The 72,089-nt window shown below is 37.5% G+C and overlaps 5 protein-coding genes and 1 long non-coding RNA gene across 8 annotated transcripts in view; 2 read left to right on the top strand and 4 right to left on the bottom strand.

Annotated features, from left to right (window-relative positions):
* The window catches only part of LOC131425681 (uncharacterized), a 4,543-nt gene extending 801 nt beyond the window's left edge, over positions 1-3,742 (bottom strand). The window contains exons 1-4 of the mRNA XM_058587751.1: positions 2,561-3,742; positions 1,894-2,505; positions 1,764-1,827; positions 1-12 (exon numbers count right to left, since the gene is read on the bottom strand). The exon at positions 1-12 is cut by the window's left edge and continues 45 nt beyond it. Coding sequence (XP_058443734.1) covers positions 2,050-2,505; positions 2,561-3,742 — 1,638 coding nt within the window. The 3' untranslated portion in view covers positions 1-12; positions 1,764-1,827; positions 1,894-2,049. The remainder of the gene's footprint in view (positions 13-1,763; positions 1,828-1,893; positions 2,506-2,560) is intronic.
* Positions 3,743-6,584: 2,842 nt separating this feature from the next.
* On the bottom strand, positions 6,585-8,968 carry LOC131425680 (protein Spindly). Its single transcript, XM_058587750.1, has 4 exons — positions 8,868-8,968; positions 7,670-8,789; positions 6,912-7,609; positions 6,585-6,854 (listed from the first exon to the last, which is right to left on the bottom strand). Exons 2-4 carry the CDS (start codon positions 8,722-8,724, stop codon positions 6,715-6,717), a joined length of 1,893 nt encoding a protein of 630 aa, XP_058443733.1. The 5' UTR covers positions 8,725-8,789; positions 8,868-8,968; the 3' UTR covers positions 6,585-6,714.
* Positions 8,969-18,150: 9,182 nt separating this feature from the next.
* LOC131425679 (vesicle-associated membrane protein/synaptobrevin-binding protein) lies at positions 18,151-45,931 on the top strand. The gene is made up of 5 exons (XM_058587749.1): positions 18,151-18,838; positions 35,665-35,817; positions 35,892-36,128; positions 36,237-36,400; positions 43,795-45,931. Exons 1-5 carry the CDS (start codon positions 18,778-18,780, stop codon positions 44,056-44,058), a joined length of 879 nt encoding a protein of 292 aa, XP_058443732.1. The 5' UTR covers positions 18,151-18,777; the 3' UTR covers positions 44,059-45,931.
* A 10,560-nt stretch (positions 45,932-56,491) lies between these two features.
* On the bottom strand, positions 56,492-57,829 carry LOC131425678 (uncharacterized). Its single transcript, XR_009229014.1, has 3 exons — positions 57,359-57,829; positions 57,179-57,274; positions 56,492-57,112 (listed from the first exon to the last, which is right to left on the bottom strand). It is a non-coding gene; the product is annotated as an uncharacterized LOC131425678 (long non-coding RNA).
* A 3,525-nt stretch (positions 57,830-61,354) lies between these two features.
* On the bottom strand, positions 61,355-63,793 carry LOC131425677 (vacuolar protein sorting-associated protein 4). 3 transcript variants are annotated; one of them, XM_058587747.1, is made up of 6 exons: positions 63,639-63,782; positions 63,468-63,545; positions 63,215-63,391; positions 62,745-63,130; positions 61,965-62,675; positions 61,355-61,899 (listed from the first exon to the last, which is right to left on the bottom strand). In XM_058587747.1, exons 3-6 carry the CDS (start codon positions 63,348-63,350, stop codon positions 61,798-61,800), a joined length of 1,335 nt encoding a protein of 444 aa, XP_058443730.1. In that variant the 5' UTR covers positions 63,351-63,391; positions 63,468-63,545; positions 63,639-63,782; the 3' UTR covers positions 61,355-61,797. The 3 variants fall into 3 exon arrangements, with proteins under 3 accessions (XP_058443730.1, XP_058443729.1, XP_058443731.1); XM_058587746.1 differs by lacking the exon at positions 63,468-63,545 and having other exon boundaries at positions 63,639-63,793; XM_058587748.1 differs by lacking the exons at positions 63,468-63,545; positions 63,639-63,782 and adding an exon at positions 63,546-63,567.
* A 5,063-nt stretch (positions 63,794-68,856) lies between these two features.
* The window catches only part of LOC131425676 (late secretory pathway protein AVL9 homolog), a 3,509-nt gene continuing 276 nt past the window's right edge, over positions 68,857-72,089 (top strand). The window contains exons 1-6 of the mRNA XM_058587745.1: positions 68,857-69,281; positions 69,411-69,883; positions 69,946-70,107; positions 70,165-70,844; positions 70,900-71,083; positions 71,145-72,089. The exon at positions 71,145-72,089 is cut by the window's right edge and continues 276 nt beyond it. Coding sequence (XP_058443728.1) covers positions 69,216-69,281; positions 69,411-69,883; positions 69,946-70,107; positions 70,165-70,844; positions 70,900-71,083; positions 71,145-71,598 — 2,019 coding nt within the window. The 5' untranslated portion in view covers positions 68,857-69,215 and the 3' untranslated portion in view covers positions 71,599-72,089. The remainder of the gene's footprint in view (positions 69,282-69,410; positions 69,884-69,945; positions 70,108-70,164; positions 70,845-70,899; positions 71,084-71,144) is intronic.

Below are 72,089 nucleotides of genomic sequence, written 5' to 3'. Positions count from 1 at the left end.
TTCAACATATTTCTAAAAAACAAGATGTAAAATAAATTGTTTATATATTGTGAACTTATAGTTTCAACATTTAAAAAAGTAGGAAAACAACCATTCTTGAAAACCGCAACAGTATTTACAGCAATGTACTAAAGGAATTGATATTTCTGTTATAAATTTCTATTCAACTGCGGTGGAGAAAACTAATTTTGTGTTTTCCAACAACGACTTTTTCCGATATTTTAATTAGATCGTTAACGAGAGCTTTAGCGAAATTTTTAAAGTCCTCCATTCACGTTCAGTCTTGCCACAGATAACAGATATACAGACTCGAGCAAAATTTTCCAAAAATCTAAGTAAATTTCTAATTTGCTATTCGTTGAAAACAAGGAGCTCACTACTGCCACCTACTCGAATATTCGCTTCGATCTTTTAAAGCGTTCTTCCTCATTCCGGAACGATAACAAAATTCTCGTGCCTTTTATAGAAATATTCAAACTACAACGATTTGAACACTTCTCACACGATCTCTATAAGTGTAGAAATGTAGAAGACAATTTTATTTCCAATCGAAAAAAACAATAATAAACTTGTGGTTTTAGCCAACAGTATACTAGTATACAGTATACCAGTAATTGTATGCACCGGAAATTTGATAGCATAGCAGTTACCAATCAACTACATCGGCATCTCACACCATCTTCATTAGAAACATTCAATAATGTATTGTAACTATTACATAGTTTTCATAATATATTCAAATTATGCGACTAAGACTTTCCTATAAGTAGATCGTATCGTCAGTATTACTATTTTTTCACGCCATTGAGACAAACTTTTGTTTTATGACTTTTGCTAACCCTAGAATAGTTTTAGTATGACATCTGGATAATTCTTGTAAAATTCTCTTGAGAAGACTTGAAACGCCTCTTCAATAAAAATCTTCATGAATAACAATCAAGTTTTTTAGCATGATTTAGCAGAGAAATAACATAAATAAATGCATTTTTTCGTTACTGACTGAATGTATAAAGGATCTTTGAAAATAGCTTAAATTTAATAATGGTGTTTCAAATCGACATCACAGAACGCAGGAATTTCATTATCGTTCTTTTTCCATTGATTTAAACTTCTGTGAGGGTTCTTCTAGTGTTACGAAATAATATTTTTGGTCTTAATTGAATGCATAATAGACGAAATAAACATCCTGCTTCACCTTTTTTTCGAGTTCTAGAAACAGTAATTTTACTTGATTATTAGCAAATATACATGATTGAAAATTCAGTTTCGTTTTGTGTTGCAACAGATTTGGAAATAAATGACTGCATTTTCGTGGATAATGACAATGGATCGGGATACTTTTCCTATTTGTTTGTTTATTTCTATAATTGCGGTTTCTTGACAAATAACGCATAGCAATCAGAACAGTGTTGCCTAAAAATATTAATTTTATCATTATCAAGGGGTCGCTATATTTGTGGTAACTGACGGAAAATCACTCACAAACACATTTTATTCCAATTTTTCTTCGGAGTGCCTGGTCGTGTCGTCGGTGGAATGCTGGCCTTAACGTATCCCAGTAAGAATCACAACAAATATTTTTCAGCCTTGTAATTTTCCTGTGCACTGACCAAAGTCAGTTGAAACAGAAAGACAAATTCTACTGTGGATGTTGTAATTTGATTTGAACATGTGAAAATGTGTTATCAAATTACGAACGATACCAGAAATATTACATTTATGATTATAAACTCGAAGGCATTCTCATTTTGTACGTAGCTTACCTGCGATTGGGTCCTAATTTCCGTAAAAAAATCTCTTTGAACAAGAAGCGTCGTTGTATTGAATCTGAAAAGATCATACGAGTTTTTAGACATTCACAAAAGTTGGTCGATTATTTCGAAACACTCTTACCAATTGTAAGCAAATTAAAACGTGGCGCTACGGTTGGTAAAAAGAGTTCGCAAATATTGCTAATCAACATATTTCCTTCGATCAATGCGCAATGTTTTTGCATATGTAGGTGATTTATTGAGTTCAGTGTTCTGTAGATTCTGTTTTTTTTTTCGTTCAATGCACGGATTGTTTCGCTTCATTATGGAAACAAATAATAATATCTCGACACTTCCGCCGCAAAGGTTTCCCCGAGGGGGTCATCGGAAGTTCGCTCACAAAATAAACTCCGCCCCTCAGATGTTTAATATCATTCATAGTGCTTGCAACTGCGTCCACGATGTCATTCTCGGTTATCTCGGATCCTGTGAACTTGACAACCAGTGCTGCCGGTAGATCATTTCCCTCGACAGGTATTCCAACGACGCATACGCTGTTCACTCCCGGGACCTGCAGAATCACGTCTTCGATTTCTGATGGTGATATTTGGTAGCCGGCGTACTTTATAATGTCCTTCTTACGATCAATTATGAATAACAATCCATCTTCGTCAAAATAAGCAATATCACCGGTATGTAACCAAAGATCTGAATCAATCATTTCCTCTGTAGCTTCGGAGTTACCAAAGTATTCCTGCAACAATCAAAACATTAACAACTAGCCTATCCGGAACTCGCGCCGCATGTACCATAAATACGAACGATTTTTTTATCAATAGCTCTCCTTTTTCTCCAATGTCTACCAAATTACCATCATCATCCAAAATTTTCGCTTTAACCTGGTTCGACAGTACTCCCACGGAACCATCTTTATAGGCAACGTCACTGATTGCAGCAAGTCCACCTACCTCAGACATCCCGTAAGCTACCACAAACTGACCTTTCGAAAGATACATCTCGAATGAACGTTTCAAATTGGCCGATACTGGTCCTCCACCACACATCACCAGTCGTAGACTGGAAAAGTCGGCCATCCCCACAGTTGGTTCGTTCAAAATTGCCAACGCATGAGACGGAGGGAAAAATATCATGTTCACGCGATATTGCTCCATCAACGCAATCATCATTCTGGCAGTGAAGGGTTTCGTAGTAATGAGCCGAGTTGATCCCGAAGCCGTGGCCGTCAACAGTGTCGCAAGTCCAGATATCCAATACAGTGAGCTCAAACAAAGCACTCGATCCGATTCAAAAGAAGGCCAAACCGTCGTCAGGTTGGCTACGCAAAGGGCGTGAGACAAACACACTCCTTTTGATTTCCCTGTTGTGCCAGACGAACAGAGGATTATCGCCAGTTGGTTTGCCGGATCTTTGATCTTTGTTGGCTGATACTGTCTCTCGAGACCAGTTTCCACTAGCAAATCATCTACACGTGTATACCCGTTGACGCGTGGGCCAAAAACAATCAGATTTGGTTCTATATTAGCCATTTCACAAGCTGCCTTCACTTCCTCGATTAAATCTCCTTCGCAGGTAACTACTTTTGGCTTGACGGTGGCAAACATGTGAGCAAAATCATCTCTATGAAACTTGGGATCCAGTGAATTGATCGACAACCCAAGCATAAAACATCCAAAAACAACGGGCGCCAGATTTTGATTGTTTCTTGAAATTATTGTCATCACATCTCCCGTTTCATATCCTATAGAAGCGAGATTTTGGGCAACACGCACACTTCGTAGACGCATCTCATGGTACGTTACGCGAACACCACTGTCAGCACTGATTTGAGCTATCTTCCAAGGAGCACGGCTCAGTATTTGCCAAACAAATTCTCCAATACTTTGGTTTGGATTGTACAATAGCGGTACATTGCGACCACTCCACGTTCTGTTCTCTGAATCGTAAAAAGTGTAAACGTCTCGTGGAAACATGACTAGCACTGTCTCCAATCAGGTTTGAATAGAGAATAAGAACGAATGATTTCAGCTGACCGACAAAAGGATTCATTTATACGGAAAATCAATATTACAAGGTGAGCGAATTCATGCCGTAACTACCAGTTTGAACTGTAAATACCGGCTGCAAGCACTAACTGCTGTAATTGAAGGATGAGTAGCAAAACATGAACTTGTCAAGTTAACGTAATGCTATATTTAATCGGTTGCCTCGAATTGAGTCATTTTGAGGTCATCATAGTTTCATATAGATAACAAAGATATAGACTGTTAATTTCAAACATGCTATACGTTGAAAACATAAGACTCATCACGGGCAAAAATCAACTTGAAATATTCTTATTTTTACGTTTCGTCTTCGAATCATCAGTACTTTAGCAGTTTATTTGAACTGCTAATATCATCTCGTTGTTCACCATGCACCGGCAAGCAGAGGTAAAGTCGATGCTACTTGCAAATCCCTATTTACACATAAGTTGGTTGAACGTTAAACAGCAACGATTACTTATATTTCATCTGATTCATTAATTCCTAATGATTAAAGTCTACGTGAGCTTCACCTACACCTACACGAATATGACTATAATTGGAAGTATTAAGGTTAGCACTACACGTGCGCTCATTCCCATGACCAAGACTTGTGTTTTGTATTTATGAATATTTAAGTGCCCTCAGCATATCCTTTAATCATTCATTTCATCGGAAATACTATAGAAGATCAAATGGTTTTGTTCTTGAAAACGCAAGAAAGTGTTCGCATTACGAAAGATAAAGTTCGACATTGATAATGAATTCGACCGTCCCACGACAAAAGGGCCTAACTGGTATTTTTACCTCTTCCATGGAAGATTTTTCAACACTAAGTTCCATGAACAATAGAGTACTTATTATATAAAAGTGCAAATAACTTGACTTTTCTTTCAAATTTTTACGCCTTCCTTATCTTTTGAACCCCTCCCTCTCTTGAATCAAAATTTTGCAATCAATGTTTTTGTTCGAATTTGAATAATTTTTCTAAGACATTTAGCCTTTTTATCGAGAGACGATCGAATTTCTCACATAACACACAAGTTCTGCAAGCTTTACCGATTTTTCGACTCAATACAGGAATACAGATATGCTCTCTTAAAATACCGATAATTCAATTTTCATACAGATAAATACCGATTTTCAGTTTTTATGTTTTTTATTTGCTCGCAAAATCAGTAAATCAATTTTGGATTTCTCGAGATAGATTTTTCTGCCAAATACAGATTTATGAGAAAAAAAACAATTGGCATCTCTGTAACACACAGTCACGATTGGCATATTGCCGCGGAACTGAATTATTGGTAGCGACACCTGTGGGTTCTTTCGGAAATTTTCATATCGACAGTAGTGATTTGCAACGATTTTTTCGTTTATTTAGCGGCCCTTACACGAGTCATGAAAATGTCATTTCTAAAATATAATATCATTGTAATGAACGTGTAATGGTGCAGTAATGACGAGATTTCTATCAAATTTGAAATACATCATTACTTAGTCATCATTAAAAATGACAAAAATGATGCTCGTGTAAGGGCCGCTTTTAGGCTGTGAACCATTTTTACAAAAATAGACAAATCGAGGTCTCTGTCCTACCAATAAATGCTTAAAAATCCTTCAATTTTGTCTAAAAATTCGTATTCTACAAAAATCTCAAACTTAGTAATACAAATAACTATAAAGGGCGTAACTGTCATTCCATTTGCTTACACAAGTTTCGCCCTCCGTGTTCCATGCCAACAAACAGGGCGATACTTTAATTGCTAGTAAGAAAGGGCGAAACTATTTATTTTCTTTATTTTAGATGGTTTCCGAACCTTTTATTACTGGAAATAGTGAAGGAGACAATAAAACTACTCGCAGATCTGTCTTAGTCGTGAAAACCAGCCAATTTCATGAAAAATGCGCAAGGACGTATCTTTATAATTCACACAGGAAGTATAAAAGTAAATAAATCGAAAAAGGGCGAAACTCTTTTTATGTTGATTTATTCAGTTGATATAGAAGGAAAGTGGTAACATTTGCGTGCCTTTTGAAGATAAACTAACAATTCATCGACTAATCATAAATTGATCTGAGAATATACGATAATTTCTAAACACGATTTGAAACCAAATACGAAACATTCATCGATGATTTTCTCCATTTGCTGTCAATGTTAGATTCGCCGTTCTTTGAAAAACAGCTGATTTTAACTTTTAGTAAAAATCTGACACTCGAGCGGTTAATTTGATGTTATCAAAAATAACCCTGCTCGAGAGCATGGTTATTTTTGAAAGATCGATAGTTATTTTCCGACGCTGAAAAAAATCTTGCTATAAAAATTCTAATATTAATTCTTTAGTTGAAATTGTTTCCTGTCGAAAATAAACTCGAATAGCGGCCCTTACACGAGCATTATTTTTGTCATTTTTAATGATGACTAAGTAATGATGTATTTAAAATTTGATAGAAATCTCGGCATTACTGCACCATTACACGTTCATTAAAATGATATTATTTTTTTTAGTAATGACATTTTTAATGACTCGTGCAAGGGCCGCTAAAAACTTTCCGTCCGTCAAATTTTGAAATGGGCCGTAGTTTTAGTCAAATTTAACTAGTTGACACAAAATAACCACTCAAGTGTCAGGTTTTAACCAAAAGTTAAAATTAACCGCGAAATGGTCACAGCCTAACTACAATTCTTGGAGGAAATCATTTCATCAGAAGTCATATATATCTGGATTGGTCAACCAAAAAAAGACAAACAACGATGCTTGTATACAAAAACTTTTAATTTTCAGTTGCTCTATAAAATAATATTTTAGTTTTTGTACAAAAATCAAATCCTAAATTCACACATAAACATATGCACATTTTCCAAAAGCCCACATTTAATTTCCTCATGGTATGAACACATTTGCCTGCATGATGCCCCACTACTTTGATGCAGAGGCCGAATTAGTTCGCTCAGGGAATTTGAACCGTCTGATGACGATGTTGTTCTTAGTACGCTTCTCCGATATCCAACCGTAAACATTGTTTTGAGACGTTTGCTGCTGTGGGGTAACATCGGTTTCTGAATTAAAATTAAAAAAATACACATTGAGGAAGCTCGTAAAATTCATTAACTAACCACTTTCCAACTGTGGAACATTTTCCTTTCCTTTGCCATCGGCAGCAGTCGTTGCGGCAGTTTTGGCAATCATCTCGGCGAATTGTTTCTTCTTATAGCTATTAGCAATTGGAGCGTCCTTTGAATTAAAAATTATATCCCTATATTTGAGAGTACCGTCTTTCTCGGCAGTAGACGAGCCCGCCAAATACAATTCTTCCTTTTTAACTGATTTAGGAGACGGAACTGGAGTAACCAGAGGAGTAGCCAAAGGCGAAAAGATTTCTTCTTTGACTGTAGGACGAACGGACGCAGTTGTGGGTGGAGGCGGTGCCAACATCAATTTCGGTTGAGTGTTCGAACCTTGAACTACAGGAACTTTAGGGCTGACATGCAAATCTGCTAACAAATCCAATTCCTTCCAACGATCTTCGGTTGAAGGAACTGAAGCTTTACTAGAATAAAATCCTATGTGAGGCTTTGCCTTTGCCACCAGCATCTCATTGATATGGATCCCTGCTTCCATGGTATCGAACGGCAAAAATTCGATGCCGTGTTCCTCTAGCAACGATTCCCGGTTAATGATGATATATCGCGACTTAAGTGCTTCAAAACGCCATTTGGCAAGATCACACTGTGCATCCCAGCATATTTCATCTACTATCCGTTTCGACATCTGTAGCTGAAAGAGTTGTGTCTTCAGAGTAGAACTTTCATTCCTAAAACAAATATTCGAATGAGATTTTGTTTCGTTTCGAAATCCTACATACATTATTTACTTATAAAATGAAACGAACGAGTCCACCCATGGTGTGTCGCTGGCATTTTCCATTAATCTTCGTTCGGCCGAGCCCAGCTGATCTTGCAACCGTTGATTCAGTTCTCTTAGTAAGATTATTTGTTTGGAAGATTCATCTTCAAAGTTTCTGTTCGCCCGGAGGAACAGCTCGCTACAATCTTGTATCTCATTGCAAATCTCACGGTTTTCGCGTGTTAACCGACGAATCTGAAACTGACTTTCCGAATAAAGCTTTTTCATCTCCCGGTAGCGCTTTTTATGTGTCTCAAGCATTTCAATCAGCTTCTGTCGTTGATCATCTACCTCAGCAAATAAAGAGTTTCCTTTTTTGTTTGCATCATCCGGCACACTTCGAATAGCGGCCAATTCTGAGTTTAGTTTCATGTTTTCCTCGTGCGCAGCATCCATCATAGTTTGCATTTCGATTAAATCTTGCTTTTTTCTGTCCAAATTATCTTCCAAGCATTCGAGCTTCTCTTTGCAATTTTCCAGCATGCTCTCTGTATTTGTCAATTGAAGCACCAAAGTGTCAATTTTCTCCTGTTGGTCGGATATTAGTTGCTTTAATTCTTCATTTTCTCGTTCAAGAAATGCTTCCTTTTCCGAAGATAACGTGACATTCCCCGTGGTGCTATCGGGATTTGTTTTCGTCAGTTCAACTTCATCAAGTTTCGTTCTTAAATCTTCCTTCTGTTTCTGTAATTCATCTATCGTCGTTTCAAGCCCCGAAATTTGCTGTTTCAGATCGGCATTGGAATCCTTCAGTGAAGTCAACGTCGAAACATATTTATCTTTGAGTGCCGCCAATTCCGCTTTGTGCACAGAATCAATAGATTCTAGCTCGGCCGTCAAATAAGCAGACGATTCCGATGCAGTCTGGTAGTTCCGACGCAAATCATAATTGATCTGTAATTCACTTTCGTAATCACACTTCAACGCCCGGTAACTATCCGCCAGTAACCGATATTCCTTTGCCAGATCTTCGTCCGAAACTGACGTGACATCTTTGATAATGGTTTCGTTGACGCTCATCATCGCAAGATATCAGCATTATAATCCACCGTTCGTTCTAATGAATTACCTTATACCAGTGTGTAGAACTTTGAGTGGTAGGAAATTGAGAAAAGTTAAACATATATTCACCATATTTTTTACTGTATTTGTTATTTTAAAAGTACCTGACTGTTGTAAAATAGTCGCTTGCTTTAAAAATTTATACCGTTTCTCGATATCAACATCAACCCTTTTTGTTTGCCGATTTTTGAAATTTGAAATCTAGTACCACATAAGTTACACACTAATCACAAGAGGTAAGTTATCATAGTAAATTCATTTGAAACCACACTGATAACAATACACTGAGCAAAATACCATAGTAACCGTATCCTGTTTTCCATTGTCAATACAACTATACGCTTAAATAGTAGCAACAATCATGATATATGACTATTCACCATCTGTATTGTATAAATTACTAGACAACAAAGACTACGACTTAACTCAACTATTTGTATTTATGACTTTTCTGGCATGGTCATCCTGACAATGGTAGTCTTCTCAAATATAAGAACAAATAGTTAAAATCACAATTTCTAGTAAGGTGAAATTGCTCTCGAACCTTGATATAGATGAGAAGCGAAATAGTTATTACTACTAGTAAATATGTTCACAATATAATAATGTTACCATAAATAGATACATGGTTTAAAAGACGATTATGAAGTTTGAAAACACTATTCATGTAGTCCATATCAACAGAATTTATGTAGTAAGCACATTATCGTATAGTGTTTTTCAACCTACTATGTATTACATTTGTGCTGACTATACAAATTGTCAATGAACGGGTGTACTGTTATTGTCACATAAAGTTACAATTTAGCAGAAAATTTCGTACATGGGTAACACATCAGTGATGGATTTGAACAAAATATTCTATATTATGACTGTGCACTTTGGTAGGTCTTGCAGGTAGGTAAAGTTTGTAGCCTTACTAGTTCCGTCGTTGAAATTCAATTTTTCAACAAATTTTTTCGGCAACGGTTATGTTTTCCAGTGAAATCAACATCTCGTATACGGTTTATTATTCATTATCGGTCGCTGTAGAAACAACATCAAGCGATTGATGAAAAGGAAGATTATCATTTGATTCCCGGATTCAATTCGCTCGAATCCGACGGAAAATCGCAGGTGGGTATCGAGGTTTGCATCTGGACTTGGATTTCTTTCCTGCTGCCAATTCCTGCTTCAGGAAAAACTCCACCGGAGCCTTGGATCAACTGATGCTATCAAGCAATGCTACGCAATATTTCACCAGGTATATTATCATTTGATTTTATGCGAAAATAAAACAGAGTTTAATGAAATTATTTTGTTGTTCTTATTTAACAGAGTTTAATGAAATTATTTTGTTGTTCTTATTTTAGAAGTTTTGCTGATCTTCAGCATTGTTGAATCAACCACTGCTTTTAGTTTCAAAATAACTAGAAGTGAAATGTCAAAAATACCATGACTCTGGTTATAGCAAAAACTACAATGTAAAAAAAATATTCGGTCATGGTTAGGCTAACCATCTCAATCGTATTAGTTATTAATACAATACACTGTTCAATATTACTATTCTAGAGCCGATACCATTCATAGTAAACATAAACTTGACTATTGTTGAAATCATCTGATTTCATAGTCGGCTGAAAACCACTATACGCTCATGTTTTTCTGAGTGTAGGGTCACTTGACATATATTTAAACAGCACTTCAAATTAATACGTATGTCTCGCGTTTTTGTGATAACGACCAATTGAAGAATCCAATCAGAGTGATTACCACGAGATAGCGTTATGGTAATTCTTTTGACATATCCTATGTATTTAGACAAATATTGGACGAATTTTTCAATTAACTTGAGTTTGAACGAATGCAGATGGTAAAACCGACGACACGACCTGCCACTCGTCCATCAAAACTGTATCGCAAATCTAACTACCCCTCAGTAACTGGTAATGTCAAACCGAAATTACCTAGATAACTATTAAAACTGGCAACAAATGTGATGAATTATTGATTTTGAATAACAGTTACTATAACTTTGGTTACTGAACATTGAAGACTTGAAAAATGTAAACAAACTGCCTCGAGTGGGAGATCTTTATTCCGGGGTGAGTTGCAACTTCTCTAGCATCATCACGGCTTTCGTTTAGGCTGACGTGAATAAAGTTATTTTCAAATGAAAAATAATGTATTGAAACCTAGCCAACTTGCGAAGTTTATTTGAATTCCTTGGACCTAGCGTATTTCGAAAACGTCTAACTTCGTCGTATTTTGTTCATTTCCGTCTAGCGTTGCAAACATGAGCATCTGTTTGAAGGGTTGTTGAATGAGGGCCGGTCCTCGTCGGTTGTAGGAGTTTCTAAATCATTATCTTTAAACGACTATTATACCCAGGCACTTACAAAGATCATGCAATGCGTGTCAATAGCGAATCACTAGAGAAAATCGTTTCGGTTTTATTCGACATTATGGTTTATTTATTTATTTTGGGACTCCTTGGTTCATAGCAACTTAAACAGTGTTGCGTAAGAATGTAATTTTTATCATTTTCAAGGGGTCGCTATATTTGTGGAAACTGGCGGTAAATCGATCACGAACGCTTTTTATTCCGAATTTTCTTTGGAGTGCCTGGTCGTGTCGTCGGTAAAACCTTACAAATATGGGTAAAAAATGATTATTCACGTGTTGTCATCAAACATATGATTTAAAATTGTCCTATACACTTGAAAATCTCGGATGAAATTTAAAATTTTCAGTTCACATACAGATTGATTTAAATTATAAAACATGAGTAAACAGACTACATAATACATACATCTTTTGATCATAATTGATCAATTAATCTCAAAATCCAACCATAAAAACAAAGAATGTCCCAGATATGAAAACAGTACCCAAAATCACTTCTTCGAATTTGATATTTCATCTTACGATTTCTCCATAAATATCAATCAAACATACCACGGAAAGTTGCTGAATCATTAATGATCGATTTTTTTATCAAATTTTCAAACGTTCTCGTATGTTAGTATTCGATTCATAAGAAAAAAATAAAAACCCGGCATTTTTTAGAATCTTCAAGCAAAATCTGAAAATTATCACCAGGTTTTGCTTAAATATTCTTTTAAAAGTGAATGTTGAAAGGTGGCTTATTGGTCGTTATCACAAAAATCGCGTAATTTCCATATCAATCCAAAAGCGATTTGCTTCAAGAATTCATGTTCAGTTTCATAAATAGACAAGTCTGGTTTTTTTTTCACTTAACCTATAGTTTTTTTTCTTTTGATGTAATGTGTTTTACTATTGAACCGAATTACACTTTATTTCCTAGTGGGAATGAGTACAGCGAAAATACATATTCATATTCCCATTAATTCAAATTCGGATTGCAATCACATGTCTTATTGTTTTCATGTGCATTTCAAATTAATGTAGCATGATTTCCACTTAGAATCAACAGTTTTTACACTCATTAGCGGCCCTTACACGAGCATTATTTTGTGATTTTTAATGATGACTAAGTAATGATGTATTTCAAATTGGATAGAAATCTCGTCATTACTGAACCATTACACCGACGACACGACCTGCCACTCGCTTTTAAAACTGTATCGCAAATCGAGCTACCCCTCAGTAACTGGTAATGTCAAAATGATATCTAATGAAAAATGTTTAAAATTGGGAACGCGGTCAGAGAAATTGTTGTTTTCAAAATAACAGTTACAGTAACCCTAGTTACCATTGTTTATCTTTTCAAGGTAATCGTTCTCGGTTTCATTATTGCATATGCCCAATCTAGAGCATCTCAGAAGTTCTCATCGTCGACTGCGGATCTAAATCGGAATTGAGAGTTTTTATGGCTTGCTAATTTTGTATTTAATTATATATTCTGTTCACTAATAATATGTATTCTTGTAGCTTCTTTTCAAAGTGCGTAAAGACCCGAAACTAACCCTTTTGCGTTTATCTACGGCGTGATGCTCAGAGGGTGAAGAAAATCTCACCGCGAGACCAGAATGATCTTCAACCAATTGCATTGTAGTACTCAGATGAACAGTATGACCGCGAATGTTGGTGTTATGCTGCAATTTTGATGATGTTGCTACTTGTTAGAATCATTTCGATCGTGATTGCAATTATTTATATACTTTCAAATGTACTAATCAGCATTCACAAATTTTATATGACTTTTTCACCAATATTTCAATTATATAAAAGTCCTACACAAAATAAATGTTTAGTTACCTGTGAAATATGCTGCGATTACAATTTCAATCAACTGTGATCTGCGCTTCGCTGATATGAATTGCATTTAATGATATATGTACGTAACTAGGGTAACAGAGGTATTTTGGCCACTTCATATATTTTGGCCCACCTAACAAACTTTATCGATTTTATCGGATTTAATTGATGTGAAGTAACTCATGTTACATAAATTTGAAGGTAAACACATTAAATTACCAATTGCGGAAGGGTTTTTCAAAGATATTACAACATTTGGTGGATATTTATTCAAAGTGGGCCAAAATAAAATCAATCCTAAAGTGGGCCAAAATACCTCTGTTACCCTACTCAACCGTAGGTTGAGTGGCCTACGCTAAAATGCGGAAACGGAGTGTCCCTTTTTAATTCTTCCCTTATATCGAATTCATATAATGAGGCCCTTATTACCAGTATCACTACACGGTGAAAACCCTTATTATAGGTATCACTTCACGGTGAAAATCAAGTGAAGTGAATGTAGGTATTTATCACGAAAGTCGCTTCAGAGGAAAAAGTAATTACTTTTATGAGCTTGTGGTTATTACGAACATCACATAATTTTTTTTGGAAAAATGATTTTTTTCACTACAGTGACTACTTCAGTGTGCGTAACAGTTCAGTAACAGGGAAAATCAAGTGAAGTGATATGAGTGTGAAGTGAAAGTGGAAGTGAGAACGGTTATTAGGGCCTGAAACTCTTTTTAAACGCCAGTAGAAGACGAGACAATCAGTGGGAACGACTTGACAGGGTATTTTGATTATTAGAATGAAATGCAAAATCACGGTTCTGCACGTTAAGGAAAAAACCAAAATCCCGAAACGACATTATCATTCCTGTTGTCATTCAAATATTTTTGATAGATACGTAGATAGCAAACGAAAAATTCAGTGGTAATATATATATATATATATATATATATATATATATATATATATATATATATATATATATATATATATATATATATATATATATATATATATATATATATATATATATATATATATATATATATATATATATATATATATATATATATATATATATATATATATATATATATATATATATATATATATATTACCACTGAATTTTTCGTTTGCTATCTATTTGCTATATATATATACGGATATGTTCCATTTTGCTAGATCACCATTACATCGCCATATTGTTAGCGCCATGAAAACTGGTTTATTCCTGCAATCAATATAATTAGCCTAACTTGAAATAAACTGTTTTACTTATAATACATCTTTTAAAGTATTACCTGTTTGTTTATTATGCTGTGCATGGTGACTATTTCGTAGCAACCACAGCAGTGATGCTTGTAAAATATATTTTCATTATTACCTAGGGGTCTTTCAATACTTCGGTAACTGATAGTGATCGCGCATGAACACTTTTTTATTGCGATTTTTCTTCGAAGTGCCTGGTCGTGTCGTCGATTACACGTTCATTAAAATGATATTATTTTTTAGTAATGATTCGTGTAAGGGCCGCAATTTGATGAGTTAAGTAAAATTTTCATGAATTCCATGTGTTTTACACGTAGTGAAAGTTTAAATGCTTTGCGCATGATGCTAAAGTGAAAATTTTTATCACCAGAGGTACAATATAGAAAACGACGAATATCGTTTATCAAAACATTTCAGTCGTATTTCCATAGTTGAAAACAATATAAATTAACAGAGCAGTAACGTGCATTGTGTAGTACGAGTTACGATGGTTTAAAAATGATATACACACAAAAAATAATGTGGTTAATCTAAGAAGATCGTTCACGCTCTTTGAACATAACTCATGGTTTGAGTTGCGTTTACTTAAAGTCATAAACTGGAACAATATGTCAAAATTTGAGTATCAATTTGAGTCAAATTTGCGCAGGCCATGAGTTCTCTCGCATTTATTCATACATTAGAGTAGGCGTTGAGGTTTCAAACACTTGAGTAAAAAGTACAGGTGTGTAATGTCAGAGACATAACTGGATATCGTGAATACGAATAAAACTGGCATTCTTACTTTATACTTTAGAATATAAATTAGTTGATCAATAGCGTGAATTGTGCAAGTTTTGCTATTTTATGCTACTAGAATTTGAAACGATACACCTAAACTACAGTACAGTGCTCCCGACGATTGAAGTCCATATGAAAGCACGACCTGAGCGTTTGAAGCTATACCACGCAAAAGGTCTGCTTTCATTGCCAACTGCTCCACTGGACGACTGAAGTCCAAATGAGAGTTGCGACCTGAGCGTTTTGGGTTTTTAACCACGCAGAAGGTGCACTCTCTGAAGCTGCTGGTTGATTAAATCATTCACACGACGTCTGCTTCCATCCAACGCACAAGAAGAAATTATCGATTTTCGACCACGGTTCCCTTTTTATAAGCAGTCAGTTGAAGATATGTGCCTGACTACCTCAAAATCGTCGTCCTTGTGCGAAAAACTCAAGCGAAAGTAAAGAGTTTCCGCGTTGTTTTCAAATTTTTAGAAAACTTTATTTTTGAGTTGTTTGTGGTTTTCTCACACTATTCAAAATATTATCCTAAATTCCTGATCATATTTTTAATGAAATAGTGAAAGAATTATGTTGCTGTCATTAATACAAGTCGAGATATTCACGATTAAGTTCTGCCCATTCTTCCATATGGATAATTTTGAAAAGGCACCTCATAGTAAAGTAAGTCGTATTCACGACAAAAAATACTTCTAGCAGTTCAGTGCGTTCCCTTTATCGGAATATTCTTATCGAATTTTGCAAGAATACGTCGTTTTTCATTACCATTTCCAGATCCGGCATTTGAAATCATGAATCATTAATCATAGATGTGTTCAATAGTAATTTTGTGGTTTCAATTATGCTACGTGAGAGATCCTACATAAGGATATAAAAATCGTTCAATTTTGACTCCAATGCGGTCAAATTGAACAGTTTTCAATCACTTTTTGTCCTTTCTATTTAAAAGAAAGAATAATGATTTTAATTAGGGAATCCTTTTATATAAACATTAACGAAAAAGAAATTACTCACCAGTGATAAATCGACAAATCCCATAATTAATTTTCCAAGAATCGGCACCATGGTACCCAATATTTACATCAGAACTAGAAGTTAATCGAAATTAACGCTGGAATGCATTTAGTCACTTCTGCTTAAAAATACACTGTGCCGATTCAGTGTTGCTTAGTTGTTCAAAAGTATTATCGCTGTTATTTCAATAATTTGTATTCTTAAATTCAATTGTTTCGAAATCAAGAAAACTTTCAACTGTAAATTTTTACACTTTTTTTAAAAGTTTTTCTGGTTGAAATTATGGTTTTCTGATGCCTTTTAAAAGCAAAGTTGGACGGTTTCATTGGTACAATAATATTTCTTTGTGTGTACAGGCTTACATATGAACTGCGTGTAAATTTACTCATTCGATGTGGCGAATTCATGCAAATGTCACCTCGATCAACACTACTTTGTGCAACATTTACATCTCGCCACTATTTTGGGTGAAACATTCACTTCAAGCAAAATTTTTGTTTTGCTGTTGGCTAAAATGAATTTTTTTGTTTTATTCCGATTGAATTCACGAGTGATTTTAACGACAGGGAAAGAAAGTTGTATTGTACAATTAAGGAAGTGAAAAGTATTCAAATTGTTGTAGTAGCAGAGAGAATATTCATTATTTGAATTGAGCAATGGCACATGCTACATACAGTCAATATTTAAAAAAGCAAGAAAATCAAAAATAAGAAGTTTCTTAACTCGTCTTGTCTTATGTTGAGAATATACAAAATGCACTTACCTTATTAAAGATAGTTTTGGATCAGAGTACAGACATCCAAGCATACAAATAAAAATCCGTTCAAAATCATCGTTGCGCACGACTTTGCACGCATGATTTACCATTGAATGAAAACTTTAACGCAAAAGCCCATAAGCGATTATAGGGCTGCTCGAAGCGCAGGAGAATTGCTACTTGGTGATTGCTTTTTTAAAACAACCGTTAAATTTCTTACACAAATTGAAATCTCTGCTTAGATGTCTGCTCTCTGTAGTTTTGGTCATCAAAATATTGTAATGTTCACTGGATTTTAGCAAAGACAGCGATGCGACAAGATAGCGACGAAATGTCGCAAAGACATCGAAGCTGTCTTTCGACTCGATTCAACCCCTTCGTGATCACAAACCAGAAGAATATTTTTTTAAATTCACCGTTACAATGACAAATTCTTTGTAACCAGATAAATTATATAATGATACTTTGTCTTAATCGACGTCTTAAAAACCTCGTGCTTTACTCGAAACATCCGAATATTACCTGCTGAATCTGTAATTGCCCTAAATCCACCAGACGATTTATTTTTCTTTTCGCTCTAATGCTTGATATTAAAAAGGTATCAACTTCAACACCACAGACAACGAAAGAGTTAAAAACACTATTCAACTCTTGGCTGAGATGTTAGGTAAAATTTTGCGCGTCTGTATATTGGAAATGATTCGAAGAAAGTGTTAAATTTTGTATGTTCCCGTTTGTAAATTCGACGATTGCCATAAAAAAAACTTCGAAAACCTCTAAAAAGTCTTCAAAACTGCATAGTCTGCTTAGAAAGAATATCGTCAAATTTACATACAAATCTGCAACATGGCGTCTGTCGTTCTGAAAATCAGAATACAATACATCAGGCGCGTAAACAGGGGGGGGGGTTTAGGGGTTCAAACCCCCCCCCCCGAAACAAAAAATTATAACCCATGGAAAACATTGTGATATGAATTGTACATGTGTTGATTTATCACCATGTTCTAAAACCCCCCCCGAAAATTTTCTCTGGCTACGCGCCTGCAACACATTGCCATAGTGTGGTATTGTTTTTTATAAATATTACTCAATATCATGCTTTTCTGTGGTGGCGTGTAGAATTGCTGTCGGCGATTGTCACAATGCATCTGGCAATACCAAAATCAAACGATGGCGAGCGAAAATATCAATCCAAGGCTTTTGTACAGGCAAGTTATGCTGATGTTTCGGGAAAAGAGAAAGAAGATGGTCTGTTAGTTGTAACCATCGATTACTGGAGCAAGCGGGATGCAATTTCGGCAACCATACTCATTAAATTTACCTTGCAACACCGACAACATCATCGCAACGAGCGAAACTCGGTTTTCATAACCGCAACGCAACCATCAGCAGGCGAAACCAGAACAAAAGTCAAAAAACCAAAAAAAGCAGCAACGAAGTATTGTGCATGGACGAACAAGAGTGACGAAAGCGAAACCGGGGCGTGAAAATTGATTTTTCTTTAGCTGTCAAGTGAAGAAGAAACAGAAAAGATCCAACGGGTCCGAGCCAGCCCTTGGCCAATGCGGATTGTGTTGCGGAAATAGGTTTACGTTTTCGTAACGGAACAGTTTCAGGTGTTTCCTGATAGTGTAAACTTTCCGGAACAATTTTCACGTGAATAAAAGGAAAACGGCGTTTTAGTGTGCGTTTGAGGTGTTTGAATGTGAGCAACTTTTATTTTTTATCGATCCATTCGGCAGGATTTTTCGTCGATGCTTGTGGAATTATAGAACGGAAACGCGATCCGTACGTTTAGTGTTGGTTTGGAAAAAAAGGACGAAAGTAAACGGGACAAACATTCCCGAACAGCGGGAGGAGTTTGTTTGTCGAGAAGCAAACGTTGTGTTGTGTAAGATTATTAGTGTTCAATTGCGTGAAAATTAAAGTCGAATTATTGTCGGAATTGATTGCAAGTGTAAGCAATAGCAGCACCAGTTAAGATGGCAAACAAACTATCGCAGTTGCTGGTCATCGAGCCAGCGACTGAGCTCAAATTTGTGGGTAAGTAGAAGACCATAAACTAACCTGACCAACGATGTTTGGGAGAATGGAACCATTGTACCTTATCTTGATTAGATTTTATAGGAAGAAAAATGTAAAAAACTGTGTTTAATCAAAAATTCAATGGCTGTGTTTGGACTAAACACGGTAAACAAATAGCGTAATCGTAATGACACTGCAAATCGTCAGCAGACCAAACAGGAATCCGCTTCAGATTACATACGTAGAGAATAGGATATATTTGATCCAATACATACAGCCATTAAAAACCCCATTTAGAACTTGACCAACTTTTACATCGGATCTCGAAGACGTAAAATTGTGAAATAGAAATGATACATCGCTAATGTTAATACTGTAAACAAAATAAAACGGGAAAAATCAGCTGCTCAAGTCATTGAAATCGGGACCATTATGGTATTAAGTAGAAACATCAGAATGATTCCTGCTGACCAGCACAACGCATTTGTTACCCTTGGCTTGGCGACAGGTATTTTGTGCTAGGACAAAGCGCATGTTCGCTCCAGTACTCTAATTTGGATATTTTTTGCTTAAATCTGACAATAACATGTTATACCTGCATTGACATAGTACATATCAAAAGTTACTGGTATTTTTTTGTCTTTCGATAAACAAAACTGCGATCCGTCATCTAAAACAGTAATTGCCGAAACCGTGTGCACATGACATAAGCACTGTCGAATGCTCGGGTATGATTCATATTCGTGATAATTTCGTTACCTCATCACCCTGGCAGACACTCACTGAACCTCCCTGGAGTGGCGGCTGATTAGAACTGGGTAGTCACAGTACTTCACAGTACACAAGCATCGTTAGCAACAATCACGCACTGTATCTGTTCTCAGTGCTCGGTGTCATGACATTGCTGCGTAAAACTAAGAAGAGAATCATTGGTTAATCAAGAATCCGATAAACAATGAAAACTACTATAGAAGTAGTAGTATTGTAAATGATCGAATCTCAAGCGATGAACTGCTTGTAAAATCGCTGACTTCCATTAGTATACAGAAAAATACCAGCTTGATTTTGACTTTTAACTCATGGCGTTTTCGTTTTTAATTTGCACTACACCGGTGCAGTGCTACACTGAGGCATGAATAAACGAACAAAAATGACGAAAACATAAACAGTAACCATTGACTACAATTAACGATTCCATTGCACAGAGCTACACCAAACTTTTGATGAGTGCTACACCAGTGGTATCGGCGCAGAAAAAGTGTAGCACTGGTGTAGTGCAATTGGTAAAAACGAACGGTTTCAGTGCAGCTTTCGCTACACGTGTAGTGCAATTTAAAAACGAAAACGACATCAGTTGTGAAAAACAGCGATAGCAGTAGGCTGGCTAATTCTGGCTAGTGAATAAATACAATTACTATCGTGAACCAAAAAAATGGGATAAACATGGCACTCTTGGACAGCCTCACACGCGAACTTTGACACTTGACCGTTGGCCTGAGAGTGAACAAAAACCGGTCACTCTATACGAAATTTCGTTGGTTGCTGTAAAACTTTTGGAAGCCCTTTACAAAAGTGTATCGAAATTTCCCAACAATCGGAACGCTTCCAGCACTCTCCGAGTTGCACAACTACTTCAAACATATGTTGAACTGTTACGCTGAAGAAGGTCCCAAAGAGCAGACCGGAATACTATTATCTGTTTTTGTTACTATTTCGTGCTGCTTACTTCAAATGTGAATTCTGAATTATAGAATGACATGGAAGTGCCGAAAACGGGGCACAGTTTTCCTATACAGATACGACCGCAAAGCTAAATTTCATTGATTCAAAGGATTACTTGAGATTAGGTCTATTGCAAGCAAACGTCTACTTGTTCGACTTGTTTCGGAGGTTATAAAAGCTAAAATCTAGCTTTGTATTTGAAAATGATGCTTCGAAGCTACCAGAAATCTTTGGTAATTATCGTCGATACTAGTGAATGCATTGTACAACGGGTAAAAATTTCCCATGCTTAATGACAGATTTCATGACTAGAAATTAGCTGTTGATTATGATATCAAAATGTGCAATGCTTAGAATGCCAAGCGCTTATGAGAAATTCTGGTAATAGGCAGACGCCTGGCTGAATTCCGGCTACTGTCAAAAATTCTCAGGTCGAATTGCGTCATTCTTTCGCTAGACGTATCTTACAAATTCGCTTTCGCTTCATTTCCAGAGATGCCAAGTCTGCTGATTTGATTGCAAATCTGTTTATTTCTAAAGTAAGCTGCAAACTTTTGAAAATTATGTTTTCTCGCAGATATTCGTCAAAATTGTGCTTCTTCATTCTTTACAACGAACTTTAGTCAAGCAGAGTTTTTTTCTTCGATTTCACAGACTTTTACCCAGGGTTACCAGATGTACGAGTTTTCCAGTATTGTACTGATTTTCGAATACATTGGTAAAATTTGCAGTAATTTTATACGAATTTTGCAAAAAAAAACGGACTTTTTTGAAAGTCGGGTTCTTTCACCAATGGAAGTAATATTACAGAAAGTTTTTCCCGCTTTATCACATGATGATAGAGGATCGTGATCAATCGGTTCGACAATCGGACCGATTCCGGCCGACAAATTTCGCTGGGTTAAATCATTGGAAACCAGCTCAGGTTGAACTAATTAACTGTTGAACTTTCAGAACACACCCAAAAAGTTGGTAGTACACAAATAAAAAGGTCGAAAACACAAAAAAGGACATCATAGAAAGCCGAATCTCAGAAAACCGCAACTCAGTCGGTCGAAACGATTCTTTCATCTGCAAACCGGGCAAACGGTTTCCCGATTGAAAGAATCGTTCTGGCATTCCTAGACATGTGAAAAAATCTGTCAACAAAACTAAAATCGATTCTCAAATTTTAAAATGAAATTTGAAAAACTAGTTGATATTGTATATATCTTTTTAAGATCTCTTATTTTTACTAGCTAGCAATAGAGCGATACTTTCAACCATGTTATTGTTAGAAAGCTCCGTACTTTTCAACCAAATATTTTTGATTTGCAAATTGTTAGCAGATGTTTGTGGGCAGTTCTTCTTCATAACCCGAAAGATCTTCCCTTCAATTTCATGCTGTTCTTTCCAAAGTTCTTCAACTATTGTTATCATCGAAAGGTGTTGACCTCCAACCAGTTCCATCCAGCGACGAAGCCATGCTTCAAGCAGGTTGGTTGTTAGGGGTCAATTTTTTATAACTGCCCTGTAATTTGACCACAACACTGGGTGATACATCGGTCGTTTGTTTTTATTGCGTCTTAAAAAATGTAATTTCAAAATATTATAGAAAATCTTCCAGCTTTGTAAGAATATCCACTTTAATGGAGTCATGCGCTAGCATATCAATAGTATTAAAAAAATATTCAGTTTGTTTAAATTTGTAACAAACCTGCAATCGTTTTACAGCCATGTTTATAGTAACATATTTGGCGTATAGGTTTTTAAATCCTCGTAAGTTGAGAGGAGGGAGGAGCGGCTGCAATTGTTCCATCCACAAGCCAATATCTCGAACTGCCCAAATACTGCAAATTAGACGCTGTTGCAAAAATGATTTAGATTTCGAGCCCCGCGACCTGGAAGAATTCTTAGTGTCAGTAGGATCCATAGTACTAGCCATGCAATGATTCTGTACGCTAAGAATCGGCTGCGAAGTCTGTTGAAACAGAAGGGCAAAATTCCACAAAAGGAATGTAATGCCAAGACTTTGCTTTGCAAAAATTATAATGTGGCGTTCATCATAACGGACATACTTTTGGAGGAAAAGCTGCCCATTCATAGTTTCCTTCAGTTCTTCCGGGATAACGATTATGCCGTCATGTTGTTCAATGCGATTGTGACATCCAGCATCACGAACCAGTTCGTGCATACCATGTTTCAGTACTGTGATTGCACGGCTTTTACAAATGTATTCAGTTTTTTCGCCATACTGACGAATCACGCAGTCCCAATAATGGCGTTAGTTAACCTAATTTAACATCATTCATTAATCTAAACCTACATAATAAAAATAATCAAATATACCTTCTTATTCAAATTAAAAAGATATCCTTGTATATTCAACATTATTAACTTTCCTTTCTGTGAAAGAACGGTAGTAAATACAGGGGTTCCTTTCCTCGTCTGTAAAGCCATAAAATTCGTTAGAGCTGCTCATTTTTTCTTTGTGTTCCTACAACAATTGTAACACTAATGGACGAAATAGTTTTTTTCGGTGGGGATGAAACTATCTTCCAACTATACTGCCTATACTTGCATATCAGGAATCAGAACAAATTGGCTCAAATGGCACGTTCCCCTTGATATTTGGAGATTTGTGCCTTCCAATATTGCAACAAATGAAATTATTGAAATTTGCACTGAATGGGACTGATATGCGGGTACTTTGCATATGGGACAGACATTAGTTGATATTTTTTCACATTTTACTGAACAAACCCTCCACTTTTATTGAAATTTCTGAGAGTATATTGAGGATGGATTGCATTTCTCAAGCTAACTCAATATTGTCGAAAATCGATATGGGACTGATATGCTAGTATGGGCAGTATACTAAACGTTAGAATTCTTACCAAATACTCTGTACCACGATTATAACACAGCACTATACCGGTGAAAAATTAGATCAGCACAAAAGAACTAATAAAGTTGATCGCGAAAGATTGTTGTTGGTAGAGGAAAAATGAAAAAATACGTGGTCTCTCATCACATAAACAATACCAACCTTCACTGCAGGGCTGCCAAATTTAAATAAATATATTTTCTTGTCAGGTAAAAGAAATTTTTTTTTGTATAACTAAAATGTAGTTTGATTATAGGCAAACAAGTGGATTACAACTAAAAATGTCCCTTTTCCGTGAAAACATTGAACAATATCGTGTAACTCACTCGTACTTTTATTCGGATGAAATACCCGTTTAAAAAAATTTTTGGCTACTTTTAATTCGGTTTTTGGTGTTTTATCTGTTTCATTTTGATAGAAGGATCCTTGTGGCTTTAGCGGCCCTTACACGAGTCATTAAAAATGTCATTAATAATAAATAATATCATTTTAATGAACGTGTAATGGTGCAGTAATGACGAGATTTCTATCAAATTTGAAATACATCATTACTTAGTCATCATTAAAAATGACAAAAATAATGCTCATGTAAGGGCCGCTTTTGAATCATCGTTTATTATGGTCCCGGCGTAATCGAATTTCACGTCGCTTTCGTCGTCCATGATTATCCAGTTTGAATTCCAAGCAAGCATTGCAACGCACAACTTTCAAACTCACCATAAACAAAATTCTTCTAAATTTAGCTCTAATGTGTTTCCGATTGTAGGTTAAGAGATTATGAGAATATAAGACATCATCGCACACTAGGTGGATTATAACATGATTTTCTATTTTAACTGGGTGTTCAGTTCTGCAATTAGGCTGTAAAGTCATGTTATTTTCTTCTGAGTTATTTTCGTCAGTCATCTTTCAGACCTTCATGGTCTCAGACTTTGTTGGGCAGGTTGCAACCGATGGAATAACAGAGTTAAACATAATTTGAGGTCTCACTGTTGCTGCTGCTTATCAGTAATTTCGTTTTAGGGGATGCCTTTTTTTTTTTTTTTCATAAATACGTTTATTTCTTAAGGCAGTTTACATAAGTTTTTCTTCGCCGTAGCATCACTTTTACATAATATTCTTATCCTAATTTAATTCTAACATAGTCACAACGTTTTAAATTTATTACAACATATTCTCTTATAGCTTAAATATCATCTTAGGTAACTCGTCATTAATTATGAAATCTACTCGGAAATATTATTTGAACCAAACGATTAACTTCTATAAATTATAAAATAAGCTGTTATTTTCAGACATTTTGTTGATAATTTCATAAACTGTTTCGAGTTTGTTTGTATCATTACATAATTTTTATTCTAATTTAGCTATTGGTTGAACTCATGGACGCAGCTGGGATCAGAGCTAAGTCTTAAAAGGGGCCTTTATTAAATTGAAACTCCAATTTTCTTTATGAAATGATAAATAAGTTTCATGTATGAAAGGTCACGACAAGCAAGAATGTCTCGAACTGGGATATTGGATAGTCTACCTTGGGTACGCAAAGAATTTATTAGTTGAGATCTGACATCACGATACTCCACGCATGTCCAAACGACATGATCAATATCCCGATAACCTTCTCCGCAAGCACAATGATTAGTCTCGGAGAGCCCAATTCGAAGGAGATGTGCATCTAACGTGTAGTGATTGGACATGAGTCTGGACATCACACGAATGAAATCCCTACTCACATCCAGTCCCCTGAACCATGCCTTTGTCGATATTTTCGGAATAATTGAGTGCATCCACCGACCCAGATCATCTCTATCCCAAGATGCTTGCCAGCTGGCAAGTGTTCTTTGGCGAGACGAGCTATAGAATTCGTTGAAAGCAATCGGTCGCTCATAAATTTCACCCTCAATAGCACCACGTTTGGCTAAAATATCGGCTCTTTCATTGCCAGGAATGGAGCAATGAGCCGGGACCCAGACTATAGTGATTAGATAATTATTGTTCAATATGTCGTTCAGGCACTGTTTTATTTTGTCCAGGAAAAACGGTTCATTTTTGCCAGCAGCGTTTGAGCGAATGGCTTCAATTGCACTCAGACTATCTGTGAAGAGGAAATAATGGTTTGGAGATAATGTGACGATTACACTCAAACTATAATGAACTGCTGCTAGCTCTGCTATATAAACAGATGCAGGTTCTTGAAGCCTAAATGAGGCCGAAACATTATTGTTGAACATACCAAACCCTGTCGCTTCTTCAATTCGCGATCCGTCCGTATAAAACATTTTCTCAGAGTCAATATGCCTGAACTTACTTGAAAATATTTTTGGGATTTCCGTCGAGCGTAGATGATCCGGGATTCCACGCACTTCACGCTGCATGGATGTATCGAAAAATAAAGTTGAGTCAGGGGCACTTAGGATGCTGACACGGATAGGAATATATCTTGAAGGGTTGATTTCCTGTGACATATGGTTAAAATATACTGTCATAAATTTTGTTTGAGATCGAAGCTCGACTAGTCGTTCGAAATTATTAATTACCATGGGATTCAGCACCTCACATCTTATTAGCAGGCGTGATGAAAGCTCCCAAAATCGATCTTTTAATGGAAGAACTCCCGCCAGAACTTCAAGACTCATTGTATGTGTCGAATGCATGCAGCCTAAGGCAATTCGCAAACAACGGTACTGAATTCGCTCAAGTTTGATAATATGAGAGTTTGCAGCGGAACGAAAACAAACGCATCCATATTCCATCACTGAAAGTATCGTTGTTTGATACAATTTTATTAGATCTTGCGGATGAGCACCCCACCAAGATCCTGTTATTGTTCGAAGAAAATTTACTCTTTGTTGGCATTTCGTTATCAGATACCTAATGTGTCCTCCCCACGTGCATTTGGAATCAAACCACACCCCGAGGTATTTAAAAGTTAAAACCTGTTGGATCATTCTTCCCATCATATGGAGCTGAAGCTGCGCGGGATCATGCTTTCTTGAAAAGACGACTAACTCTGTTTTCTCCGCAGAGAATTCGATACCAAGATGAACAGCCCAAACGGACAAGTTATCTAAGGTATCTTGCAATGGTTTATGCAGATCAATAGCTTTGGGCCCAGTAACTGAAACCACGCCATCATCTGCCAATTGTCTTAGTGTACATGGGGTTACTAGACAGCTGTCAATGTCATTCACGTAAAAATTATAGAGGAGCGGACTGAGGCATGAGCCTTGCGGGAGACCCATGTAGCTAATTCTGAATGTTGCCAAATCGCCATGTGAAAAATACATGCACTTCTCTGACAAAAGGTTGTGCAAATAATTATTTATAACCGCTGGAAGTCCATGTTGGTGGAGCTTGTCTGAAAGAACATCAATGGAAACTGAATCAAATGCTCCTTTAATGTCTAAAAATACAGATGCCATTTGTTGCTTTTGAGCGAAGGCAATTTGGATGTCAGACGAAAGTAATGCAAGGCAATCATTCGTCCCTTTATTTCTACGGAAGCCAAACTGAGTATCTGACAACAAACCGTTCGTCTCGACCCAAGTGTCGAGACGTCGTAGAATATTTTTTTCGAACAATTTTCTGATGCAGGACAACATCGCAATGGGTCTATATGAGTTGTGATTGGAAGCTGGTTTCCCCGGCTTTTGAATGGCGATAACTTTCACTTGTCTCCAGTCAGGTGGAACAATATTTTGCTCAAGAAACTTGTTGAACAATTCCAACAAACGTCTTTTTGCGAGGTCGGGCAGATTCTTCACCAAGTTGAATTTAATTCTGTCCAACCCAGGGGCGTTATTGTTACAAGACAAGAGTGCTATAGAAAATTCCATCATTGAAAATGGGTTATTAATAAAACCATTATTTGGAGGAGATTCCCGTATAATGCTCTGCGTAGGAACAGAATCTGGGCAAACTTTCCTAGCAAAGTCAAATATCCATCGGTTCGAGTATTCATCACTCTCATTGCCCACGTTACGATTCCTCATTCGTCTGGCCGTATTCCAAAGAGTGCTCATTGAGGTTTCTCTTGACAAACCTTCGACAAAATGTCTCCAATAGCTACATTTTTTGGCTCGAAGTATGCTCTTGTACTTGGTTTCTAAAACCATAAGTTTTTCAAAATTCTGAGGAGTTCCGCCTCCCCGTTTTAGAAACGTCTTGCAAGCATTTTGTTTTGCGAGTTTAGCCTCTGAGCACTCTTTGTCCCACCAGGGGTTGGGAGGCCTTCTGTTAGTCGTTGGCCCAGGAAAGCGTTTAGTTTGGGATTGTTCTGCGGCCTCCAGAATCGAACAAACGAGGAAGTCATATTCTTCAAGTGGAGGGAGCTCTTCCATTGAATTCAAAATACTAGAGATTCTACTTTGGTATTTAATCCAGTCGATATTTTTTGTCAAATCATATGGAATACTAGCTGAATTAGCAATACATTTGTTACAGCTAATTGAGATGATGATTGGTAAATGATCGCTACCGTGTAAATCAGGCAATATTTTCCAGGTGCAATCTAGTCGAATTGATGTTGAGCAAAGAGATAGATCTAATGCACTTGGGCGTGCAGGAGGTCTTGGGATCCGTGTCATGCTACCCATATTTAATACCGTCATGCTAAAATTGTCACAAATGTTTTGTATTAAAGATGATCTGCTATCATTGTAAACGGAACCCCACATCATTCCGTGCGAATTTAAATCCCCCAGAATCAATCGTGGAGCAGGAAGGGCTTCAACCATTTCATTAAGCTGTCGCTGTCCAACTTGTGCTTTTGGAGGAATATAAACCGAAGCTATGCAAATATCTTTGCCTTTAATGTTTATTTGGCAAGCAACAACTTCTATACTAGAAGTTGAAGGGATGTTTAATCTATAAAAGGAACAGCATTTCTTAATTCCCAAAAGCACTCCACCATACGGAGAGTCTCTATCGAGACGTATAATGTTAAAATCATTAAAATTTAAAGCTATGTTTGAAGTAAGCCATGTTTCGCATAAAGCAAATACATCACATTTTTGACTATGCAATAAAATTTTAAATGAATCAAGTTTTGGCATGATGCTTCGACAATTCCACTGCAGGACAGTGATTGTATCATTTGCGGCGGGTGATAAATTATCCATCAAAAGATACAAAACCTGAGACAATTGGCCATTGAGCTGATAACTGCTTCAAAAAATTTCTAGCTATTGGAAGGAATGCCATTATGAGGGTCTTTAAGGGTTCAGATATATTGAATGCTGAGAAAATCCATTCAACAATTTCCGAAAACTTCAGTAATCCTGTTGGTGGCTGTGAAATGGAGCCCACAGGATTATTACCTTTTTCTGTGCTAGATCCTGGATTGGTTTGTGAATTTGACAAACCAGGAGGCACAGTCTTTGGTTTTGACTTTTTTTGTTTAACACGGGGATCTTTTTTTGAAGATGAAACTTTAGGTGTCTTTTTTGGTAATTTGGAAGAAGACTTCTTTCTCTTAACTGACCCTTGGGTAGTGATAAACGAATTACCTTCACTATTTTCGTCAGAGTCAGAGTCCTCTGTTTCCTCTAGATTTGAAAACCCGTTTTCGGTTTCCAAAGGGGGGAATGAATGACCGTTTAAAGCATTTCTGCATATGTGCGCTTAGACCGTGCTTTTAAAGAAAGCTTAATTTTGTCTTTGTGCACTTTAAATGCAGTGCATACTGAAATATCCTCATGAGGACTTTCCCCACAATAAATACATTTTTCAATTTCCTTGTTGCAATCATTATCTTTATGAGGCCCTTCACACTTAATACATTTTGGTTTATTGCTACAGTAAGTAGCTGTGTGTCCGAATTTTTTGCAGTTCGTACAATTCATTACATTTGGAACAAAAAGCCGAACAGGGAGGCGAATTTTATCGACATAGACATGGGACGGCAACGCAGATCCGGCAAATGTCACTCGAAACGAGTCTGATGGGCGATAAACTTTTTTTCCCTCTTCATAAACTACTGAGTACAGTTGTTTGCACTCCAGTATTTTCACACCCTCAAGCATAGAGTTCTTGAAACGACCAACACCATGCTTGAGTAAATCATCTACCGAAAGACTCGCTTCGGTAACAACACCGTCAATTTCGACATCTTTGGAGGGTATGTAAACTTTATACTCTTTATTGAAATGTTCCGAAGAGACAATATCATTCGCGTGTTTCAAATTATTTACCACAACACGAATTTTATCGTTATTTACTTTTATGATCTCTTTGATTGAAGAGAATCGTGATGTCAAACCTTTAGAAATTTGGTAAATGTTTAATGGCTTTGATATACGTCTAAAAAAGACTATCCAAGGCCCAGAAGAGCTCTCCTGATATTTTTTCGTTCGTGGGGGTATAGGATTCATGCTAGGATTTACGTCTATTGATTCATCCATCACATTAAAATTTTTAATCAAACTTTAAAGTAAAAAATGAAACCAACACTACACAGTACTCAATCAAAAGGAAAAGAAAAAACTTCTACCTTGAAATTGTTGTCTATCTCCGTTGCACTGCGGTGTAGATCCTCGTTGCTCTAGATGTTCTTGTTGGATGCTGATTGTTGGATGTGATGCTACTGCTACCTGACATCCAGCACCACTCGATTTCCGATTTACTTTTGTCTTCGCCAGCTGCAACCAGCGCAGGTCACCGGTGTATACCTGCGTGTTGTATGGCAGTGGAAAGACCGAGTTGTCTTGTCTCCTTCTTCCTTGTGCTCCGCACCGATATGCTTCTGCACCGAAGTGCCTTCGCACCGGTGTGCCTTTGCACTCTCCTGCTTCTGTGTGCCTTTGCACTCTTCTGCTCAGCACTTGTGGCTGTATATTGTGGCCTGGGTAGAGCTTGGGAAACGCCCTTTGTTGTTTCCTTCACCAGCTTGGCCCAGCACTAGGGCTCTCTTATGCAGCACGATTTTACGTTTTAACGGCTGCTGCCAACAGGTCTCTACCTGTAGTTCAACCGTTGTCGTATTTAACGCGTGTAAACTAACCAGCGTTATTAAACTGTACGCTTCTATACACAACCTTCTCGGTTGAACGGCTATTACTGAGGGGGGGGTGGGATGCCTTGGTGACTTATATATTGTATTTTCGAGCCTAAATCATGCTATTTTTTCTCAATTTCATTTATCCAGTATGATTTGCCAAGCTTCTCGCAAGTCATGCCTGCCTTCTTGCAGTTTTTAGCATGCATTATTTCTATTCTTTCAAGAATGGCAACAATTCAGCACTTCTGATGTAGTAATTTAGGATAAAGGTCGGCAAAGCTGTATAGAGTGCAATTTACTATTAACTCGAAACAAATTACAAAAGTTCAATGCAGAGTTCCAGTCCGGTAAGAAGTACAATTGATGCAACTGCAGACACCTCATTGAAGGTCCACATTTACTACAGAGACGGTGAGAAATCGGTAAACGGAGTAGGTAGTTAGGTGAACTCGCCTCTTTCACCCCAGAATAGCGATAGAGCGTTATGGCTGCGTAGAAATGGTAACAATCGCTTCTTTAAGTATTATTCACGGTATATTTCCTCGTTTACCGTTCCGGTAGTGATGAAGCTTTGGTTTGCTCAACCACAACTGCATATTTCCTCCCAACCAAATATTGTTTTGGAAAATTTGTACTTTTTTTTCGTCCTAATATGCTCCTCTACACTGATTCGTTGCATGGAAATATGAAAAGACATCCCGAAAAGCTGCTTAAAGTCTTCTCTTCTGCAATATTTGGTTCACCTTCGCGTTCTTCGGCGGTTTTCTTGTTTTGTTTTAGAAATGCATTTAAAAAAAAAAAATCTGCTTAGTCTTAGCTTAAATAGGGAAACGTGCCACCTGACTGTTGTGATTACAGATAGTTTTTTTTAAAATTTTTGTATACAATAATATAATTTTTAAGGCACACTGCTTAAGCTCTAAGATGCCAAGGGCATTTTTTAATTTTCATGAACGACTAACTCAAACCTAGGATAGTATCATTGGGTAATGTCGTATTTGGGTTCGCAATGGTAGACTTTGGCAGATTTTACCTTCAGTTGACGATCGAAAGTGGCCCGTGAAATGAATATAGCATGGGAGTCTTCCAGATGACGTTGATAAATGTTGGCCCAATCCTTCGGTCCGTGTGGGTTCACGGGATTTCAGATCGTAAATTCAACATTGTTAACAGGTGGGAAATGAGTCGCAAATAGTCGACTCCTTAAAAAAGTACAGGTGTGTAATGCCAGAGGCATAACTGGATGTCGTGAATACGAATAAAACTGACACTCTTTCTTTATACTTCCGAATACCAATTAGTTGATCGATTGTGTTAATTGTGCAAGCTTTCCCATTTTTCACAACTAGAATTTGAAACGATACACCCAAACTACAGTAAGTTACATCAAACATTCGACACACAAATATTACAAAATAACCAGTATAGTTCTTTATGATAAAATAATTTTAATTTTCGATTTACAAAGAAACAATCTATAGTTCTTTAGGTAACATTTAGAGCCATTAGAAGGGCTGATTTTGCATAATGTTCCACATTGTTGTCCATTTCCCATTGTATTTTACTCCAATGCAAACGACCACCAACAGGATGATGTAATCGATCTTCTTTGAAAGGAAACTGGCACTGCGACCTGAGCGTTTGAGGTTTTGTACAACGCTAAAGATCTGCTTTCATTACTAGTGACTGCTGCTCTCGACGATAGAAGTCCACATGAAATCAGGACCTGAGCGTTTGAGGCTTTATACCACGCAAAAGGTCTGCTTTCATTGCCAACTGCTCCACCTGACAATCGAAGTCCATATGAAAGCATTGCCGACTGCTCCACCTGACGATTGAAGGCCAAATGAAAGCACGACCAGAGCGTTTGAGGTTTGATACCACGCAAAAGGTCTGCTTTCATTGCCAACTGCTCCACCTGACGGCTGAAGTCCATATAAAAGCCTTGCCGACTGCTCCACCTGACGATTGAAGTCCAAATTAAAGCACGACCTAAGCGTTTGAGGCTTTATACCACGCAAAAGGTCTGCTTTCATTGACCACTGCTCCACCTGACGACTGAAGTCCAAATGAGAGTACGACCTGAGCGTTTGAGGTTTGGTACCACGCAAAAGGTCTGCTCTCATTATTGACGACCGCTGCTCCCGACGATTGAAGTCCAAATAAAAGCACGACCTAAGCGTTTGAGGCTTTATACCACGCAAAAGGTCTGCATTCATTGACAACTGCTCCACCTGATGGCTGAAGTTTGAGGTTTGGTACCACGCAGAAGGTGCACTCTCCGAAGCTGCTGGTCCCACGACGTCTGCATCCGTCCAACGCACAAGAAGAAATGATCGATTTTTGACCACGGTTCCCCCTTTATACGCAGTCAGTTGAAGATATGTGCCTGACTACCTCAAAATCGTCGTCCTTGCGCGAAAAAGCCAAGCAAAAGTAAAGAGTTTTCCGCGTTGTTTTCAAAGTTTGAGAAAACTTAATTTTTGAGTTGTGTGTGGTTATCTCACGCTGTTCAAAATATTATCCTAAATTCCTGATCATATTTTTGATGAAATGATGAAAGAATTATGTTGCTACCGTTAATACAAGTCGAGATATTCACGATTAAGTTCTGCCTATTCTTCCATATGGCTAATTTTGAAAAGGCACCCCATAGTAAAATAAGTCGTATTCACGACAAAAAAAAACTTTCTGAGAAAGACCCTGAGTAAAATGTATTCATGACAAATTTATATAGACTGTTTCTAAAATTCCTGTCAGGAATTAAGACCCAGAATCTAGGCCTGGGATCAGAACTTATGTCCAACACACACGAAAACCTATGTATTGCTGCCAAGAGTTCTGGTCTATAACCCAGGTCCAAGATGCAGGCCTAAAATTTGGATTCCGATTTTCGCTCAAGAAGCCAGGTCCATGTTCTGAAATTAGGTCCAGAATTCAGGGGAAGAGTCAAGATTCAGGATCTAGTTTCAGTTCCAAGAACTCTGTCAGAAGCTAATCCGGGGTCATAATTCTGGCCCAGAACCAAAGTCCAAGTCCAGGTTGAAAGTTAAATTCCAGAATCCAGATGCAGAATTCAGGTTCAGGCAAAAAATCTCTGTCAATAATTTTGGTTCAGAATTTGAGTCTAATTTCAGAGTTCAGATTCAGACTAAGAATCCCGGTCCAGAATCGAAGTTCCGATTTTAGGTTCAGATTTCAGATTCTGCAATCAGATCACAAATTCATGTTCAGAAGTTAGGCCAAGTTACTCAATTCAGATCCAGATTTAAGCTTAGAATCCATGTACAGAATCCAGATTCAGAATCCAAATAAAGTATTCTGCATCAGTTTCAGAGTACAGAATCAGGATCCAAGGTCAAAATGCAGGACCAGAACTCACATCCAGAAACCAGGTCCTTAATCATGCTTCAAAATGTTGGCCCAGAATACAATGTTTCTGAATCCAGCTTCAGGTTCAGAATCCAAAATCAGGATCAAGTTCCAGGTTTACGATTATAATACATTCCCAGTATCTCCGTCAAATTTTCTTGAGTAAAAATCTTGTTTGGAATCCTGAACCCAGCTCCAGAATCATGCTCCAGATTTAGACCTGAAACCTTCCCTGAGAGTTTAAGCCAAGAAATCCGGTTCAGGCCTAGAATCCAAATCCATGCTCAGTATCCAAGTGTAGATTTCTGCCTCATGCTCAGAAACTCGGAAACCTTGTCGGATATCCAACTCCAGGGTTCTGGTTCAGAATCCTGGTCTAGGTTTAGAATCTGTCAATAATTTAGGAATTGAGGAATCCTAGAGAACTCAGGTCCAGAATTCAATTCAGCCTCACAGAAACTCTGTCAAAAGTTCAGAAAACACAAACAGGCACAGAATCCAGGTCCAGAATCTAGATTAAGGTCTCTGTCAGGAGTTCAGGTTCACAATCTAACTCCAGGCCTAGATTCCAGCTCCATGTTCCGAAAATAAGTACTGAATTCTGCTTCAAGTTCAGAATCCATACTCGGATAAAGAATCTCTTTCAAGAATCCAGGTTCAGATTCAGTATTCTGATCCAGAAACCTTGTTCGATAATTCAATATTCTAATTCGGTGTTCAGAGCCAGAATCCAGATCTAGATATATTAAAAATGGGCATTCGATCAATACAACAAAAAGTCTTGTCATTTATTGTGTACAAATGAAATGTAATATAAGCAAATCCTAATGATTTGTGGATAGTGAAATGAAAAGATGTGTCTTCTTAAAAGAGAATAATTCAACGTGATCCCAAAAATCCGAACGTTTTCTTTTTTTCACTGAGGTTAGTCTGCCTGCTGTGATAGTGACGTGAAGGGTTGAATTGGTCAAACAACATATTTCATTCTCTAATGCGGATTTGCTCCGGTTATTGCTTTAGTTGGTCACACTTTTCTTGTTGTTGTTCAACCTTGCCCATCAGTTTCTTGAGCCGTGTACTGCCGCCTCTAACCGCATGTTTGTCTCATGTCCTGTGGGCTTCACGATTAACGTAGATTCGTCTTGCGATTATAAAGGACAGTGTGATAAATTTCTCGATACTGACAACGGGAACAAAAGAAAATGATATCGACCTACACAAATCAGGTAAAGTGTCTCCTACCCCTTGGATAGTTATTTTTTTTGCTTTATATATTCTTACTTTTTCATCGTTACGGGATAACAAAAAAAAGCTGAACGGAAGGTCATCCACTCCACCCCGAAACCCTCCCCTCCAGCGAATGCTGCTACACTTGCGTTAGTTATGAGCTGTCACAATGGATATATGATGGATTTATATCACCTATCTTCTTCGCAGTGGACTACCGGTCCATTCCGGTCGGGGTTTGATCTGCCCCGGTACGTTTAGTTAGGAATTTTTCCGTCTGCTGTTTGGCTTACGGCAAACATCAACAATGAAACATCGGAAATGCATGTTTATATCAAATTGCAGGGTTGCTTTGTTTTGGCAAGTCCTCGCTAGAAGCTTCAATTAATGTATATATGCAAACAAATCATATTCCGCGTTTTGCAAGATTATGATGCTAAAATGATAGTAGAAATAAAGAGAAAGTTGGATTCTTAGTGTACGGTGCATTTGTTCAAAACGGAACGTATGTCTTTTTTGCTTGAAACCAAACCTAACTAGGTCGGGTTGACCTTCAAGCGAAAACACCATAAATTTCAATACGTGTCATACTATCTCTATTTATCCAGCTGATTTCATATAACTTCAAACTGATTAATCAACTATTCTAATTTATTACAGGTCCGTTCTGCACAGCTGTTTCATCATACATGCGACTAACCAACCCGACCGATCATAATATTCTATTCAAAATCAAAACAACTGCACCGAAAAAGTACTGCGTGCGCCCGAACTGCGGTCTTCTGGAACCGAAAAATACTATTGAAATTACCAGTGAGTAACAAACACAGGGGGGGGGGGGCAACCAGGGCGATCCAACCTCCAATTCATCCCGTTTTCCGTTTCAGTTATCCTTCAACCATTCATCTTTGATGCGGCCGAAAAGAATAAGCACAAATTCATGGTGCAGTCGATGATCATGCCGGAAGGTGACGTTAGTCCCGAGCAGCTCTGGAAGGACGTCAACCCGGACGATCTGATGGATTCGAAGCTACGGTGCGTGTTCGAGCTGCCAGTCGATAACAATCAGACGTCGTCGGTGGCGGCGCTCACAAGCACGACGGCCAACACTCAATCGGCTAGTGGTAAGTAAGCGATTGTTCGGCTATTTGGTCCAAGCAAGCAAGAGTCACAGCAGACTGATAACTCGTGACTTTTGATTGTTTTTTTTTTTTTTTATTTTCGTTTTGCAGCTACACCAAACAAAATCGAATCCGGATTATCGTCGATGGACCCGCAGCTTATCGGTAACTTGAACAACGAGGAAGAGAAACTGAGTGATTCGTCACTGGTGCAGGAACTGAAGAAACTGCGGGAAGCCGAAAGCTCCCTGCGTCACGAAAATCTACTACTGAAGGTGAGCTATGTTTTACCATTACACATTCCGGTCACGGAAGTCATGCGAAGTTCTTCGTTATATCTTAGTGTAACCGTAATACCATATCTGACCCTATGTTGTGTGGACGAACAATTTGTCGACTATATTTCTTCAGCCAAACACGGCTTCATCACGAAAACGGATGCACAACTTGGTCTTCCAATCGAGCACATTTGCACACCTCTCCTTCTTTCACCGGTTTTAATGCCGACAAACGGTCATTTGACGACTCGGTATGCGTTCATTGCTTTGTCTTCATAATAAAATCAAAATTCGAGCAGCACCATCAACTCTATCTAGTTGCAAGCGTGTGCCTGGATTACCAAAAGCTACGGTCTATCTCTCAGCGAGGTCGGACAGCAAAAATTATAAAAAACGATGCGGCGTGGACTTTCCAAAATTTCCTAGGTTTAAACTATGTTGAAGTACACAAAATTCTTATCTTTGTCATACACAATAATTAAAAGTTGGTAACATCAATGCCAAATAATTAACGTCGATCAATTACTCAATTGTTGTTAAGTAAAGTTTTCAACTCATTGTATTAAATGATGCTAGAAACTTGAAATTTTAAATCCGCAAAATCAAACACGAAACTGCATTGAAGCAATGAAGATAGCTTCGAGTAGAACTAAGACATTTTAGTTTGATCGAAAATATACCTCAAGAACATTTGATATGCTAAGGTCGAATTTGGATTAAACGCCGGACGCTTTGCTTGCTGAAACAAATCAAATAACATTGAGAGCTTTAGTTTGAATAATGATTTGTGAAATCGGTTTAACCGTTGCTGAAAAATCGAAGCGAGTTCCTTTTTGGGAGCCTTTCTTAACTATTACCGGTGCGTTCGGAAGCGGAAACCGGGCACTAGTAGTCCCAGAGTAGATTTATATATCCACCAACTAGCAAGATCTGCCAACTAAATGTGCACCGCGTTCCGCCATCGCTTATAAAAAATATTCATGAAATTGAAAATTTTTACTAGTAGTACTGTGATACCGGAACCGGAAGTCGGATCTGGATCAACTTTTCGGGGAATTTTTAAAGAATTTCAAGACCTTTCATTTGCATCTCAGTTTGTAAAAGTCGGTTAAGAAATTTCCGAGAAAATTGAGCGCATTTTCTCATATATTTGCACATTTTGCCTTGTAATTCCGGAACGAGAAATCGGATAATGATAAAATTCAATATCGATCTATGGGAATATAAGACCTTTCGTTTGAATCTAAGTTTGGGAAAATCGGTCATCTCTGAGAAAAGTGAGTGACATTTTTTTTTTCAATTTTTTGGGCATATCACCCTGTAATTTCGGAACCGGAAGTCGGATCGAGATAAAATTCAACAGCGATCTATGGGACCGTAAGACCTTTCATTTGAATATGAGTTTGTAAAAATCGGTTCAGCCATATCTGAGGAAATCGAGTGACATTACTTGTCACATACACACACAAACATTTGCTCAGTTCGTCGAGCTGAGTCGAATGGTATATGACATTCGGCCCTCCGGGCCTCGGTTCAAAAGTCGGTTTTAACAGAGATTGTATAGCTTTTCTATATGAGCAAGGCAAAAAAGACACTAAAATGAAAGAGAAAGTGCGCGAACTTACCATAGTAGGGCAAGATTCTGCAGATGAGTAAGTTATCCTGCCGCTGGATTCCGCGTAAACTAAAAAGACGAACGCTAGTGCACTTCGAGTACATGTTTGGATGGATTCATTATTATACGCTAGAGAACAAAATGATTACTCGACAAAGGACTGAAGTCATGCTTCGAAGCGGCACGAGTGCATGGAAGAGAGGCCCAATGGGTCAGAAAGATTATGATGCTGGTTTTTTTTGGGATTGTCATAGTATACTTTTGGAGGATTACCTCAATTCAAATATTAGCGTGCATTAATGGAGCGATTAAGGACCGAAATCACTGAGAAAGGGCCTTGCATGAAGTACACGGGTGATATCAACCGTTTATGGCTCCAGTTACTTGCCCATCCACCGTGTTCACCTGATTTGGCCTCTTCGAACTATTATCTGTTCCCAAACCTCAAGTCATCTACGAGAAATCGATGTGAATTTTCTTTTGGGATTTTAGACCGCTACTTCCGCGATCTGATACCGAAACCTGTATTGCCAGAGTAAGTTTGTATCGCCATCAACTAATATGACCTACAAATTTAGAACATGTTTTCCATTCTCCACGAATCGGAATAAGGGAGCTATCTCGGATCACTTCTCGAAATCTTTCACAAGTCTTGTGGATTTTTGTGCTCTGGAAATTGACATTCAGAAGATCTTAGACATGTTCGACTGAAATGGCATGACAGTAAACCTCAAGAAATGTAACACAATAACGAATTCATGATTGGATTAAAATCTTCGATTTGTCGAGGTCCGTAAGAGCATTCTAGAGGTGTATCACAAATAAAGGGACAGCTTATAATCCACCCAGATCAAAATTTGGAAAAACCCCCGTCCCCCCTCGATACTTTCATAGACTTATTTTTCCAATTCTCCCTTTAAAAAGTCTACGTAGACTTTTTTTCCACAAAATTCGAAAAATTTTGTTAAATCTATTTTCTGTAACAAATAGTATTATCTTGACTTGATTCACTGATAGGCCAAAAATGAGTTTTCGTTTCCCTTTTTGAAAAATATATCGTTGCAGAAGGGCCGCTTTTACATACCAATGGGTCCAAGGCAAGATTTGTTTGTGAGACCCTAATAAACGCATGAGGGTCCTTTCGCCGAATCCTTCATTAGTTTCAATATCGTGATTGAATTTATTAATTCCAAAGAAACAATAATTTCAATTCCCGTTTTGTTGACCTAAATCGTACTTCTGAAATGATCTAGAGACTTGAATAATTTTTGTTGGTTTATTCATGATCCTCAGAACGGAAATGATGATTCTCAAAAAAAGCTTGTTGACTGTATTAGTGTGCCTATCAGGCAATTGTTTGCGGTATTTTCTGATAACTGAGTGCAGATGAAAAAATATCTAATGCGGCTTCGTCATATCGTTGTGTTCATATGCTATCCGACCTCGCTACCGCTCGTTCGGACCTAACTAAAGCAAAGAAACCTAGCTTTGAGTAGACCGGGCAAACGAGGCGGTTACAGGAGGCCACCGCTTACGACGGCGGGTTGGCGGCCAATTCAGCTGGCGTCGCCTCGGCTGCTTTGTGCAGTCTAACCATCTTTTGTTTTTTTTTATTTAAAAGATATTTTATTCAGGCCTATTTGCGTACAAGCTTTACGTGGCCGATTCAGCTGAGTTTTTAAATAAAAGATTTTTTTTTGTATTGGATCTCGTTGTCACCCTTTTTCTAGGGGGAGAGGAGCTTCCATTTTCCTCCTGCGAGGATTGAGGGGCACTTCGTTCGTGGTTCGTCTCGTCATCCATTGCCTGATTGTCATAGGTAACAAGTGATTTGCACGGTATTCTTGTATCCTGACCGAATGTCACATAAGAAAGTATAGGCCTCCTCAAGCGCATGCGTAACAAACGTACGCCATTTAGAATACCGGGGAAAAAATTCTTCCACTTTTCTTTTTCGATAGAGAGAATCTCTCCGTATTGGGACATGGTTTTGCGAATACAAGGATCGATGACGCTTGAGGGAAGATCATGCACACGCACTTCTATAGCACTTCTTCCATATATACTGGAATGTTGTACTTGATGTTTTCATGCTCCACATAATGCACATTATTATTTTCTTTAGCGAATTGAATTGCATCCAACTCTTTATAGAACTGGATATAAACAACATTATTGGTCTTATTGCATTGAAGTAAATGTACACGTTTAATGTCAAGATGCATTTGCTCCTTAAGCAAACCTTCAAGTTCTCGTATCGAAGGTCGAATTTTGCACTGTCTGAAGTCAACAATAATTGTATTCTTTCGTACCGACGGTAGCTTTTGTTCGTTTGGTTCACTCATTTTCGAGGTCTATTGTTCACTACACAATACTGTACTTGGTTTCTTCTGTCTCCAACGTAACGGTTTTGTTTGTCGACTGACTTGGATGAGATGTAAACCCGAACTGAGTCGAACCATCTTGACTTCGGTTATGCGGCTGCGCTACATCAATTATCTACGAGATATAAAAACAAATAGATATTTTTGAGGAATTTCAAATATTGATGTATTTAAAATGACCCTTTCGTAAAAAATGACCCTTTCGGCGAAACGGTTTTGGGGCGAAATGACCCGCTCCATAATAAACTGAATGACCTTTTTTTTAACTCAAGCACCCCTTAAGACCGTGTGTTCCCATTGCCCTCCCTCTGTAAAAGTGACCCTGCTGGAAAATAATTAAAACTTCGAAATTCGTCAACGTCACTTATACTATTATATTTTCAAAAGCATTTGGTTTTCGAACTTTATTCACAACTCAATAGAAGCTTTCAAACAAACCTAGACTTTTCAAAACCGGTTCTACCATCTCTGAGAAAATTGAAGGGCAAAAAACAACGCGTTTTGTCACTTATGTCACCTTTACCATTATATCTCCGGAACTGAAAGTGATAGTCATTTGATCAACGGACTTGATCAATAGCCCAATGGAAGTTTTCAATCGAGCCTAGGCTAGGTCATCTCTGAGAAAATTGTGCGGGGAAATAACAACGTGTAACGTCACTTATACCAATATATCACCGGAACCAGAAGTCAGAACCAATTAATCTTCGAACTTGATCAATGGTCCAAAAGTAGCTTTCAAATGAGCCTTGGTTTGTTGAAATCGGGTTAGCCAACGCTGAGAAAAAAGTGAGCGGAAAAAACAACGTGTCATGTCGGTTACACTCTTATTTTTTTTCGCTGAATCTCGGCAAAATAGCCGCCGAGTAACTCGGTAACCATCTCGGCCAAAGATAAAATTACTGAGAATTTTGGTAATCTCAATTGTGACAAACGTCAGTTATTACCCAAGTAGCATGTTAAGTTGCTATCCTGTATTTTTCTACTGATTGTGCAATTTATCAAGTTAGTTTATATCACTATTCTAGTAACTGTTGTGTTATGGAAACAGCGCAATTTTTCTGTGTTGTGTAACATACTTTCAAGTTCATCCGTTATAACGAACTTTAATTCACAACAATTGTGCAACTGATACATGCGTCGATCCCATCAAAAAGGCAGTAATAAAATCAACGAAAAACAATTGTGAAACTCGTGAGAACTACTACGTAATGTAAACAAGAAATGGATTGACGTTTACAGAAACATGCAAACTTAATTTCTAATGATTAACTTTCACAATTGATTTTCAATGCAACTGCTCTTAACACAAAGATCTTGTTAAATAATCTGCACATGAAAAATTATAATGCAACATATTGTAGAATTGATCTTTTGTGTTTTTGTAAATGAAAAATCGACAACGAACTGCATTTTTATGGTGAAACATGTTTTCGTGCGCCCAAAATTTTCAAGCGCCTTCGAATTAACGTATTTTGATGATTCTAAACCAATTTCTGTAAAAATAACAGTCTGAACGCACTGATGAGTCGAAGACGAAACGTAAAGTTAAGTAGTCTATTATTTTTAATGAGAATCATCGGAATGGTGTTTAAAATACGTGTATTCAAACATTCTTTAAAATTCTCAGACGATTTTGATCAAACTAATGTGTAATTAAACCTGAAAAATCTCGAAAATTTTCCAATATGGCATCGATGGTAACAGTGAGTTGAATAGAAAATGGTTCACCCAACGTAATGACATATATTATCTAAATAACAGGAAACATTAACATTATTTCGGACAGAAATTCTCTACGTTTTGTTTTTTTTTATCAGTTTATATCTTCTAGTTGAATTAAACAACAATACAGTATAGTCATTTATCTGAGAGGGCTCGACTTTTGTGATACGCACTGTAGGCATTATTTTGGTATAACTATGGGAGTAACTATGATGAAATTAAGTTTTCGTTCAATATCTTTAAAAAGTGATGTCAGGTCTGCTTATTTTTTTTCGCGAGATTAAAACCGAATACAAATTATCTGGTTTATTTTTGTTTTCATTGCGTATGTAATGCTGTAATCCTGCAACTTTCATGATAATAATCTCATGTCTGCAAGTTTTGCGTTCAATTCAAACAGATAACTCTTGCACAACTTTTTTGCAAGTTTTGAATTTTATATCATTGTTTTTCTAAAACTGAAGAAAACTGAGCACACTGATCTTAAAATTCATGATACAGTCAAAACAATGCGGACTCTGCAGAAATATATTTTTTGCAGCAAGGTTATCAATTCGGCTTAGCATTTTTTGCCTTGCGGAGACTATCAATAATTTCAAAAAATTTTCTTCCAGAGATTGATAGCAATTTCGACATATATTGTGTCCGGTACAATTATGACAGCCGTTTGGAAAGTTTTTAATAAGTTTAAATTTGTTATAGTTACTCCCGTTTTACATGACGATGTGAAATTTTTTGTAGAGCTTCTAGTGAAACATTAACAAGTTGGTGATTTACTGCACAATTATTTTAGATGTACTTAAAGTTGTTCTGCAGTGATTTTTTCGGTAGTATTGTGAAACTTAACAGTGATAAATTGCACAACCAATTTTAATATATATTTCTAAACATATCTAACATAAATAACATTTCTAAATCAATTATAAAACATCTTGAAAGTTCAATAAGTTACATTTGCTACTTTCGGAAGTTACATTTGCTACTTGGAACGTGTTTGGAAGCGAATTACCACAATTTAAACAGCGTATTTCCAAATGACAGTTTGTTGTACCATGGTCGAAGCCCTGGCAAAGACGGTATTGTGTTAGGTTCGCAGTGCCATTATGCCGTTTATAATTTTCCCATCGAACTTTCATTTTTTCTCAACAATATTCTCATTATTTTAGTGGACTTTTACGACATGGAACAGAAAACCATTGGATCAAAGCTTGTTTGAAATAATGTCACATGGTTTTGGTGGACTTATATCACCGGACCGTAGTGTGATTCTTAGCCAGTTGGGAATGGCAACCGCCACAGCACGGCCTTCTAGGTTGCTCAGAAAGGGTAGTTCACATTGAAGTTCAATTTCCATTGATGGTCGAGTAGTCGCAAAATTGAGCAGATAAAAAAAAACTCGTTCACAGAAAATTTATAATCTCCTTAAAATCTTGCTTCTAAGACTGGAGTTCTGCAGCTCGATATTCGGGTTTTCACAGACAATTGTAGTCCATTAATCGTCGCCACTTTAAACGTGCGATGAACTCCTATAGAACCGTATGAATCAATCATTGTTTCAAACTCGATAGCCCCATCTATAACAAACCGATTCCTTCGACATGATATTTCTCATAGTTTGTCGTTTTCAAACAATTAACGTGTATCTTGTTAAAATCCCTACTTCACAGGAAAAACTACTACGAATGCGATTAGACCTGGAGAACAGCACCAAGGAACAGCAGCAACAATCGACATCATTAACATCGAGCGGACTCGGTTCGTCGCTTTCCGCTGGAACTGTCTCGCCCGGAGCAGCAGCCGCTGCTGCCCACTATCAGAATCCGTACAGTCCGCCCGTGTCGGCCGCTCAGCAGCAAATTCCCATGATCTATGTAGCCGCAGCGATCGCAATGGCCGTATTCGGACTAATCATCGGTAAATTTTTACTCTGAACGCTGAAAATCAACGGCACCAGCGGCAATGATAATAAGTTAAACTGAAACAAACTGGAAAAAGAAGAAAAAAACAAAACAAAAAGTTTACAGCGCACTTATTCAAGAACATATAACAGGTGCAGGTTTGTAGGAAGAAGGGTAAAAAAACCAGGAAAACAAATTGCATTCACTTATTATAAACCAACAAAATGCATGTACGTGACGGACGGAGAAGAAATAAATTGTACTACAATAAAAACAGTTATAACTGATGCAGAACCTAGCAGTAAAATAATTAAACTCTAAACATGATTAATAAAAAAGAGAAACTATAGAAAAAAAACGAGAATCAATGTCAAGGCAAAAATACACACACACACACACACACACACACGGTTACTGTATAGGATAATGCAAAACAAAAACGCCTGAACATAAAGCCAGAAATCTATTAGGAGAACTGCGGTGTTTTAAAATCAAACATAAAAGTCTGCTGGTGGCAGGTTCCATAAAGAAAATCGTATATATCCTAAATGATACCAAGAATAAATAAAACCGAAAGAAAGAATGTTACAAGTAATGAGCAATTAGTTATCAATCTTCTTGTTATTGATTTCCGCTAGTACACCAGTCTTTTCTGTTTAAATAAGTAAGAATCACAGACACACACACACAGAATAACAACAGAAACGATACTGTCGCTTAGGAGTAGATTACATTCATTGAAACAGAAAAAGAGCTGATCCCGCGAAGCCAGCAGTTTGATTAGCTATTACTAATTGATAACAATCAAATATCTGTCTCCAATATCGCGAAACAGGACACGCGAGGGGTTATAATCATAGCTACCGTTTATTTTTTCTTTCGAGAGGAAAAAAGTCACGCTAAAAAGGGCGTAGTAGAAAAGAGAGGAGTAATGAAAAGGGAAAAAAACTAGCGTTTAAGAATTAATAGTAGCCTATATAAGGAAAGCATGTTTGTTATGTTATAGTTTGAAGAAATCATTACCTACCTACCTAGCATTCACAGCAACCGTGGCAAAATTATGCAAATTTGGATGACTCTTACTAATCAAGGCACTGAACAGATGGTCTGTTATTATTTTCAAACAACCTCGTACACAAAAGTGGTTGAGGATGAATAAACAACAAAAAAAAAACAAAATTTTGATTTCGTATAGATAAGAAGAAAACATAGCATCCGGGATAAAAAAAAACCTATTGCAAGAGTATAACCGTTTATAATAAACAAACAAACAAAGAAAAACAACAACCATTAACGGGCTGCTTGGAATAACACTCCCAATACATTTAGCAAAAAACAAAACTCACATAACAAAACGTACTAAATGAACAATCGCAGCTACACAATAAAAAAACACACACAAACACAGACATTTATGAACACATACAGGATAAAAACATTCTAGTTGACAAACCTTTTAGTTGAAAAAAAACAACAACAACCTGCGTGACCCGCTAAATCGTACTAATTGAAACATTTTCTGCCAGAACAAAATGGAAAGTAAACTCTACCAATTGTTAATATTCACCTATTATTTGTTTGGTCGGTGTTGCCTGCCGTAGACTATTCTAGAGAACGGAGGATGCGCACTGGATTGCTTGCAGTAAACAATACCAAGTAAACGGTCTCCAATGTAGTGCTTTCACTGATTCAGTTGTAGATTTCGTTTTTATTTTATGTTTTGCATTAGTTGTACTCCAATGGTTTGTATATTCGTGGTTTTCCGTTTCTCTACAAAAGAATATGGCCGTGGTTCTTTCTATTTTTGTTTTTATTGTAAAATGTTTCCAATTTATCAAGTAGTTTTTTCTGCTCCTTTGCTAGCGTTCAAAAACTATTCGAGAAATAAATAATGGAATAATGTATAGACCGGTGGTTTCCTTGTATTATCCGAAAATGTCCTTCTGTACATAACCGAAAAGTGATTAATCGATGCCGTCAATACCATAGAATAGGGATGGGTATCGATACTGCGATAGTTCAAGGTATCGATACTTGAGCCTAAAGTATCGATTTTTTAGGATCGATACCGTGCAAAGTGGTATCGCGTGGTATCGATATTTTCATGGTCGATACCTGTCGATACTAGCTTAAAGTAAACATGATCTAGATTCGCTGATTTTGTATCATCATGCTCGCTTACGGCCGTATTGACTATTCGACGAACACATGCTTTCGAACGAATGCGAACAAGCCATTCTTGTTTTCACTCGAACGTGTACGTACGCGATTCCTGTGCAAAAGAAGGATCGGTAGCGCAGGTAGTTTTTTAAGGAAGATTCCAAGCATCAAGGAAGTGACGAATGCTACATAAGAAATAAATATCGTACTCAGGACCAATTTCATTCATGTCGGTAAATGAAATTTTCAAATTAAACTTCATGCAAAGTAAAAAAAACATTTAAAATAGCAGTCCGATCAGTAGTATCTGCGAAAAATATGTTGCATTTTTCTTGCAATTTTGTCATGTTTTCGATAGCCTACTTATTTATTACATTAGTAAAATCATGCATTTAATATAAACTAAAGCATGTTTACCCATGGCGTATTTTCCATAAAGTACTTAATAGATTTAAAATTGATGCGTAAAATCTTTGAACCTCGCATATATTCAAAGGCACGCAAAAAAACAGCATTTTACTATACTGCTATGCTCTCTAAATGTTTTATGCAAAACACAAATTTATGATTTGATTACAAATCACCTTTAGATTCGAAAATAATTTTGTTAGAAATCGGTTAAACTTTTTTCAATGTGTTCGAACGGTTGATTCGCAACATTAAACTGACGAATCGAAACCACGGCATTTCGTCTATTCGTCCGTAAACGAGAATGCGACTTTTCGTTCGTACGAATGATGTTCGAATACACGTATCGTTTGAAGCTAAAATGGCATACATTCTAGCGTTTCGCATATGGTTAATCACAAGAATTGGACTGATTTCATCAATGCTTAGCATTTTTTTGAAGAAGTTTACTGATATTTGAATATTTTGTGGCAAACGAGTCGCGTTCGAATTCATTCGAGTGAAAACAAGAATGGCTTATTCGTATTCGTTCGAAAGTACCCGTTCGTCGTATAGCGGATACGGACGTAAACAAGAATGAGGGTGATAATTTGAATGAAGGTTTTTTTTAACAGAAACCCGGTACCAAGAACTTGCAACCCTCTGCATACATGGGATACTTCAGTGTTGGGGACCTCAGTACCATCCGAACGCCTATTTTCATTAGCCAGTAGGATAATGTGCGACAAAAGTTGTCGTTTGACGTCTTTCACTTCCACTTTCAATGAGTGTTCTTATCCAGTTTGGATAACGAATTTTGGTTTTCATAGAAGAAACAGACTCAATCAACTAAGAAGTGAGATGATACCGTTTTTAATAACTCCGCAAGCGCGAACTTGTTTGATAAAACTCATCTATATCTCGTTGGAAAGGTATTCTCGCGAGGTATTGAAATATAGAAAAAAAGTTCTTGATCAATTGCAAAAGATATTCTCAAATAACTGAAATTGTCTTTAACTCAAAAGGTGAACAAAGGATCTCAAAACCAATCAACCGATACCGAATACCGATACCGATAATAAGTATCGATACTTTTTCCTATAGTATCGATACCGATACCTGAAATAACAAAACGGTATCACGATACCAAGTATCGATACTTTACCTCTCGATACCCATCCCTACCATAGAAAAGTCACTATACTCAAACTGTTAAAAGACATTTGCTCCTCGTTATGTACAGGGTGCTCCATCTTTTATGTCGGTATGTAAACGCTGAATAACTTTCACATTCACCAACCGAGATATTGCATTCAGTAATAGCCGTTCAACCGAGAAGGTTGTGTATAGAAGCGTACAGTTTAATAACGCTGGTTGGTTTACACGCGTTAAATACGACAACGGTTGAACTACAGGTAGAAACCTGTTGGCAGCAGCCGTTAAAACGTATAGTCGTGCTGCATAAGAGAGCCCTAGTGCTGGGCCAAGCTGGTGAAGGAAACAACAAAGGGCGTTTCCCAAGCTCTACCCAGGCCACAATATACAGCCACAAGTGCTGAGCAGAAGAGTGCAAAGGCACACAGAAGCAGGAGAGTGCAAAGGCACACCGGTGCGAAGGCACTTCGGTGCAGAAGCATATCGGTGCGGAGCACAAGGAAGAAGGAGACAAGACAACTCGGTCTTTCCACTGCCATACAACACGCAGGTATACACCGGTGACCTGCGCTGGTTGCAGCTGGCGAAGACAAAAGTAAATCGGAAATCGAGTGGTGCTGGATGTCAGGTAGCAGTAGCATCACATCCAACAATCAGCATCCAACAAGAACATCTAGAGCAACGAGGATCTACACGGCAGTGCAACGGAGATAGACAACAATTTCAAGGTAGAAGTTTTTTCTTTTCCTTTTGATTGAGTACTGTGTAGTGTTGGTTTCAAATTTTATTTTAAAGTTTAGTTAAAAATTTTAATGTAATGGATGAATCCATGGACGTAAATCCTAGCATGAATCCGATACCCCCACGAACGAAAAAATATCAGGAGAGCTCTTCTGGGCCTTGGATAGTCTTTTTTAGACGTATATCAAAGCCATTAAACATTTTTCAAATTAATAAAGGTTTGACATCACGATACTCTTCAATCAAAGAGATCATAAAAGTAAATAACGATAAAATTCGTGTTGTGGTAAATAATTTGAAACACGCGAATGATATTGTCTCTTCGGAACATTTCAATAAAGAGTATAAAGTTTACATACCCTCCAAAGATGTCGAAATTGACGGTGTTGTTACCGAAGCGAGTCTTTCGGTAGATGATTTACTCAAGCATGGTGTTGGTCGTTTCAAGAACTCTATGCTTGAGGGTGTGAAAATACTGGAGTGCAAACAACTGTACTCAGTAGTTCATGAAGAGGAAAAAAAAGTTTATCGCCCATCAGACTCGTTTCGAGTGACATTTGCCGGGTCTGCGTTGCCGTCCCATGTCTATGTCGATAAAATTCGCCTCCCTGTTCGGCTTTTTGTTCCAAATGTAATGAATTGTACGAACTGCAAAAAATTCGGCCACACAGCTACTTACTGTAGTAATAAACCAAAATGTATTAAGTGTGAAGGGCCTCATAAAGATAATGATTGCAACAAGGAAATTGAAAAATGTATTTATTGTGGGAATAGTCCTCATGATGATATTTCAGTATGCACTGCATTTAAAGTGCACAAAGACAAAATTAAGCTTTCTTTAAAAGCACGGTCTAAGCGCACATATGCAGAAATGCTTAAAACGGTCATTGATGTCCCCCCTTTGGAAACCGAAAACGGGTTTTCAAATCTAGAGGAACCAGAGGACTCTGACTCTGACGAAAATAGTGAAGGTAATTCGTTTATCACTACCCAAGGGTCAGTTAAGAGAAAGAAGTCTTCCTCCAAATTACCAAAAAAGACACCTAAAATTTCATCTTCAAAAAAAGATCCCCGTGTTAAACAAAAAAAGTCAAAACCAAAGACTGTGCCTCCTGGTTTGTCAAATTCACAAACCAATCCAGGATCTAGTACAGAAAAAGATAATAATCCAGTGGGCTCCATTTCACAGCCACCAACAGGATTACTGAAGTTTTCGGAAATTGTTGAATGGATTTTCTCAGCATTCAATATATCTGAACCCTTAAAGACCCTCATAATGGCATTCCTTCCAATAGCTAGAACCTTTTTGAAGCAGTTATCAGTTCAATGGCCAATTGTCTCAGGTTTTGTATCTTTTGATGGATAATTTATCACCCGTCGCAAATGATACAATCACTGTCCTGCAGTGGAATTGTCGAAGCATCATGCCAAAACTTGATTCATTCAAAATTTTATTGCATAGTCAAAAATGTGATGTATTTGCTTTATGCGAAACATGGCTTACTTCAAACATAGCTTTAAATTTTAATGATTTTAACATTATACGTCTCGATAGAGACTCTCCGTATGGTGGAGTGCTTTTGGGAATTAAGAAATGCTATTCCTTTTAAAGATTAAACATCCCTTCAACTTCTAGTATAGAAGTTGTTGCTTGCCAAATAAACATTAAAGGCAAAGATATTTGCATAGCTTCGGTTTATATTCCTCCAAAAGCACAAGTTGGACAGCAACAGCTTAATGAAATGGTTGAAGCCCTTCCTGCACCACGATTGATTCTGGGGGATTTAAATTCGCACGGTATTATGTGGGGTTCCGTTTACAATGATAGCAGATCATCTTTAATACAAAACATTTGTGACAATTTTAGCATGACGGTATTAAATATGGGTAGCATGACACGGATCCCAAGACCTCCGGCACGCCCAAGTGCATTAGATCTATCTCTTTGCTCAACATCAATTCGACTAGATTGCACCTGGAAAATACTGCCTGATTTACACGGTAGCGATCATTTACCAATCATCATCTCAATTAGCAGTAGCAATTGCATTGCTACTTCCGCTAGTATTCCATATGATTTGACAAAAAATATCGACTGGATTAAATACCAAAGTAGTATCTCTAGTATTTTGAATTCAATGGAAGAGCTCCCTCCACTTGAAGAATATGACTTCCTCATTTGTTCGATTCTGGAGGCAGCAGAACAATCCCAAACTAAACGCTTTCCTGGGCCAACGACTAACAGAAGGCCTCCCAACCCCTGGTGGGACAAAGAGTGCTCAGAGGCTAAACTCGCAAAACAAAATGCTTGCAAGACGTTTCTAAAACGGGGAGGAGGAACTCCTCAGAATTTTGAAAAACTTATGGTTTTAGAAACCAAGTACAAGAGCATACTTCGAGCCAAAAAATGTAGCTATTGGAGACATTTTGTCGAAGGTTTGTCAAGAGATACCTCAATGAGCACTCTTTGGAACACGGCCAGACGAATGAGGAATCGTACCGTGGGCAATGAGAGTGATGAATACTCGAACCGATGGATATTTGACTTTGCTAGGAAAGTTTGCCCAGATTCTGTTCCTACGCAGAGCATTATACGGGAATCTCCTCCAAATAATGGTTTTATTAATAACCCATTTTCAATGATGGAATTTTCTATAGCACTCTTGTCTTGTAACAATAACGCTCCAGGGTTGGACAGAATTAAATTCAACTTGGTGAAGAATCTGCCCAACCTCGCAAAAAGACGTTTGTTGGAATTGTTCAACAAGTTTCTTGAGCAAAATATTGTTCCACCTGACTGGAGACAAGTGAAAGTTATCGCCATTCAAAAACCGGGGAAACCAGCTTCCAATCACAACTCATATAGACCCATTGCGATGTTGTCCTGCATCAGAAAATTGTTCGAAAAAATTATTCTACGACGTCTCGACACTTGGGTCGAGACGAACGGTTTGTTGTCAGATACTCAGTTTGGCTTCCGTAGAAATAAAGGGACGAATGATTGCCTTGCATTACTTTCGTCTGACATCCAAATTGCCTTCGCTCAAAAGCAACAAATGGCATCTGTATTTTTAGACATTAAAGGAGCATTTGATTCAGTTTCCATTGATGTTCTTTCAGACAAGCTTCACCAAAATGGACTCCCAGCGGTTATAAATAATTATTTGCACAACCTTTTGTCAGAGAAACACATGCATTTTTCACATGGCGATTTGGCAACACTCAGAAATAGCTACATGAGTCTCCCGCAAGGCTCATGCCTCAGTCCGCTCCTCTATAATTTTTACGTAAATGACATTGACAGCTGTCTAGTAACCCCATGTACACTAAGACAATTGGCAGATGATGGCGTGGTTTCAGTTACTGGACCCAAAGCTATTGATCTGCATAAACCATTGCAAGATACCTTAGATAACTTGTCCGATTGGGCTGTTCATCTTGGTATCGAATTCTCTGCGGAGAAAACAGAGTTAGTCGTCTTTTCAAGAAAACATGATCCCGCGCAGCTTCAGCTCCAAATGATGGGAAGAATGATCCAACAGGTTTTAACTTTTAAATACCTCGGGGTGTGGTTCGATTCCAAATGCACGTGGGGAGGACACATTAGGTTTCTGATAACAAAATGCCAACAAAGAGTAAATTTTCTTCGAACAATAACAGGATCTTGGTGGGGTGCTCATCCGGAAGATCTAATAAAATTGTATCAGACAACGATACTTTCAGTGATGGAATATGGATGCGTTTGCTTTCGTTCCGCTGCAAACTCTCATATTATCAAACTGGAGCGAATTCAGTATCGTTGTTTGCGAATTGCTTTAGGGTGCATGCATTCGACACATATAATGAGTCTTGAAGTTCTGGCGGGAGTTCTTCCATTAAAAGATCGATTTTGGGAGCTTTCATCACGCCTGCTAATAAGATGTGAGGTGCTGAATCCCATGGTAATTAATAATTTCGAACGACTAGTCGAGCTTCGATCTCAAACAAAATTCATGACAGTATATTTTAACCATATGTCACAGGAAATCAACCCTTCAAGATATATTCCTATCCGTGTCAGCCTCCTAAATGTCCCTGACTCAACTTTATTTTTCGATACATCCATGCAGCGCGAAGTGCGTGGAATCCCGGATCATCTACGTTCGACGGAAATCCCAAAAATATTTTCAAGTAAGTTCAGGCATATTGACTCTGAGAAAATGTTTTACACGGACGGATCGCGAATTGAAGAAGCGACAGGGTTTGGTATGTTCAACAATAATGTTTCGGCCTCATTTAGGCTTCAAGAACCTGCATCTGTTTATATAGCAGAGCTAGCAGCAGTTCAATATAGTTTGAGTGTAATCGTCACATTAATTCCAAACCATTATTTCCTCTTCACAGATAGTCTGAGTGCAATTGAAGCCATTCGCTCAAACATGACTGGCAAGACTGAACCGTTTTTCCTGGGCAAAATAAAACAGTGCCTGAACGACATATTGAACAATAATTATCTAATCACTATAGTCTGGGTCCCGGCTCATTGCTCCATTCCTGGCAATGAAAGAGCCGATATTTTAGCCAAACGTGGTGCTATTGAGGGTGAAATTTATGAGAGACCAATTGCTTTCAACGAATTCTATAGCTCGTCTCGCCAAAGAACACTTGCCAGCTGGCAAGCTTCTTGGGATAAAGATGATCTGGGTCGGTGGATGCACTCAATTATTCCGAAAATATCGACAAAGGCATGGTTCAGGGGACTGGATGTGAGTAGAGATTTCATTCGTGTGATGTCTAGACTCATGTCCAATCACTACACGTTAGATGCACATCTCCTTCGAATTGGACTTTCCGAGACTAATCATTGTGCTTGTGGCGAAGGTTATCGAGATATTGATCATGTCGTTTGGACATGCGTGGAGTATCGTGATGTCAGATCTCAACTAATAAATTCTTTGCGTACCCAAGGTAGACTATCCAATATCCCAGTTCGAGACATTCTTGCTTGTCGTGACCTTTCATACATGAAACTTATTTATCATTTCATAAAGAAAACTGGAGTTTCAATTTAATAAAGGCCCCTTTCAAGACAATATTCTGATCCCAGCTGCGTCCATGAGTTCAACCAATAGCTAAATTAGAATAAAAATAATGTAATGATACAAACAAACTCGAAACAGTTTATGAAATTATTAACAAAATGTCTGAAAATAACAGCTTATTTTATAATTTATAGAAGTTAATCGTTTGGTTCAAATAATATTTCCGAGTAGATTTCATAATTAATGACGAGTTACCTAAGATGATATTTAAGTAATAAGAGAATATGTTTTAATAAATGCAAAACGTTGTGACTATGTTAGAATTAAGTTAGGATAAGAATATTATGTAAAAGTGATGCTACGGCGAAGAAAAACTTATGTAAACTGCCTTAAGAAATAAACGTATTTATGAAAAAAAAAAAAAAAACCGAGATATTGCATCAGATATGTTTTGGAATCTTCAATTCAGTACAATTTTTGCTTTACACCGGAACAACGCACTGAAATAGTGGCCCTTATTACCGTTCTCACTTCCACATTCACTTCACTTACATGTCACTTCACTTGATTTTACTTATTACCGGTATCACGCATTAGGCTCTCTGACAGCTCACTTACAACCACAAATGCAAATGAGATTGGTTTGTTTTCATCAGGAAACGAATGCATTAAACACAGTTCAGACGATCAATCAACTTCGGTCGACGTCCAGATTGGTTTATTAATTTTATTTAGCCGAATATTGCTCACGTATTCGACGTTAAAAAGTTCCGTGAACTTGACGTAGTGTCCTTTTATATGAATTGCTTACAATTAATGTTGTTGTTCCGTAATCGTTCCATTCAGGTGATAGCCGCTTGATGCTGCGTGTGAATCGCTTTTACATATTGTTTTGTTTTCATCAGGAAACGTGTTGGCCACCAATTTTTCAGTAGGGCCACCGTTCATTTTTCACCGGGCATAGAAACCTCAATAGTGAAGTGATCAATGTGGTAGAAAAAACTATTTTTTTTTCAACAAAATGTTGGTGGCGTGATGTTCATAATGACATCAAGTTCATTCAAGTAATTACTTTTGTCTCTGAAGCGACTTCCGTAATAAGGACCTACATTCACTTTGTTGTGTATAGCAGATGTAAACATATTGAAATATTGTTTTATATCAGTGTTGATTTGAGAATATGATACTTTCGAGTTAAATCAAATAAGCATAAAAATATAGGTGTTGGTCGGGTGCTGGCACTTCCAACTAGAACGTTAAACTGTGAAGTTATCTTTATTAAAACGAACATATCCGAAGTCCTGATCCTTTTGCATATTGAATGCAGTGATGACTCTAACAGAATAGTAAGCTGAATACACTTCTAGGTGAGTTTATGATATAACAAGGTGTTGACGGTAACATAACACACTTCTCTTGATTTTCATCGAGAAGTGATACCCATAATAAGGGTCCCAGTCACTTCACTTGGTTTTCACCGTGTATTGACACCGGTAATAAGGGCCAGTGACACTTTATACCGAAAACTGTCGTTCCATTGTGTTAACTCAATGTGCATATCGGAAAAAATATCGCGGCGACATTCACCCCAATTCTGTACGTCGATCGTTTCGAAATATTCCGATCGAATGTACAATTTCCATTCTGTATTCCCTTCGATTTGGGAATGAACTCGAACCTCATTCGTTCGAGTTGTTAAATTTTCGAACATTAATCGATCGACTTGCGTACGTATTACTTATCTTCGGTTTAGAATCGTTCTAATTTGTTTTTTACAAGTGTGACGGTTTCGTTTACTAAGAAATGATCAATATAAAAAGAAAAGAAAGTGATGACAGCTTTGATGGTAAATGTTCGATATTTCAAGTGTTCCCGAACGAGAGTCGATCGAATCATACAAGCCGAACGGAATAAAGAATGCAAAATTCGAACTCGAACGAAAGTGTAGATTCGTTCGTATCACAAATCCGTCGGATTGCAGAATCGGTGTGATTAGCAATTACAAATTGACGGTGTACAATATGAACGCACTTTACCCTATAACTCCTGAACCTGAATTTAAGTTTGCCAAAATCGGTTCAGCCATCTCCGAGAAAACCTAGTGAGATTATTTGACACACACACGCGCTTACACACACACACACACACACACACTCACACACAGAGAGAGAGAGAGAGAGAGAGAGAGAGAAGAGAAGAGAGAGAGAGAGAGAGAGAGAGAGAGAGAGAGAGAGAGAGAGAGAGAGAGAGAGAGAAGAGAGAGAGAGAGAGAGAGAGAGAGAGAGAGAGAGAGAGAGAGGAGAGAGAGAGAGAGAGAGAGAGAGAGAGAGAGAGAGAGAGAGAGAGAGAGAGAGAGAGAGAGAGAGAGAGAGAGAGAGAGAGAGAGAGAGAGAGAGAGAGATGAACTGAGTCGAATGGTATACGACACTTGGCCCTCAGGGCCAATTTCCACTATTCGGTTTTTCAAGTGATTGCATAACCTTTCTATATGAGAAAGGCAAAAAGGTAAAAGGTTCGGAAACCATCTAAAAAAATGGAAATAAATCGACCGTCCCACGACAAAAGGGCCTAACTGCAAATGATAGTTTCTCTTTGTTTACTTTTTCTTTCACGATTTAACGAACTGATTTTATATTTGACACTTTACTCTTCGCAAAACTTTCAAGGTAAAACTACAATCTTTCGATTGTTATTGGAAACTTTAGAGAATTTGCAATAATGACCGTGTAATAATCAATAGAGAAAGTAAACAAAGAGAGGCTCTCATTTGCAGTTAGGCCCTTTTGTCGTGGGACTATCGAAATAGTTTCCCCCTTACTTACACTCAGAAAAATGTTATGGTAACAGTTACTATATAGAGGGCCAACCTGACCATGCGAGTATAGTGGTTTTCAGCCGACTATTAAATAAGATGATTTCAACAATGGTCAAGTTCGTGTTTACTATAAATGGTATCGGCTCTAGAATAGTAATATTGAACTGTATATTGTATGAATAACTAATACGATTGAGATGGTTAGGCTAACCATGACCGAATCTTTATTTACATTGTGGTTTTCGCTATAACCAGAGCCATGGTATTTTTGACATTTCACTTCTAGTTATTTCGAAACTAAAGGCAGTGGTTGATTCAACAATGCTGAAGATCAGCAAAACATGAGCTAATGTTAAAAAGTTTTATGAATTTGAATTCTAGAACAAGAACAACAAAATAGTTTCATTGAATCAAAGACATCATATTAACAAGATATCCAGCTCTCACATTTCCCGAACAAATCATTGGCAACATCCTTTTTTGCGAGCATGTCGCCCTCAGGTGAGTCCGCATCGAATCTCATACTTAGAAGTAGGGGAGAGAAATGTCAAATTCGTGCGCGCCAAAATAGCAGGGCTGCGCACCCATACAACTGACATGATATGTTGAATGTGATGCCGTGCGATGGCGTTGTTGAACTGAAGATTGATTTCGGTCCAAGCTGACAGGGTCTGATTGAATTCTATTTTATCTTTGCATCAAATCAAATGATGATGAGCCTGGTGAAATATTGATTATCAACGTAGACACGGAGCAGCATTGCTTGGTTGCAACTGTTGATCCCAGGCTCTGTTCGGTGAAGTTTTTCCTGAAGTAGGAATGGGCAGCATGGAAGAATTAATAGCCAAGTCCAGATGCAAATCTCAAAACCCACCTGCCATATATTGTTATTTTTTTCGTCGGATTCGAGCGATTTGAATCCGGGAATCGGATGATGTTCGTCGTTTTCATCAATCGCTTGATGTTGTTTCTACAGCGACCGATAACAAATAATAAAAATTATACAGGACGTCGATTTCACTAGAAAACTAGTAAGGCTACAAAATTTACTCACCTGCAAGACCTTCCAAATTGCACAATATAAGTTACAATATACATTTTTTTTTCAAATGTGTTACGAAATTGTCTGCTGTATTGTAACTTTATGTGACAATAACAAAGTACATCCGTTTATTGACAATTGGTATAGTGGTTTTCAGCTTGACATAGAATGCGACGGAATCGTCGCAGGATTGCGAAATAATGAGCGTCAGAACCACTGATGCCAGGTTTGCAGATTGGTATGTAAATTTGCAATTTCGTTTGTTAGCAGACTTTGCAATTAAGCCGACTTTTTTGCAGATTTTCGAAATTTTTATAAACAATCGTCCATTTTAATGACTTTTGCTATTACTGTAGGGTTTTCGTTCGGTTTTTTCGTCATACTTCTAAATATTGAGGTCGCATAGGACCATTTATAATACGCAGACGCCTAAAATTTCACCTGGCATCGCTGCCAGAAAATTGGACAGTTTTTTTAACCCCTTCGCTGTCTGTTGTATTGAAATTAACTAACATTAGAGCCAAAAGAAAAATTAATTGGCTGTTGGATTGAGGCCAATTGCATTTTCAACTGGTAAAATTCCTTAGCGACAATTGTTATTTCATTGTTCATCGAAAGCATCAACAAATGTATATCTGTCAAAGACGACCAACTTTTTAGAGTAGACAAATAGCACAATCGATTAAAGCACGAGGTTTTGAAAACCAAGGCGTCGATTAATACAAAGTATACATGAAAAGGGAACATACTAAGCACAAAATAATCATTATGTACGATTCAGACGATCCGTCTTCTTTTGTCACAGTCAATCTCCGTCACCGGCACCGTCAACATTAATTACATGCATTCTTATGGAGCCATTCACACGTAACGTCACCGTCACGGAACGTCTTGACGGACGGAGCTAACTAAACTAATTTTGACGGAAGCTGACGTTTCGGTGACGGTGACGGAAGGAGGCGGATCGTCTGAATCGTACATTATGTCAAATAAATAGCACACGCTGTAATCATACGCATTGTCAATATGAATTAATTATGACTGAAGTTTTCTTAATAATAAATAAAAAATTAGTTGTTGTAACGGTCAATTTAAAAAATATTTTTTTCTGGCTTGTGGTCTCGAAGGGGTTGAATCGATGCGAATGACAGTTTCGCTATCTTTGCGGCATTTTGTCGCTATCTTATCGCATCGCAATCTTTTCTAGCCGACAGTGAAAATCACTATATAGTCAGCACAAATGAAAAACATAGTCGGTTAAAAAACACTATACGATAATGTGCTTACTACATAAATTCTGTTGATATGGACTACATGAATAGTGTTTTCAAACTTCATAATTTCTTTTAAACCATGTATCTATTTATTGTAACATTATTATACTGTGGACATATTTACATAGTAGCAATAACTATTTAGCTCCTCGTATATATCAAGCTCCGAGAGCAAGTTCACCTTACTAGAAATTGTGATTTTAACTATTTGTTCTTATATTTGAGATGACTACCATTGTCAGGATGACCATGCCAGAAAAGTCCAAATACAAATAGTTTAGTCAAGTCGTAGTCTTTGTTGTCTAGTAATTTATACAATACAGATGGTGAATAGTCATGTATCATGATTGTTGCTACTATTTAAGCGTATAGTAGAGATGGGCAATTCGCTCCTGAGCTGTTCCAGTGAATCGAATCATTGAAGTGAGCTGACAGCTCACAGCTCTTTTCAAAAGAACCGCAGCTCATCAGCTCACTCATTTGCTACCCAGTTCACTGCATTATGACGAAAGGAACACGCTACGAGCTGATCGGATCTTCGGCTCTTTAAGAGATTCAATTTAGTCGACATCAATTAAAGATAAATTAATTCGCATTGCATTCATTGCATCATTGCGAATCAATGAGTCAATTTCGATCATGCATATGAAAGAAAACCGGTGCATAAGAAAAACGGCGCACAAAATGAAATTTAAGTTCAAACTAAAAGAGCTGATGAGCTGATACATCGAATCGATTCACTTTGGTGAGCTGATCGGTTCGGAGCTGTTCACTAAAATGAGCTGTTTTGCACGCCTCTAGCGTATAGTTGAAATGACAATGGAAAACAGGCTACGGTTACTATGGTATTTTGCTCAGTGTACTAGCAATTGAAGTATCACCCTGTTTGTTTGTTTGAACCCGGAGGGCGAAACTGCGTTTGTTCCAAAATGGACCAGTTTCTGATTGGCTGATTTTGATGTTGCTACCCACACATTGTGAAAAGAAAAAACTTTTGCAGGGCAATGATGCCAAGTAAAAAAGAAAATAAGATAACAAGTTTATTAAAATGTATAATTTGAGCTCACCAATGAAAATTTTCAGAGAAAGTTTCACTTTTGTTCAATCTCATTTGTAATAAATGTTTATAGTGGCAGCACTGTGTAATTAAAATCAGCATCAAGCCGTTTTTCTTTTCAGTGAATTGAAGTGTGACCAGAAAAGATTTGTTAAATTAGTGTAAACTCGAAAGTGTGTTTAGTTTTACAAGAAAAATGAACTGTTGTGTTCCACACTGTGGCCGCACTAAGCATTTCTATCCAAACTTGACTTTTTCAGGTTTCCAAAAGATCCGGTAATACGTCAAAAATGGGTTTGATTTTGCGTTCAACATGAGATATTTCGTGTTTTGTCATCAAAGCTTAATTGTTTTTAAGCATTAATGTATAATAAAAAAAATGCATTCATCAATACTTTTTTCTTAGCATAAAGTTATAAAAAATCTGTAAATATGGCTACACTGTAGCCGATACGTTGGTACTTATTCTACAGGGAAAAAATGACGAGAAGAATGATTCGGAGGGAAGAATAAGAAACCAGTTGTCAGACCTTGTCTTAGGGTAAATCGCGAATGGAAAAGTAAACAAAGAGAAACTGTCATTTGCAGTTAGGCCCTTCTGTCGTGAGGCGATCGATTTGTCAAATTTGAGATTGCAGAGACTCCGCAATTTCTTCTTTCGCCGCGATGATTACCGAGTACTCGGCGGTGCGAATCTCGATGAATATTTTGCCGAGAGACAACGGAAAAATAAGTGTTTAGGAGCAGATATGTCCATCTCCTCTGTGTGACGAAGAGCAAGCAAAATTTCTCCCCTCGCACTGACAACTTCAACGAGAGCTCTTCTCTTTCACATATACACACCCCTGTTGTATAAAGTGTGCACGCATCATGAGTGCGTTTGTTTATTTCCTTTTACCTCCTCCACTGAATCGCACCAAAGTGCTAGAGCAGAGCTAATAAATTCTCTGAGGTGGATGCAGATACTTTCACAAAGGTGTACACGCCGATGAGCACTCTGGTGTATGGTTTGCGTAGAAGAAGCGTGGGACACGCAAAATCAGGCAAATAAGCATTTATCGTTAAATTTTCGGTTTTCATTGCAAATTTTTCATAGCAAGGCCAGATCTACTCTCTATTAATTGAAGTTCACAGAAGTGTTCGCTCACCATCACGCGCCAGTGATCACTTGGGTGTATTTAGGCGAGAGCACGTGAGAGCGATTCGTGCGAAGAGAATGTTATTCTCTTGCACCAGCTTCTTTCAACACAAGCACGCACTCAAAGTCTGTCTATCTGGACACTGAGAAGAAGTGCGCTTTCCTCTTTGTGTGGAGCGGAGTAAATGTATCCGCAGTGTTTAGTTGAAACCTACGCCCTGGTGTATCACTCTAGTGAAATGCCATCTCTGTTTAGGAGAAGGGTGAAGATTCGACACAGACTAATAGAAATGACACTACGAGTACATTCTTCTAAAAGTAAATTTTCGTAGGGCACTAGTTCCACCTATACTGAATTGCGTGAACTATTTTGTATCACTACACCCCTTGAATTATGCAAAAGTGTTTTATCAAAATTTCAAATCAGCTAGCCTCTAAATCTACACCCTTTATTTTATACGACATTATCACACGGACTATTCAACAGGGATGAACAAAGTTAAATAAATTTTCTCCACTTATAAAAAAGTATAACAAGATTTTTCCATCGATAACATTTTATTCATTTAGAATCATTATTTTGATGCAGCAAGTTGAGTTCAACACGAAAATTATTTTCATTACAGTTGAGGGACGTACAACTGCTGCTCAGGATGTCGTTACATTGGATATCTCAATAAATTTGGTTCATTAGCCGATAACATTCTTTTTGTACAGAAATGAAATTTAATTTAAATGTTGAACATATATTAACAGGATAAGATACCAACATTTATTTGGGGCAATTTTCTGTGTAATGCTACAAAATATCTATTACTAGGAGTTTTGCAATAAAGTCATATAATTATCCGGTTTGCCGAAATTTGTTGCAATTTTATAATTAAAAGAATCGTAGACTTACAAAGAGAAAATAACACACAGACAAGTAGGGTGCGTACTCGTGGACAAAGGCAACATTGATCGATTTGCCGGAATGGCCACGCTAACCTTCCTGACCGAAGTCTTCCGTAAATTTGTCCAGCTTTTTCATGTCTTCCTCGTTTACGGTAGGTTTGGTGCTTCCTAGCGATTTCAGCATGTCTCCCTGGAAACATGAAATGTCATCAAATTATTTTTTTCGCCTCAGATCGAAACAGCCTAAAAACCTACCATTGTCACCGGAGGAACGGACAGTTTGTCGCTCGGTACCTCCATCCAGGTCATCTCGATCGCATCGGAGTCACCGGGACTGCATGGAACTAGCAAATCGTTGCAAATAGTTTCTTTATCGATCGGCGACGGTCCCGTTATTTTCTTGAAGTGGGTAGACGATTGAACTTTTCGCACTGGTTGCATCAGAGCGTCCCGAACTACAATGGAAATATCCGCCCCGGAATATCCTTCGGTTTTCTTAGCCAATATGCGAATATTTTCCTCCGATAAGCAGTGAGAGGTATTTCCTAGATGAAGCTTGAACATCACCAATCGGGCGTGCTCCTCGGGTAGCGGGATGTAGATACGTTTCTCAAAGCGTCTCCTGATGGCCGAATCAAGGATCCAAGGAGTGTTGGTAGCACCCAGAACAAGAATTCCATCGTTATCACTACCAACGCCCTGCATCTGAACCAGAAATTCGGTCTTGATACGACGGGCGCTCTCACTTTCATTATCCGATCGCGAAGAGCACAGTGAATCCACTTCGTCGATAAAAATGATGCTTGGTTTATGGGTGCGAGCCAATTCGAACAAATTTTTCACAAGTTTCTCCGATTCACCCAACCATTTGGACACCAGATCAGAGCTGGACACGGAAAAGAACGTCGAATTATTAGCTTCCGTGGCAACTGCTTTTGCCAGATACGATTTACCGGTTCCTGGTGGCTAAAATTAAAATTTTAAACATTAATATCAACTGTTACGAGTCATGTACCCTAGACGAAATGCACGTACCCCAAACAAAAGAATACCTTTCCATGGGATACGTTTCCCCGTGAATAAATGAGGGAATTTAATCGGCAGAATAACTGCTTCTTTAAGTGCTTCCTTTGCCCCTTCCAGACCGGCTACGTCGGACCATTTGACGTGTGGTTTTTCGACAATAATTGCTCCCTCCAGTTTCGATTGTAGTTTCTTCTTTTCCGGATCATCGGAATCGGAATCCGAACTATCTCCATCCTTGTTTTTACTACCCTTGTCATCTTTTGAGCTGCTGCCTCCGTCTTTCACGGGTTTCTTCTTGCCCTTCTTCAGATAAGCCTTCAGTTTTTCAGCTCGATCCAAATATTGTAAACATTTCGTTCGAATAGAATCCTTTGCCTTATCACCTTGCGCCTCATCTGCATCAAAAGAAAATGTTAGCAATCACGTCTTATCTACCTTCCTCTTTAATTGCCGGAAGCCTGGAATTTAGATTGTCTTACATTTGATGGCATGTAGAAAGTACTCAACCCCGTGCTCGTACAGGCGTAACGCTTCCTCGTAATTCTTATTGCGATCTTCTTCGGTGGCCTTCGTAACGATATCGATCGCTTTTTGCAGCGTTGAGCCAGCAGCCATTTCTAGATGTTCCTTCACAGATTCACTAAGTTTCGCAGAAGCTAGAAACAACAGAGCTCGATTAGCCGCCAACCAATCTTCATTAAACCGTCCTTAAATTTGCTTCATCAACGCTACCGTATAGCAAGTATGACTAATCTCCCCAGTTCGCAAATCCGATTATTTTTCCTTTTTGAAAGAGAATGTCTGACGTACCTTAATGTCAAAACAGCAATTTAATTGCGAACAATCGACGTATTTTCGAACTAACAAGCCGCAATATTTCTACATATTCTGAATCCAACTTACCAAAAATAATTTGATTTGCTCAGCTGAATCGTTTAAGTTATCTAAACCAATACTTATTTCATAAAAATCTTTGCTTTTCTTGAAATTTTACCACACAAGATTATAACATAGTGAACCAAACACAATAATGCATACCTTCCGAGAATCTCTTTTCATAAGAAATCCTGCACGGAATACTAAGTGTTATGTCATTTGACGGTATTTAGCTTACACGGAGAAAGTAAAATTTTGATTCGGAATTTCATGTTTTTTAAAGACATCAAACTAGCTAGAGATCGTGAGAGGAGAAAAAATATGAAAATTGTACAGCCATAGTAGGGTAACAGAGGTATTTTGGCCCACTTTAGGATTGATTTTATTTTGGCCCACTTTGTAAAAATATCCACCAAATATTGTAATATCTTTAAAAATCCCTTCCGCAATAGGTAATTTAATGTTATTAGCTTCAAATTGATGCAAAATGAGTTACTTAACATCGATAAAATCCGATGGAATCGATAAAGTTTGTTAGGTGGGCCAAAATATATGAAGTGGCCAAAATACCTCTGTTACCCTACTCAAGGTGCGGAAAGTGAGACGTGACAAAAGTCATTTAAGTAAGCAGAAGGCTTCACGTATCTAAACTTTTACCTGCTACCAGAGGAGTCGAACTTACGCATCAGCGATGCGAATCATCCGAGTCAGAAAGTAATAGTAAAAGTTGTTTACCATTACCTAGCCGAACCAGCTTTATGGTTTTCATGTGGATTCTAAGGCTGTGGACCGTTCAGCTTTTAATTAAAATTTGAAAGTTCAGCAGTTATTTATTCGCGTATAAACGAATACCATAAATTTACTAAAATGAATAACGTCAAACGTTCAACAATATGATTGAGATATTATATAAAACAGTTTATAACGCTGATCAAATGGTACTTTCACATGCGGATGGATTTAATAATATAGTGCGACGGATTTAATATGGATGGATTTAATATTAGAATGCGGCGGATTCGAAATAATGAGCGTAAGAACCACAGATGCCAGGTTTGCAGATTGGTATGTAAATTTGAAATTAAGCAGACTTTTTTTGCAGAATTTTGAAGTTTTTATAAACAATCGTCCAATTTAAGACTTTTACTATTACTGTAGGGTTTTTCTCATCATAATTTTAAATTTTGAGCTCGCATAGCAAAATTTTACTTGACATCTTTGCCAGAACATTGGACAGTTGTTTACACCCCTTTGCTGTCTGTTGTATTGAAATGAACTAGCATTAGAGCCACAAGGAAAATTAACAGACTGGTGGATTGAGGTCAATTGCAATTTCAACTAGTAATATTCCTTAGCGACGTGTTATTTCATTGTTCATTGAAAGTATGAACAAATATATATATATATCTACCAAAGACGACCAACTTTTAAGAGTGGGCGATTTACAATTTTTTGTAATAGTTTATTTTTATAGCTAAAATAAAAATGTTTCGAATAAAGCACGAAGTTTTGAAGACCAAGGCGAATAATACAAAATATGAATGAAAAGGAAACATACTAAGCACAAAATAACCATTATGTCAAATAATTATTCTGCTAATAGAAATTTGTCATTGTAACGGACAATTTAAAAATTTTTTTTTCTGGTTCGTGGACTCGAAGGAGTTGAATCGATGCGAATGACAGTTTCGCTAACTTTGCGGCATTTTGTCGCTATCTTATCGTATCGGAATCTTTTCTAACCGACAGTGAAAATTACAATAGTTCGGTAGATTTTATCCGACACTGAAAAAAAATCTTGCAAAACATTCTAAGATCTGTATTTAGAATAGTAAAAATTACATCTGTATAATTTTTTACACTTTCAGTAAAAAAAAGAAAATACAGCAATAAAAAGCTTCAATAGATTGTTAAACGAAGTAATTTTTTTTAGAAATTTTTCTTACGTTACCCGTATTGAAATTATTATATCACCACAGAAAACAAATATGCAGGCTCGTATATGAACTGTGAGTAAAATTTGCTTATTCAGTTTGGCGAATACTTGCAGATGTCACCATGATCGACACTATTTAGGGTGCTGCATTCACATCACGTCACTGTTTTGGGCCTATATTCATTTCAAACAAAACTTTTGTTTTGCTATAGGTTAAAATGAGAAGTTTCTTCTTGTTTTATCCGAATTTTATTCACGAGATTTAAATGACAAGGAAATAAAGTTGTGTTTTACACTTAGGGAACCATATCAGAACGTCACAGAAAAAAAATTGGAGAATAAATTATTATTCCGTGTCATTATTTCTTATTTACTATTTTCCTTAAGACATCATATTACTTAGGACAAGATATTCAGCTCTCACATTATATGAAAAAATCATAAGCGATGTCCCTTCTTGCAATCATGGCGCCCCTAGATGAGCCTGCATTAAAACTCGTACATACAAGTAGGTGTTAGAAATATGAAATGGGTGGGCGCGAAAATAGCAGCATTTCGTATCGATACAACTAATTTAGTATATTAAATATGATACCGTGCGATGGCATCATTAAACTGAAGACTGATTTCGCTCTAAGCAGACAGAACCTGAATAAAATAAACTGTCCTCTACGCATAACCTGATACTATTAGCGTAGGATTTCAGGACAATATGACGGTTTATATGTACTCTCAGAGATAGGAAGTTGAAGGTGATGTGGATGTTAAAGGGCTTTTGTTTGCACCTGTAGAACAAATTGTGTATTTCTGTGCGAAAGTTTGAATATCCATCGGACTTGGGTATTGACCCAAATAAAATATTGTATTAAGATCCTATCATTGTAATATCAAACAAATTACATTCGAATCAGTAAAAACTTATTAAATTATTATATTTCTATTCACAAACATAAAAGCTGCATGAAAATTACAAAAATGCATAAATAAACCTAATCACTTGAGAAAAAATCGTGTTAAGTCCAAACAACTGGGAATAAAGATTTTTTAAACTGAACTGTATCAATGTAATAATGCAAAAATTTGTTTCCAATATGTTGCCAAAATAGATAAATATTGTGCATATTTTTCAATACATTGCTAGTTTTTTTTTAATAACATATGTTAAGGCACACTGCGTTATGCTATAAGATGCCGAGGGCATAGATAATTTTTTCAGCTCGGTTTAAAATCCGCAAAAATAAATAAAATAAAGCAAAAAAACAATGATTAATTTCAGTAAATTCAGCGACGAAGATTTCGGTAATTTATAGTCTTCCCGAAACGAAAAAATCTCGGTAAATGCAAATTAGGATAACAAAGATATTTTGGTCCACGTTAAGATTGATTTTATGTTGGTCCATTTTGTAAAAATGTCCACCAAATGTTGTAATATCTTTGAAAAACCCTTCCGAAATAGGTAATTTGATGTGATTAGCTTCAAATTGATGCAACATGGGATACTTAACATCGATTAAATCCATAAAGTTTGTTAGATGGGCCAAAATATATGAAGTGGCCAAAACACCTCTGTTACTCTATCTGTCAAATGAAGAATACCGAAAATTTCAGTTGTTTTAATGTTTGTCGGGATGATTGCCGCTCACTCGCCTGGCCAAGTTTTGCCGTGATTCGGAGGCAAATCTAAGTGTGTAGTTTTCAAAAGTTTACCCTTTGCATTGCATGTTTAGTGTTTCTTCGAATACATATCCGGTGATCGGAGTCCGGTCTCGGATAATGAGTGGTAAACATTTTAAATCATCATGTGAATAACGACTCAAAAATGATCGCAAATTTGATCTAGAACAAGGGGCAAATCACTCTAAACCCTAGACAATCTCATACTAATAAACTCGTGTCATTCCAAAATAATTTTCTCTAATCTCATTTAATTCCAACTAGTCTAGATAAGTTTGGGTAATTTAAAACTAATCCAATCTAGTTTTGCCTAATCTTGTTTGAAGTGTATCTGTCATTCGAGCTCCCACGCAGAGATGCCATTTATACAGATATATCTGCATTTTAAAGATTTTCACATGCGCATACATATTTAATACAGATTTCTCAAATTAAATACAGATTTACAGATACCACAGAAAGTAAGAAAGAAATAATGAAACTTTTCCGTCTGAGCGTGTTTGATTGCCCATATTAAAATGAAAATTTTTTCGTGCAGCTGTTTAATGATGAACGCTGAAATACATTTATATCATAATTTGAAACCAATTTGAACTGATGTTCAAGGAAGTCATGGCGTCATGAAACTTTATTGTAAGACTGAAAAGTTGTATGACCTGGCTTGACGTTGCGTATTGGGCGTTTGAATTCCATGTTCGAATTCCAAGTCATCATTTTCAAATGAAAAAAGTATATGGATTTACAATTCAATTGTGGTTGATAAGAAAAAAAAATTTCGTCGTTGAATGTTCTTGTCAGTGCGGCAAGGACTCACGATATAAAGGAATGCTCCTTGCATTTGCCATTCATTAACAATAATCTAATGGAATAACATCTTTAAACATAATTTTATTTCCGAAATTTCCTTTCATTAGTGAATACAGATAAATACAGATTTTTTATACAAAGCAATACAGATTTTCTATGAAAATATCTGGCATCTCTGCTCCCACGTTTACAGCTTCTTATGTCAAAATAATGCTTTTCCAAATCTCGGCTAAACTTCTCTAATCCCATTCTAATCCAGCGAGATCCCTGCTAAACATTTTTACTCCCGGTAAAACTTGTTTGAGTTCAGACAACGTTTAGAGTGTTTGCCCCTTGATCTAGAATTTTTTCAACTTCAGTTAACCTGTTAACTGATATCCAAACACTGCACCAGTACCAGGTTTTTCCATGTGATGGCAATTAGGTTTTTTACCGTCACTGCTAACCTTAATCGGATGAACACATTTTGACAATTCAGCGGTACTGTTTGTAAACAGACTTTTTTGTTTGTTTGGCTGTTGACAAACGGATGGGAACGTTCACGGTCCATCGCCTAAATAGAGCTCCAAAACATTTGTTAACGTTTCGTTTCAGAGATTTATTAAATAAAAGTGGCTAGTTGTAAAGTGTAAAGATGATTGATCGAGATGTGTTCCTCGATTTTGTTTAAACTTGTTTGTAAACAGTACCGCTGAACTGTCAAGGATGAATTCTTGTTCATTTGTGACGTCACGATAAAAAATTCAATGTAAGTTTAGCCCTTCTTTGAAACAATCATGATATAATAAAAATACCATCAATTGGCATTTTTGTATCAGTCGAGATAACGGATGAGCGATTTTCGAAAAAAAGGAGTCAACAAACCGAAATAAATAAATAATAACTTATTTTGTTCGCTGTTCTTGGTGCATCTTTCAAGAAAACAAGTGGGAAAAGGGGGTGGAAATTTCACGGTTCTTTGCCCATTTGTGGTTTTGTTGTGGTTGCTGTATCTGAGACAGTAGCCTACAATCATATCGTCAACAGTCAAGCACGAAAAATCGATTGCATACTTTTTTTCTCTCCCGAAAGTGATGATGCAAAAAGTTACTAGAATTTGGTGAAGTCAAGCTGGTCGGGTACGAAGAACTATTCTCTCGACTGTAGACGTGTGTTGATTTATCTGTACGTCAGTTCTGAATGTGAAAATGGATATTAAAAACCCGATTTTACATATACTGGTTGTTGGATTTCACCACAAAAAAGGATGCCAGGTTGATGCCTTTGATTGTTTAACATTTGGTGTTTGTTTTATTGGTCATTGATTTGTTCGGTGTTCATGATTCAACTTCATGTAGTGATGATTAGCATATAAATATTGAATGTGGTTCTGTCATTTCTAGGTTGAATTTTCCTATCCCCCGTTGATAGCCGGTTCGGAAGGAAAGCAAGAATGTCCTTCGGGATGGAAGTACCTTCCAACGCTAGCTATTCCAGATGGATCGCATAATTTTACCCAGGACGTCATTTGTTTCAACTTACCAAGTTTACTCGATCCGCATGAATCGATCTACGGTATAAGTTGCTACCGACAGATTCCAGTGGAAGAACTGAAAATACGGACAGCTGACGTCACCAGAAGTACCGTACAAAAATCGGTGTGCGCATTGCTATCGATTCCTATCTATGGCTATGTAGAGGTCAAACTGTCCCTGATAGCGCATGCATTTTTTGAACAAGGCGACTTTTCCTGTACCGAAATCCTTGTTAAAGCATACAAGCAGTTGAATGCCTGTCTCCACTCGATGGAACCGTTGGAGCTGGCTCCGGCACGATTGCATTTTATCGGATTGCCACTGCGGGATCTGGTGTTGAAGTAGGTTTCGTTATTATTGTTAGTTGTAGGTTTTTACACTTTAATGTCCACATGAATTTTAGGTGGCGCCACAAGCTTCTTATTCTGTACAAGTTGCTTTTGCTACAGAAACGAGTTGTTTGTTTTGGATCTCCGGTGCAGCCTATTTGCTCGTTGATTTTGGGAGTCGTTTCGTTGCATCCAGAATTACTCGCTAAAGGGTTTCAGGAAGTCGCTTGCGTGAAGTATATCGAACGGATTGGATGGTGAAGAACATTTCTTTATATGAGAATTTTTTCTAGAACATCTCGACCCATGTCACCGATGCCCAGCTTTGGTACTCCTCAGCGTGAAGAGGTGAACTTTTCGACGATCGACAATAAAATTTCCTGTGAAGACACTGTTCCTGAAACGGTCGCTGAAGATTCACGCGCTCATACACCGAGGAATGGTGATGAAGGCACCAAAGACGATTCTCCCAACTCAGAGCCAGCACAAACATCTCCAACGGATGATGCTGCCGGAAATCAAAGTATGCGTCCCGGGTTCCCACGGGACACAAGTGTGGACACAATCGCGTCAAATTTTGCCAGTCTGTGCGCAATCAAGCCGGACGAATGGGCCGCACCGATGAAAATGTTTCACGAAGGAAACCTCTGCCTGCCGTACATTTCGTTGCCATACATGGATCTGCTGACGGATCCTTCCGTCAAAGGCTACATTATTGGGGCCTCCAATGTGCTGTTTCAACAGAAGCGTCACCTGGCGGATGTGCTGGTGGACGTGGAGGGCACCGTCATCGACGTGTTTGACTTTGAGTTGAAGCGACAGATACAACTGAGTACGGAAGATTTGCGTTTCGCGGATTTCATCATACGAAACGTACAGAACCCGAAGGAAGACGCCGAGGGTAGCGAAATTTGGATTCGGGAACAATTCTATGGTTACATGGTATCGCTGCTGAAATCGTCAGTGTGCTTTGGTATGCATGGTTTTTGAGGGAATATCCAATTGGTCTGATTGTTATAATTTTACAGATGGCGCCAAAGAAATGGAACATTTCAATGTGCATTTTATGATGGCTCTCAAGACGGCCCAATGCTATCAAGATTGGTTGACTAGAAGCGGTGGCGACAGTAATCCAGCTTTCGAAGGATTGGCAGTAGGGCATCCATTCGCCGGAACACTTTCCGTTGCTGATATGAAGTTGAGAATAGCACAGTAAGTTTTGTTTTTGATTTGCTTGTGACAGACTTTCTATACAAATTTTTGATTTTCGCAGAACCATGCAGAATAGTGAAAGTGGCCGCAAATTAAACCAAGCAGTTAATAATACTAGTCGAGCGGTAGGAGGCGCTTTAACCACGGCGAAAGGCGCACTGTCCACATGGTGGACATCGATAACTGCACCGGTTCCTGCTGCCAACAGCGAGTCAGCGGCAGGTGCCCAAGGGGACAATGAGACGACCAGTAGCGGACAGCTTACCGATACCAGTGATGATTCGGATGAAAACGTAAACCCGGATCAACTTTCCAGCAGTAGCAGTGAGAGTGGCAACAGTCCAAATGCTGCAACCAGGAGTGCGCTCAAACGGCCTGAAATCGATTGCAAATCCGAATCGGTTGCTTCGGAAATTGGAACCGCCGAACATGTACTAGAAATAAGTAATAATATAATTGAAATCGGTAAAGAAGCTGACATCTTAGATCGCCAGAAGAAAATCTATCACATTTAATTGAAACTCGTTTGCACACGAGAAATCGCTTTCCGCAGTTTAGCTTCGACAATGTAGTGTAAAGTGATAATATTAAGTCTACCCCGTTATTATAGAAACCATTCCACAGCACGTTCATATTTAAAATCGTCATTTGCTGAATTCAATGTTTTTGAACTGAACAAAAATAGTAATCATTGTTTGTACTTACAATATCGTGTGTTGTACGCAATTGTTTATGGACAAGAAAATGAATGCAAAAGTCTTGCCGAAATTTCAAGCTACTTGAGAAAACCAAAAATTCATAGGGTGGTACATATTTTCAATCCTACTGTTGTATCCCGACGGCCTTATTAACATAGAGCCACGAAGCGGAAGCACCCTATGTCAGCGCCTAGTTTCTTTTCAATTAAAGTAATCGATTCTCGTAATCGATCTTCGAAAACTATTGTCACGTCTCTTCATGGCTCGATGTTTCAAGTCTAAAATAATGCCTGTTCGATGCAAAATAA

This window comes from Malaya genurostris, chromosome 1 (assembly GCF_030247185.1).
Source record: "Malaya genurostris strain Urasoe2022 chromosome 1, Malgen_1.1, whole genome shotgun sequence".
Taxonomy (NCBI): domain Eukaryota; kingdom Metazoa; phylum Arthropoda; class Insecta; order Diptera; family Culicidae; genus Malaya; species Malaya genurostris.
The sequence above is the reverse complement of the archived record's forward strand: the minus strand, read 5'-3'. Positions and strand labels throughout refer to the sequence as shown.

Bases quoted from the DNA above. Each gene is read 5' to 3' on its own strand.
- LOC131425680 (XM_058587750.1), bottom strand. From the start codon at position 8,724: ATGATGAGCGTCAACGAAACCATTATCAAAGATGTCACGTCAGTTTCG. The intron at 7,610-7,669 runs GTAAATAATGTA...TATTTGTTTTAG, and splicing joins TCGTTCGTTTCATTTTATAA to GAATGAAAGTTCTACTCTGA. The intron at 6,855-6,911 runs GTTAGTTAATGA...ATTTTAATTCAG, and splicing joins TGTTCCACAGTTGGAAAGTG to AAACCGATGTTACCCCACAG.
- LOC131425679 (XM_058587749.1), top strand. From the start codon at position 18,778: ATGGCAAACAAACTATCGCAGTTGCTGGTCATCGAGCCAGCGACTGAG. The intron at 18,839-35,664 runs GTAAGTAGAAGA...AATTTATTACAG, and splicing joins GACTGAGCTCAAATTTGTGG to GTCCGTTCTGCACAGCTGTT. The intron at 35,818-35,891 runs GTGAGTAACAAA...TTTCCGTTTCAG, and splicing joins AAATACTATTGAAATTACCA to TTATCCTTCAACCATTCATC.
- LOC131425677 (XM_058587746.1), bottom strand. From the start codon at position 63,350: ATGGCTGCTGGCTCAACGCTGCAAAAAGCGATCGATATCGTTACGAAG. The intron at 63,131-63,214 runs GTAAGACAATCT...CTTTTGATGCAG, and splicing joins CTTTCTACATGCCATCAAAT to ATGAGGCGCAAGGTGATAAG. The intron at 61,900-61,964 runs GTAGGTTTTTAG...TCATGTTTCCAG, and splicing joins CCGTTCCTCCGGTGACAATG to GGAGACATGCTGAAATCGCT.